At 44.6% G+C, this 72,089-nt stretch overlaps 3 pseudogenes across 3 annotated transcripts; all 3 read left to right on the top strand.

The window, feature by feature from the left end:
• The first annotated feature begins 2,165 nt into the window (after positions 1–2,165).
• Positions 2,166–4,595, top strand: LOC134484875 (sperm motility kinase Y-like; annotated as a pseudogene). The gene is made up of 2 exons (XR_015654576.1): positions 2,166–3,754; positions 4,465–4,595. The product of XR_015654576.1 is annotated as a sperm motility kinase Y-like, transcript variant X2 (transcript).
• A 10,301-nt stretch (positions 4,596–14,896) lies between these two features.
• Positions 14,897–62,578, top strand: LOC148007162 (sperm motility kinase Y pseudogene; annotated as a pseudogene). Of its 2 annotated transcripts, none has more exons than XR_015646224.1 (5): positions 14,897–18,094; positions 57,600–58,568; positions 59,026–60,860; positions 60,977–61,187; positions 61,817–62,578. The product of XR_015646224.1 is annotated as a sperm motility kinase Y pseudogene, transcript variant X1 (transcript). The 2 variants fall into 2 exon arrangements; XR_015646225.1 differs by having other exon boundaries at positions 16,506–18,094; positions 60,682–60,860.
• LOC148007163 (sperm motility kinase Y pseudogene) lies at positions 39,409–56,845 on the top strand (annotated as a pseudogene).
• Positions 62,579–72,089: the final 9,511 nt, after the last annotated feature.

The raw sequence follows: 72,089 nt of genomic DNA, 5'->3' as shown, positions 1-72,089 counted from the left end.
TGTTGGTCCATGTTAACTTCTCCACAGAGAAAGCTTATGAGCTTTGCTGATGCATCCATTAGGCGTTTGGGGGATTCAAACTCAAGTCTCTGACTAGTCCTGCAGCTTTGTCTCAGGTGTTTGATGATAACCTAGAGCCTTTCTGAGGACTTATGAGAACAGTGTCCTCTTGATGGGTCAGTTTAGAAACAGCTTTGTCTTTAAAAAAAGAAAACTATACCATCAGTTTGAGGCTAATCCTTCAGAATTCAAAGATAACGTGACACCCTGAGTGTAGACATGAGGACTTTAAAGCAGGATGCAGAGTAAACATTCAAAACAGAGAACTATGGACAGCTAAACATCTTACAGGGTTTTATTTCTAACAGCCTAAAGTCTTTCCATAGCCCATAGAAGCCACGGTCTCAGAGTCCTTCCCAACCATGTTGACAGGTCCTATTGTGACCTCATGAGGAGCGATTGTGAGGCGGCCCAGCAAACACATATTAAGCTGTTGCCAGGCCTGGAATTCTTTGAGTGCTTTGAGAGGAGGTGTGGAGTGGAGCCCTCTGCGACTTGGTTGTATCTAGTGAGCTGTGTGTGGTTGTGTCGAATTTTACTGTACTGTGTATATGTGTATGTATCAGTGTGTGTAAGAGAGTGTGTGTTGACAGATTGGCCTGTGTGTGAATGCGTGTACACTTTTGCCTGTGTGTTTGTCAGTATATGTAGGAGTGTGTGAGTTTAGAGGTTTGTATATGTGTATGTGTTTGTATGTGTGTATGTCTTCTTGTGCGTATGTGTATCCCTGTGTGTATGTGTGTATGTGTCTGACGTGTGTTTTTCCAGGTTTGCTTGTGTGTAAGTATGCGTGTTTTGTGTGAATCTGGGTGTTTGTAAGAGTTTGTGTGAGTATAAGTTCACTTCTGTGTATTTCTGTGTGTGTGCCTGTGTGTGTGCCTGTGCCTGTGTGAGTGCCTGTGTGTGTGTGTGTGTGTGTGTGTGTGTGTGTGTGTCTGTGTGTGCACGTGCCCATCCCCTTTTGCCCCTTGTATCTATATTACCTGCACCTCAGTGCAAGAGAGTGTAGAGGCCAGAAGTCACCCCGGCTGCTGTTCCTGAGGTAGGTTCTCAACCTTATTTTCAAGACAGGCTCTCTCACTGGCCTGCAGCTGCCCAAGTATCTGGGCTGGCTGACCAGTCGCTCCCAGGCATTTGGTATGCCAACCCCATAATATCAGTTTAAAGGCCTATGTAGATGGCTGGCTGCCTATTTCTTGATTGATTGATTTTTGGATGACTTCAAGAGAAAGAATTAGGTCACATATTGCCTCGCCACTGGCTATTTCCTTATTGGGGTTTTGTTTTTTGTTTTATTTATTTATTTATTTATTATGGATTGCTGGTTTCATTTTTTAGTGGTTTTTATGTTCTCACATGCTATATTACTGCTTTGATTATTTACGGTTCTGCAGTCGGATGATTAACTCTATCTCCATTTTCAATGTCCTGCGGTTTCATCCTTTTACATTATTCCTGTTTCTCTATTTATTGAGTACAAGCAATCATTGGCTTAGACTTGATACAAATTTGCCCTTTGTGACACTTTGACTCTTCGGCCTTTGTTTAAGGTTTACTATTCACTGATATTTAACTGCCTTATTCCTTGTGGTTGGTTAATTTTAATTTTCAGTATTTTGCTCTGGAGAGTTGTGGATTTTTGTGGATCACTAGGTCCTGAAATTCAATGGAGTTTTCCCTTAAGTGTTGGCTTTTTATATTTGTTTGTTTTGTCTTATACTCAGTCTTTCTCCTCTCGTTTCTTTCATCTGTTTTTTTTTTTTCTTCAATGAACATCTATTCATAGTATTGACCATCTTTGGCCGCCCAATCCTATTGTAGTATGACGATTTTTATTTTCATCATTGCCTTTAGTATGTGTGTGCTCTTGGCTTTCTCTTTTGGGGTTGGTTATTTGGGTGGCTTTTACTTATGACTCTTCATATTTTCCCCTTAACTTTTTCATAATTTTGCTCTATTTTTCTAGTCTAGTTTTTACTTTGTCTTTGTTTGTTTGTTTTCTTTTTCTTTTGTTTGTTTCTTTTAGGTACCACAAGTGTAATTTTAGCTCCTATATTGCTCCATCTTTTTCATTATTTGATTCCATTTTTGTTATTTTTAGGTAGCATTAGTACTGATAAAATGCCTACAGAGACTGAGGAGGAGTTACCAACCCCTACACCCGAGCCCAGTATCTCTGAGGAGGGCAACTTCCATTCCCAATACCAAGTATTGGGGACAATTGGGCAAGGGGGCAACGCCAAAGTCCTCCTGGCCCACCACCGGCTCACAGGAACCCCGGTGGCTGTCAAAGTTCTGCGAAAGGACAAGCAGTGGTTCCAGCCAGCCATGATGGAAGCAAACATAATGAGAAAGATCAACCACCCCAACATAGTGTCTCTCATACAAGTTATTGAAAAGGAAACGAGAATATACCTCATAATGGAGCTGGTGGAAGGCCAAGAACTCTACCAGTACATCAGAGAGTCAGGGCACATAGAGGAGGATGAGGCCCGGCAAATATTTGAACAGATATTGTCAGCAGTGAGCTACTGCCATGGAAAGGGGATTGTTCACCGAGACCTCAAACTGGACAATATAATGATTGATAAAAACAAAAAGGTCAAAGTCATCGACTTTGGGCTTAGCACCCAATTTCAACCTGGAAAAATGCTAAACCACCACTGCGGCACGTACTCTTTTGGTTCCCCTGAACTCCTCCTTGGCCATCGGTATGACGGGCCGAAGAATGATATGTGGATTATAGGAGTGGTCTTGTACTGTATGGTAGTGGGAAAGCTCCCATTTGATTCAGTGATCATCCAAGAACTGCAAAGACAAGTAGTGGCAGGGGTATATCCTGCTCCCTGTGGGGTTTCAAAAGAACTGGAGGACCTCCTTAGTAAATTACTGAGGGTAAATCCCAACTTTAGACCAACAGCAAGAAAGGCGATGAAACACCCTTGGTTCAAAGAACACTGGAACGGATTGATAGGTCCCTATGAAGAAATGCTTCCCCTCACACCAGACCCGGCCATTTTGGATGCCATGAAAAGCATTGGATTCCAAGCCTCTGTAGTAAAACACTCTTTAAAACAAAGAAAATATAATGAGGAAATGGCAACTTATTTCTTTCTACAAAAGCAGGCTCTCCAGGGGGATGGCTGCACAGCCCAGGCACAGCAAGTGAGTCCCGTTGTAGCCCCATTTCCTAGCCTTGATCCTGCTGCTGCTTTTAGATTAGAACCAAAGAGGAGTGGAAGCCTGCCAGTCCTTGGCACCTTGCGGGTGTCATCCTCCCATGGTCACGTATCTCACTATGGCCAGAATGCTCATCCAAAAGGAGGCAAAAGATCCACTGTGGCTGGTCGTCTCAGGCCTCTACCGATGACACCTACACAGGACCACTATCACAAATGTGCCGTGAGTGTCCCATGCATTCAAACAACAAGCATCTTCACTGAGAAGAGTAGCAATAAGGAAATCAAAGAAGACAACCCACTCTCCCACAGAGCCCCATTAGAGGATAAGCCCATCCCCAGCAGGGTCCGGCACAGAGGTTTTAAGGGGTGGACCAGGAATATAGCAAATGCCCTGATAAAGCTGTGTTGCTGCATGCCAAGGAGAAAGAAACCTCGCCTGGGGCAGAACAGAATCTCCCCCCAGAAATGAGCCACAGGGAGAGTCCAGAGAACAAGCAGCAGGCATAGCCCAGGTACCTTTGTGCTTTGTCCTTTTCAGTTTGCTCTACGCTGGTCCTTCCTCTGTCTCTGGTTTCCATTTTCCCCACAATTCTTACCTTGTATCTGCTCTAAGTTCTTTATGAGGTTTCCCCAACACCAAGCCTTCTCCCTCTTCTTGATTTCTCCTCTTCCCAGCAGGGACCCAATAGGATTGATGAGTTCCACACTCTACAGAGTTTTCTAGTTGGCCCATCCCTTCAGATGGACTCCAGCTCCCCCTTAGGCCAATAGCTCCCACAAGGTGAGGACAAGAGGTTCATGGGCTCATGGACTCCTCCAGGGGCTACTGATCTTTTCACATGTGGTCATCAATCACAAGTGCTGCAGAACAGAGTCTTATGTTTTCAAATATAACATCCCATTCCATTAAGCCTCAAAACTAATTAACAAGGTTTTTCATTGAATAAGTATCAACAACCTAGTTTGTGGGTTATAGTTGATGGTCAGAATCCTGCATGCATGCATATTGTTTTGCATACTGGTTTTTTTTGTTCCTAAGTCCTAGTGATCTATTGAATTTTATAGGTAGTAGTTCTAAATGGTTTCTTTCAAAGACCTCAACTGAGAAGTAGAAAAAAGAAGTTATAATATAGTAAGGCAAATCAAAGCCCCAAATGGTAAGCTAAGAATTCTACCTCACTGTCTTTTTTGCTTGGAATAAATTCTCTTGTCTCTTTCACAGTGTCATCTGGAAATTCTTTCATGTCCTCAGTATAAACAGTAGGTGATTTCAGACACATGGCAATGGAAAAGACACCAGCAGAAACTACAGCAGCAACAGGAGTAGCAACAATAGCAGAAGCAGCATTAGGCACAGCAGCAGCAGGAGGAGGAGAACGAGGAGGGTAGGAGGAGGAGGAGGAAGAGGAAAGAGGAGGAGAAAGAAGAGGAGGAGGAGGAAGAGAAGGAAGAGGAGGAGAAAGAGGAGGATGAAGAGCAGGGGGAATATTTTGATTCCCTGTCCCCGTGAGAATTGCTGATGACTACTTCTGGACACAGATATCATGCTGAGAACTGTTTATCAAAATGATTTAACAGAATATTAATTTTCATAGAAGACATGTCAATGTTCCTGAGGGCATGCAGCCCTGGAAAAGAGAGCCAGATGGCTGAGGCAAGCAGTGTGGAATGTTCTTACTGAGGAAGACCTTCTCAAAGCTGATGATGTAATAGGCATGAAGGAGCATTTCATGGGAGTCACGGTCCCATGCCCCTGTGTCAGGGCACACAGAGCTCCTAGCCTTGCATCCTGCGTGAGAGGGGACCTGGAATATTCCCTGATCCCCACAGGGTCCTGGATTGCTTGGTTCCCCCTCAATCATGGTCCTCCCTGTGCCCCATGGGGTCCGCAGCTTCTACGGGCTGAATTTATATCAGTGATTAACTGGAGCTGGACCACAACCACACCACAGGCAAGCCCTGGGCACTGAGGACATTAAGAGCAGCAGACAACATCTCCTCCGCTGCTTCTGACTCTGCTCCACAAGCCAAGGCAGCTCCCACACAGCAGGCATCCAGCCTAACTCCCAGCAGGGAGAGTGTGAGATGTCTGTGGATGAGCCCACAGGGACTACAGGATTCTGTGGGAAGACATCTGGTAGCTTCTGGAGCAGCTGCAGCAGCCAGGACACATGAACTACAGTGGAGGTGAGCTATAGGAACAGGTAGCAAAGAGCCTGATCTGGCCAATGCTGATCTGAATCCCTGAGGGCAGGCTGGAATGGTCACTCAGGGCTATTAGAGTGAAGGCCAGCCAAGGGCATACAATGTGTCACTAACATTCTCAAAGTCTTGTCCAGGAAATAAACCACTGGCCTTGACCAGTAAAGTTGAGTCCAGACTCATGGGCTACAGGATAGCAGATTGAACTGAGTCTGAATTCCCATGAGTATGACCTCTGGCTGCTCCCTAGGCTCAGTATAGATGAGCATGAGAAGGCACCATTGCTGTGTTTGCAGGAGTAGCAGAGAGCTCGGAATACATGACCCACTCCTAACCCAGACTGGAGCCACTCTGGGGAGGAGATGGCATCATTTGAGAGATGGGCTTATGCGGGACACTGTGCTCTGGTTTGTGGCACATACAGCTCCTGTCTTTCTTGCTGACAGTTCAGATCCTCAGCTGGCCTCATCACGGACAGTCCCATGAGGAGTGGGTGTTTGGTTCCTGCTTCCCAGTTAGGGCAGGAACAAGCCCAGACGCAGTGAGTAAGGACAGTGCTTCTGTCTTGACCCAGCTTCCTTGTCCTCCCCCCTCCCCCAACTCATCAGGAGCCACCCAGAGACCTTCATAGGAGTGTGGGTCATGTTAATCGGAATGCACAGCTGGAGATTAAATTCTGGGTAAGGTCTCCATACAGCCCTGGTGGCTCCCACACCCTGCCTACCTAAGTTTTCCCAATTGGGTCCTCAGGGTCGTGGAGAATCTTCTACAGGCTGCCATGAAGATACAGCCAGTTTCTTGGTAACATTGTGTTTAGCAGAGGTTCTCTGCTTCAGTGAGAGGGTTTGCTGAGTAGCACACCAGGACCAGAAAAGTGTAGAGCCCTCCAGTGGTAGACATGAAGTACTGCAGGAGTTTATTTCCTGATTTCTTCACATCTACCTTGTTCTAAAGGCTTTTTGTCAGACACATAGGGACCTAAGAAACTTGAGTTTGCACCCCCATAGGGAACCCAGGACACTAAACCAGCAGCCCTGTTAAACGTCGGCAGAGGACAGTCTGGGCTCTGTGTTTATAGAACGGCTCTAGACTGGTATGAAGACTGATTGACCAGCCAGTCAAGGAGAGTTAGGGACAGTTAGAGACTTGGAGGAGAGCATGAGCGGCAGACACAGCAGAGTCCAGGCCAACAGTGGAACCAGTTCATTTAATAGAGAAGCATATGCCCTCCCAAAAGGCTGTCAGCTTAAGGCACTGCACTGAAGACCTGACCCAATAACATGCCCAATTTACACATCACCCACCTGTGGCTTGTGGAGGGTCCTCAGTGTAGATCCTAAAGTCCATCATGGCTGAAAGGCAGAAGTTTGCACATCATTGCAATGTGGAGGCTACTCTCTGCTGATGGGACCCACACACTCTGTGAAAAAGTTTGCTTAAGTGAAAGTTGGCCGTCCTTGAACTCTCTGGTCTTCCAGGGTAGTGTGTGTTGACCACATGCAGAGCCATTCCTGAAAAACGTAAGAGCCAAAATTCAACAATAGGGAGAGAATCCTGTGCCAGATGGAATCCCTCAGGCCAGTGCGGATTCAGAGACATCCTATGCCATGGCATGGAGGATCCCAAGAACTTCTAGGATCAATGTGAGCCACACCAGAGGCCACAGTCTATCCTGGGAGAACATTAAAGTATCTGGAATTATCAGGGACCCTAAGGTAGGTTCGTCAGGATATGGAGCTGATGCATGGTGGGATGCTTGGAGGATACAGCCTAAGGCAACGTAGAGGAAAGTGTGTTATGAGAGCTAAGACAGAGCAACCACACAGTCTGAGAACAAGTTTGCTTAAGTGAAATTTGGCCGTCCTTGAACTCTCTGTTCTTCCAGGGTAGGATGGCCTATCGGGCCCAGGACAGAGCGACTATGCCAGAATTACAATGGTCTGTAATAGAGATGGAGAAGGTGTCAGGATGGGACTTGGGCAGTGGATGGAGCTCTATGACTGCAAAGCCTGCCTAGGCTCCCAGGACCCAGAGCTGGCTGCTGCAGGAAGTCCTAGATCACAACTCTGCCGTTCCTCTTCCCAGGTCTTGCTTTTAACTACTGGACCCAACACAAAGCCTCCCTTGCAGGCTTACCAGAGCATGAAAACGAAATGGCCACCTCCTGTAACAAGAAACACTTCTAGAAGAGGAAGGAGACATCAATACATTCACAAAACTTTCAACTCGAATTCTGTCTTGCCAATAAGTGTGCAGGGATAAAGGTAAAGCAGATATTGAGGGACCAACCAGTCAATGACTGACACAAAGTGAGATCTGTCTCATGTGACAGACACAACCTCTGACGCTATTTATGATATTCTTTCTGATTTACTTGCAGACAGAAAAGTAGCACACCTGTCTCCAGAGGCTTCACTCAGCAGCTGAAAGCCACAGCCAATCCTCAGATAGAGCTCGGGAAGTCTTGTGGAAGAGTGGGGGGAGAGTGACAAGGAAACTGGTTGGGATAAAACACTACAAGAAGTCCCCTACTGTCAGATACCTTGGACCATGGAGTATGCTAGAGCCTGTGCAACCAACCCCAGAGCCAGGTTAGCTATCTGCAGTTGGTCTCCATGTGGGTCATCTGACAAGTAGATCCAGGACTGTCTCAGTCTGTGTTGCCTGCCATTGGATCTGTTCCCCATACCCGGACTGCCTGATTGTAAATCTGTGGGGCAGAATGTGCTCGGGCCACCTGGGACTAGATGTCCCAGGGTGGTGTGGTACCCAGGGACTCTCCCCTTGTCCAAAGAGAAGGGAGAGCATTATGGTAGAAAGGATTTGTAAGGTGGGACTGGGAAGGGAAGAGGGAGAGTGACTGGGATCAGGATGTAACCTGAATAAAGAAGACATTATTGGAAGTAAAAAAGTTAGCCTGGAAAATGGAAAGATTGATAAGTGGCTAAGAGCACTGAATGCTCTTCCAGAGGTCCTGAGTTCAAATCCCAGCAAACACATGGAGGCTCACAAATGTCTCTAATGACATCTGATGCCCTCTCTGGTCTTTCTAAATACAGCTACCCTGTACGTATGCATAACGAATGATTGATTGAATGAATGAATGAATGAATGAATGAATGAATAAATAAATAAATAAATTTTACCTAGTCTTAGTTATCAGGCAATGAATAAAATGTTGAAATTATGTTCAAACCCATGTCATGGATTGCCTGGATCTTTTAGATCTTCAGGAAACATCTCAACGAAGAACAAGAGAGGCTGGAGAAGAATGGGGAAGGGTTTGATCCCTGAAGTTCCTCAGTGTCCACTAGCACAGCACTTGTCCTTGGGAGATGACGTCTTTCACTCTTCCTGACTGTTGCACCAATCAGAATTACAAGCTCTGTGGATGAACCTGTAAAAGAGGACAGTTGCTCTTGGGCCAATATGGAGGTTCCTGACCTCTCAGCAAGCTCACTGCTGACTTTTGAGGTCTCTGGAGGGTGAGCAAAATGAAGACACACAGAGTAGCCTCAGGTTGAGTCAGCCAGGGCCAGGGGGCTCAGTGGTGTCTCTCAGATTCCCAGGCCCTCCCTGAGATTGAACACACTACACAGTGTAAGAGGATTAGGGGATAACCAGGAAATGCAGTTGCTCAGGTGTCTGGCTCTGTAGGAGGGAAATAAATCACAGTGGGAAGCTTCAGGACAGTCAGGTGACCTGAGCCCTCCACAGAGTCTAAGTCCAGACTCACAGACATTCATCTGTCCACAAGTCTCCTAAACACAGGCCTTGACTGACCTGCAGTCCAGAGTATGTTATTATACAGTGTCGCTTAGAGAGAGGACATACTTTCCAATTAGGCCTTTTCTGTGTCACACTGAGACTGGGTTTATGGTACAGCTGATGCAGATGGGGACTGGCCACAAGTGGCAGTCTATCGCAGATCATGAAATAAATAAATAAATAAATAAATAAATAAATAAATAAATAAATAAATAAATACCCACTTATCTCACTGCCTGCAATCCTCATTGTCACCATAAGGGAGCGCTGCTTTGACCTTCTCAGAAATAAAAGCTGACTTCCCTCAGGGAAATGGATGGACGGATGGATGGATGGATGGATGGATGGATGGATGGATGGGTGGGTGGGTGGGTGGGTGGATGGATGGATGGATGGATGGATGGATAGACAGAGAAGTGATTTGACTTAATCAGTTTCTTCCTTTCCTACTTTTCTGGTCGAAAACACACTGAACATGTCTGCTGCAATTGCTTGTTCTTCATTTCTGCTTTCTTTGGCTGTTCATTCAAGGCAGCTCCCTTAGAATCTGCTCATCTCAATAAAGGTCCATCTGTGGAATGTATAGCTTCTCAGTTAGGAGCTAAGGGATTCTTGGAAGGAGTTCCCAAAATCCCCTCTGGGGCAGTTGCCAGTGTTCTCTACTTCAGACAGCAGCTGCATGAAGCAAACACACACCTGTCTGAACATTCCAGCTTGGGTGCACGTCACAGTGCACCTGCCCCAGGGTCCTTGCCAGTTGCACATGCCACAGGGCCACAACTACAAGATCCCTTCCCCAGGAATCATGCCCCCTTGCATCTCCCCCAGGATTCCTGCTCTGTTGTAACTGAACCAGGGTCCCTGCCCGGTTGTTCCTGGCTCACGTTTCCTACTCAGTTTTACCTGCCCCAACGACCCTGTCCCACTGCACCAGCCTCAGGGATCCTGTCCCATTGTGCCCACTATGCTGCACCTTCCTGAGAGTACCTACTAACTGTTCCTAGGTGGCATTTTTCAAAATCTAATTCAAAGATCTTGCCAGTCAGAACCCATTGTCTTTATTAACACCAAGTAGATATTTGCAGGGCTTCCTCACCTACACTTAATCAATCCCTTCTCTCAGTTGTCCATGTGGAAGCAAAGAAACTAGCAGCAGAACATGGATTATTCATCCAGGATATCAGCAGCCCTAGAATTCTCATGAGATGGGCTGCTGTGACTGTGATACAGGGGTGGAAGGGAGGCTTTGACACTGAACAAGCCCAGAGTGCTGCCTCTGCTCACATTGTGCCAGCACTTTAGCCTACCTCTAGATGTCCTAAACTCTGAGAGGAGGAAGGAGATCTTCCTACATAGAAGATGTTCTCTGAATCTGTGCTGGCCCAGGTCAAGCCAGAGTGTTTGCACATGCCAGTTCCAGCCCCTGAGGGTTCTCTGCCTGCCTGGTGTTTTGTTGTGCTTTATGTCTGGCAAGGTGAAGATGTGGCCCATACTAGGAATATCTTTGAAGACAACTGCCCTGGGTTCCCATGCTAAAATTCAATTAGGGACTGACAGGGACCTAAATAACAACAAGACAGTGCCAAGACCATGAGTTCCAAAATCAAGAGCAAATGGGGCCTTGATGTTATCCTGTGCTGATCTGACAGGAGTCAGCACACACAATTCTCCTGCACATCCAATGCCCCTTGGAAAAATCCTCTGTCAAGGGTAAGTGATGCCTCATGAGAATGAACTGTCGGCGTAGGACAAGACACTTGGGACTACTGTCCTGAATTCACCAGTCTCAGATGAATGGGCTTTGAAAAGTTTTCAGGACACAGAATAGGGGTGTGTAAGCAAGTGCAGGTAATCCTTGGGTAACACATAGTTCCTGAGGAGGTTCTGAGAGCTGTTGGATCCACTCCTGGAAAAGGCAGCATTGTGTTCAGGGGGGTAAGAAAGCATGAGCCTGCTGATGTTTTCACAGTATTGCATGGGAACAGTAACAATGCCCTTAGGAGCAGGATGTCCTAACACTCTCAGATCAAGCAGACAGCCTAGAGCCTATTAGGCCCATATCCCAAGAGAATACCGGTCATGTGTGAAGCTTCTATAGCCAGGAAGCTGGAACAGGGAACATTGGCATTGTCTCAGTTAGGGGTTTACTGCTGAGAACAGACACACCATGACCAATGCAGCTCTTATGAGGACAACATTAATGGACACAGGATTGCAGGTTCAGAGACTCAGTCCAGTATCATCAAGCTGGGAGCATGGCAGCATCCAGGCAGTCATGGTGCCAGAGTAAGTGGGAGGTCTACATATTCATCTGAAGGCTGCTTGAGGAAGATTGGCTTGCATGTGGATAGGAAAATGGTTTCAAAGCCCATGCCCACAGTGACACACCTACTTTAACAAGACCACGACTCCTAATATTGCCACTCCCTGAGCTAAGCATATACAAACCATCATAGACATCTTGCAGGAGGGTGGTACTGTTCTATCAGAGAGAAGCCTCTGCTCCCGTTAATATACTGAGGTCAACCCTGGGTAGGGCACAGAGCCCTCCACACATCCTGGGACTCAGGGAGGCATCCTATGAAAGAGCTTTTTCCTAGAAGGAAACATGGGTGTAGGCCTCCCTTCCAGCCAGGCTGTAGGGAGTCTCCAATGCTAAACTCTGTCTTTTTGCAGAAGTGAAACAATGAAAATTCACCCTTAACAGTACAGTGAATAGCAAAAATGGTGAAAGGTATAAAAAGAACCAATTAGTACCAGAGCATGAGGATTGGTTTTATATGAAATGTGGGTGGGTGCAGTGCAGTATCCTCCTCCATGTACCCACATGTTCAGTAACTACCCTGTTCGATGCAGCTTTACACAGAACCATCTGGAATCCATTCACTGAGGGACTCCATCCCTGGACTGGAAGCTACAGGTGGGACTTTTGTATCCAGGTCTCCCAGCCCTGGGACAGGGATGCATGGATAAAGTGGAGAGAAGCAGACTGGAATGGTGCAGAGGTTATCCTGCCAACAACCCCAAGCCCCCAGCTGCATGACAATGTAGAACAGCGAGCAGTTTCCCAGCCAGCCTCACTCCCCATTGACAGACTTCTTCCAGTCCCTCCTTATGCCAAGGAAAGAAAAGCAAAAAAAGTAGGGGCAGGGAAAGAAAAATTGCTCTACTCCCAGGAGCCAAGGACAAGCCCCCTCCCATCCTCTTATCTGACCCCATAACCAGCCACAGCCAAGTCCTGGGCTCATCTCTAGAGGCACATGGACCCAGGCAGATGAGCCCTTGAATCACAATCGGCTCCTCAAAAGCATCCTATGGGTGTCAGTCCTAAGTCCATGAATCGGAGGTGCTCTGCACAGCTATTCAGAGAAGCCTTCTCTTGATCTCTGTGAAGATCTCTCTGTTGGATGTCAGAGGAGGGTGTCCATCCAGCATCAATCCAGGGACTGTGGCCCTCTAATGTGTTAGCCCATGTGAACCTCCCCACCTGTCCTTGTGCAACTCCTCCTTGATCGCCTTTTATAGGAAGATATTTAGGGTCCCTTGCAGGAGGCAGGGAAAATAGCACACAGCTGAGGGTGGTAGACAAAGCTGGGAACTCATCAAATATTGAGTTGGTGTGAGGCTCCCTAAGCCATGCTTGGGCAGGTCTGTGCCAGCGATCCCATAAGACCCTTTGATTCTCCCCATGTACACAGCAGGAACCAATTGCCAGGCCTACCCTCTGCCCAGAGCAAAGGGAGATTGGAACTTGGATTCCAACCCTGGCCATTCCTATAATACCTGACCTTGTAACCCTTGCTCCCTTTGGGGCTCAACAGTCCCCCTCAAATGTAGACAGCAATGTCTAGATGGTGTTCACAGCTTTTCTTGCCTGAAACTGTGCTTTGTTTGATACTACAAACCAGGAAGTAGGGACTTAAACTTGAGATCACTGACTCAGGCTAGGGAGGACTCCAGGGCACCTGAGCTCAGCTGCAAAGGCAGAAGCTGAACCACAGTGAGCAGAGGTGGCACATTTTGCTGTTTCTTTCCTTTTCTGCTCTCAGGCCTTTCAGTGAACTCTACAGATGAGGATCTTTCCTCCCAGGCTTAGTGTCTGCAGCCATGAGAGTCCTCTACAGGGGACTCCAAACCCCAGAAGAGTCTTCAGAAGGAAAGCGCTACACACTGCACTGCCCCCAGCACTCTGAGAAACAGAGACCCTTTTTGGGCTTGGGCCAGTCAGTGCTCAATAGTTAGCTTCTGGCTGCACTGGCTGCTCACAAATAACACTGCAGACTGGGTCCTGTGACCTGGCTGTCACAGACTGTGATTGAGAATTCATTTCAACTGTGTCAGCATAGCCACTCTGTTCCTTCTGGCCCGAGGTTGCACAGAGCTCCTTGTCCTCATACATGCCTCTTCCATCACTGGACCTTAATATTTAAAGTGCGCCCTACACTCTGGATGGACTTGGTTTTCTATACATCATGCCAACCTCTGTGTTAGAGGAAGTGTCTGCCTGTGTATGCCTACCCCTTTATGTGCCTAGGTGTCCATGCATACCACTACCCCATGTCCTGTCAGGGGCCATCCTCTGGACAGGTCCTCACGCCTGCATGTCAGACCACCTGTCTTCAATCCCCAACCCCTCCCCACTGCACAGATGCTGAGCTTATGGGCTTTGCTGATGCATCCAACATTGATGGGGGTTTTGGGGATTGAAACTCAATTCCTTAACCTTGGGAGGCAAGTGCTCTGCCTATCCCTGCAGCTTTGTCTCAGGTGTTTGATGATAACCTAGAGCCTTTCTGAGGATTTATGAAATCAGTTTAATCTTGATGGGTCAGGCAAAGAAGTGCAGACCGACAGGAGCCGGATGTAGATCTCTCCTGAGAGACACAGCCAGAATACAGCAAATACAGAGGCGAATGCCAGCAGCAAACCACTGAACTGAGAATAGGTCCCCTATTGAAGGAATCAGAGAAAGAATTGGAAGAGCTTGAAGGGGCTCGAGACCCCAAAAGTACAACAATGCCAAGCAATCAGAGCTTCCAGGGACTAAGCCACTACCTAAAGACTATACATGGACTGACCCTGGACTCTGACCCCATAGGTAGCAATGAATATCCTAGTAAGAGCACCAGTGGAAGGGGAAGCCCTGGGTCCTGCTAAGACTGAACCCCCAGTGAACTAGTCTATGGGGGGAGGGCGGCAATGGGGGGAGGGTTGGGAGGGGAACACCCATGAGGAAAGGGAGGGGGGAGGGGGATGTTTGCCCGGAAACCGGGAAAGGGAATAACACTCGAAATGTATATAAGAAATACTCAAGTTAATAAAAAAAAAAAAAAGAAACACAGCTTTGTTTTTTTTTATTTTTTTTAACAGTGTACCATCAGTTTGAGGCTAATCATTCAGAATACAATGAAAAAGTGACACCCTGAGTGTAGACATGACGACTTTGAAGCAGGAGGCATAGAAAACATTCAAAACAGAGAACCGAGGAGAGGTAAACATCTTACAGGCTTTGATTTCTAAAAGCCTTAAATCTCTCCATAGCCCAAGAAGCCAGAGCCTTGAAGCCCTTCCCAACCATGTCATGACAGGTCCTATTGTGACCTAATGAGGAGCGACTGTGAGGCGTCCCAGCTAACAGATGTTAAGCTGTTGCCAGGCCTGGATTTCTTTGAGTGCTTTGAGAGGAGGTGTGGAGTGGAGCCCTCTGCGACTTGTTTGTATCTTGTGAGCTGTGTGTGGTTGCATTGGATTTTACTGTACTGTGTATATGTGTATGTATCAGTGTGTGTAAGAGAGTGTGTGCTGACAGATTTGCCTGTGTGTGAGTGTGTGTACACTTTTGCTTGTGTGTTTGTCAGTATATGTAGGAGTGTGTGAGTATACAGGTTTGTTTGTGTGTATGTTTGTATGTGTGTACCACTTCTTTTGTGTGTGTGCGTGTCCCTGTGTGTGTGTGTGTGTGTGTGTGTGTGTCTGTGATGTGCATTTTTCCAGGTTTACTTGTGTGTAAGTATGTGTGTGCCTGTTCCTACGTGAGTGTGTTTTGTATGAATCTGGGTGTTTGTCTGTGTGTGTGCCTGTGTGTGTGTGTGTGTGTGTGTGTGTGTGTGTTTGTGTGTGCACGCACGTGCCCATCCCCTTTTGCCCCTTGTATCTATATTACCTGCACCTCAGTGCAAAAGAGTGTAGAGGCTAGAAGTCACCCTGGCTCCTGTTCCTGAGGCAGGTCCTCAACCTCATTTTCAAGACAGGCTCTCTCACTGGCCTGCAGCTGCCCAAGTACCTGTCTTGGCTCTCCAGTGGCTCCCAGGAATTTGATATGCCAACCCAATAATATCAGATTAAAGGCCTACGTAGACTGCTGGCTGCTTATTTATGGATTGATTTTTTTTCTATGTGTTTAGGAGATAGAATTAGGCCATATATTCTCAAGACCACTGGCTATTTCCTTATTGTGGTTTTGTTTTATTTATTTATTTATTTATTTATTTATTTATTTATTTATTTATTTGTTTATTATGGATTGCTGGATTCATTTTGGTGGTGGTTTTTATGTTCTCACATGCTATATTACTGCTTTGATTATTTACGGTTCTGCAGTCGGATGTTTAACTCTATCTCCATTTTCAATGCCCTGCGGTTTCATCCTTTTTCATTATTCCTGTTTCTCTATTTTGAGTACAAGCAATCATTGGCTTAGACTTGATACAAATTTGCCCTTTGTGACACTTTGACTCTTCGACCTTTGTTTAAGGTTTACTATTCACTGATATTTAACTGCCTTATTCCTTGTGGTTGGTTAATTTTAATTTTCAGTATTTTGCTCTGGAGAGTTGTGGATTTTTGTGGATCACTAGGTCCTGAAATTCAATGGAGTTTTCCCTTAAGTGTTGGCTTTTTACATTTGTTTGTTTTGTCTTATACTCAGTCTTTCTCCTCTCATTTCTTTCATCTGACCTTTTTCTTCAAACAATCCATTCACAGTATTGATCAGCTTTGGCTGCCCAATCCTATTGTAGTATGACGATTTTTATTTTCATCATTACGTTTAGTATTTGTGTGCTCTTGGCTTTCTCTTTTGGGGTTGGTTATTTGGGTGGCTTTTACTTATGATTCTTCATATTTCCCCCTGTTCATAATTTTACTCTATTTTTCTAGTCTAGTCTTTTCTTTGTTATTATTTTTTCTTTTTGTTTCATTTGTTTCTTTTAGGTACCACATGTGTAATTTTAGTTCCTGAATTGCTCCATCTTTTTCATTATTTGATTCCATTTGTTTGTTATTTTTAGGTAGCATTAGTACTGATAAAATGCCTACAGAGACTGAGGAGGAGTTACCACCTTCTAGTCCCGATCCCAGTATCTCTCAGGAGGGAACCTCTCATTCCCAATATAAAGTACTGAAGACTATTGGAAAAGGAAGCCATGCCAAGGTCCTCCTGGCCCACCACCAGCTCACAGGAACCCCAGTGGCGGTCAAAGTTCTCCGAAAGAACAAGCAGTGGTTCCGGCCAGCCATGAGAGAAGCAAACATAATGAGAAAGATCAACCACCCCAACATTGTTTCTCTCTTACAAGTCATTGAAAACAAAACTAGAATATACCTCATAATGGAGCTGGTGGAAGGCCAACAACTCTACCAGTACATCAGAGAGTCAGGGCACATAGAGGAGGATGAGGCCCGGCAAATATTTGAACAGATATTGTCAGCAGTGAGCTACTGCCATGGAAAGGGGATTGTTCACCGAGACCTGAAAGTGGACAATATAATGATTGATAAAAACAAAAAGGTCAAAGTCATCGACTTTGGGCTTAGCACCGAAACACAACCTGGACAAATGCTAAACCAGCACTGCGGTGCGTATTCTTTTGGTTCCCCGGAACGCTTCCTTGGACTTCTGTATGGCGGGATGAAGAATGATATGTGGACAATAGGAGAGGTCTTGTATTATATGGTAGTGGGAAAGCTCCCATTTGATTCTGTGATCATCCAAGAATTACAAAAACAAGTTGTTGCAGGGGTGTATCCTGCCCCCTGTGGGGTTTCAGAAGAACTGGAGAACCTCCTTAGTCAATTACTAACAGTAAATCCAATGTATAGACCAACAGCCAGCGAGGTGATGAAACACGCCTGGTTCAAAGAACATGGGAAGGGGTTCACAGTTCCTTGTGAAGAACTGCTTCCCCTCAGGCCAGACCCTGAAATTTTGGGTGCGATGAAATGCATGGGATTTCAAGCCTCTGTAATAAAATACTCCCTAATAAAAAGAAAGTATAATGAGGAAATGGCAACTTATTGCTTCCTACAACAGCAGGCTCTCCCAGGGTATGGCTGCACAGCCCAGGCACAGCAAGTGCGTCCCATTGCAGCCCCATTTCCTAGCCTTGATACTGCTGCTGCTTTTAGATTACAAAGAAAGAGGAGTGGAAGCCTGCCAGTCCTTGGCACCTTGCAGGTGTCATTCTCCCAAGGTCACATATCTCATTATGGCCAGAAGGTTCATACAAAAGGAGGAAGAAGGTCCACTGTGGCTGGTCGTCTCAGGCCACTACCAATAACACCTACACAGGACCACTATCACAAATGTGCCATGAGTGTCCCATACATTCAAACAACAAGCATCTTCAGTGAGAAGAGTAGCAACAAGGAAATAAAAGAAGATAATCTACTCTCCCACAGAGCCCCATTAGAGGATAAGCCCATCTCCAGCAGGGTCCGGCACAGAGGTTTTAAGGGGTGGACCAGGAATATAGCAAATGCCCTGATAAAGCTTTGTTGCTGCTTGCCAAGGAGAAAGAAACCTCGCCTGGGGCAGAACAGAATCTCACCCCAGAAATGAGCCACAGGGAGAGTCCAGATAACAAGCAGCAGGCACAGCCCAGGTACCTTCGTGCTTTGTCCTTTCTAGTTTGCTCTATGCTGGTCCTTCCTCTGTCTCTGGTTTCCATTTTCCCCACAATTCTTACCTTGTATCTTCTCTAAGTTCTTTTATGAGGTTTCCCCAACACCAAGCCATCTCCCTCTTCTTGATTTCTCCTCTTCCCAGCAGGGACTCAATATGAATTCCCCACTCTACAGAGTTTTCTTGTTGACCCATCCCTTCAGATGGACTCCAGCTCCCCCTTAGGCCAATAGCTCCCACAGGGTGAGGACTAGAGATTCATGGGCTCATGGACTCATCCATGGGCTACTGGTTCTAGCACATGTGGTCATCAATCACAAGTGCTGCAGAACAGAGTCATATGTTTTCAAATGTAACATCCCACTCCATTAAGCCTTAAAATTAATAACAAGGATTGTCACTGAATAAGTATCAACAACCTAGTTTGTTGGTTATTGTTGATGGTCAGAATCCTGCATGCATGCATATTGTTTTGCATACTGATTTTTTCATTCCTAAGACCTAGCAATTGATATATATATATATATATATATATATATATATATATGTAACATTTCTAAATGATTTCTTTCAAAAATCTTAACTGAGAAGTAGAAGAGAAGATTTGATAAAATAATAAGGCAATCAAAGCTCCAAATGGTAATCTAAGTATTCTACCGCATAAGATTTTTGCTTAGAATAAATTGACTTTTTTTCTCTCACAGTGCCATCTTGAAATTCTGTCATGTCCTGAGTATAAACAGGAGGTGATTTCAGACACATGGCCAAGGAAAAGACACCAGCAGAAACTACAGCACCAACAGGAGAAAAAGCAATAGCACCAGCAGCATTAGCAGCAGAAGGAGGAGGAGGAGGAGAAAGAGGAGGAAGAGGAGGATTCCCCAACACCAATCTCCTCCCTCCTCTTGATTTCTCCTCTTCCCAGCAGGGACCCAATATGAATGATGAGTTCCCCACTCTACAGAGTTGTCTTGTTGACCCATCCCTTCAGATGGACTCCATCTCCCTCTTAGGCCAATAGCTCCACAGGGTGAGAACTAGAGGGTCATGGGATCATGGACTCTTCCTTGGGCTACTAATCCATAGAGAAACGGGCCTGTAATACCAGACACTCAAGACACACAGTAGGTAGGGGGATCAGAACTTCAAGGCTAGCCTGGTCTACATCATGAGTTTAAGATCAGCTTGGACAACTTAGTGACACCCTTTTTCTAGAGGTGAGGATGGCTAAGGCTACTAACTCAGTGGTAGAGTACTCGTGGGGAAACAGACTGCTGTCCATTGATACCTCTCCTTCCTTGCTCGGAAATACACAATGGTATTAGAAGAGTCAAAGGTTCCTGGCCTAGCATCCACTATTCTATTTGCTACATCATTAAGGGTGCAGTTTTTGGTATTTTGGTCAGGGATCAAATCTATGAAATAAAACTTAAGCAATACTCTCATTGCTGTCATAGTGGGAGGTGGATGATAAATGCTTGCCCACCTGCATCAGTACAAAGCTGGTTCCTTGGACTCCCTGCAAACACATCACTGCTAACTGTGTGCCTTGTATAGGCTTTTCCAGCACTGTCATAGCTTGAAAACCTTCCCTGCTATGGACCCTTGAGTGGGCATCCTGCCTTTCTCAGTCTCAGAATGGAGCAAAGATCCCCTGCTCACCTCTAGGCTCACAGGTCAGGGACCTCTTCCATCCCATAGTGAACAAGACTGGCACAGCTGCACACACCTTGGAAAAAGAATGTATTGGCAACCCTTAACAAAAAAGATGGTTCTTACTTTCGATTATGGCATTCTATAAAATACGGGTATTTCCTGGTATAATTACACATGTCATTGATTGTGTGTGTGCGTATGTTTTTTGAGGTTGGAGGGGGATAATTCATTTCTCTAAGCCCCTTCCTCAATGCTGGGTGATAAACATTGACTCTCATATAGATTTTAATAATTATACATTTATTTATATATTTTTAAGATTCGTTTATTTTTCCAACTTTTGTAGCTCTTTCTGTGTGTGTGTGTGTGTGTGTGTGTGTGTGTTTGTGTGTGTGTGTGTGTGTGTGTGTAATTAGATATAATACTCAGGGTCAGTAATCCTACCCTTGAGCTACCTTATAACTTTTTATGTTTTAAACAGCTTTATTATGATATCTTTGATATATAAAGCTGATATGTGCTAGAGGTGAGCATCTTGATGTTCTTAAAGACATGTTCTTCCTCAGATACAGAACGCGAGCTGGCTAAAATCCTTGCTACTCCTGCAGATTAACCTTGTCATGCACTGAAGCAATGGGGCACATACTAAGCACACTCCCTGAGCTGCTTCCTAGGTTGGTAGCACTGGCTCCATCCCAGGCACAGCTGGAGTGGGCAGCTGTAAGGTTGAGGACCTGCACTCAGGACACTGGGCCCCAGGAGCACCCCACCTGCAGGTCATCCTGTGTACCTCTGAATGTCACTCCTGGGTTCTCACTGCCTGGCACTTAACCATAGACACCACTGTAGAACTGTCTAAGGCCAGAAGGGCAAAAACATTGTTGTTATAAATTTCTACTATGGAAACATCAAATGTTGTGCTTCTTGAACAGTTTTATGAAATGAACCTGGGAGAAACACAAGAAATATGGCCTGAAGTCTCTTCTGCAACTGCCACTCCAGCATAAGCGTCCACAGGCAGTCAGTCTCCTCTGCACTACCGTCCCCCTTGTTTTGCAACTCATGGATCTCCTTGCTTAGCATATCCACAAGGTGCATTTGCTGTTGCTTCTCCAGCTTCTTCCTGACATCTTATTTTTATGGGTCTGGAGACAGACTCCCCAGAGGACAGCACCTCTTTTCTGATAGTTATGAACTGCAGATCCCTGTGCTCAATAGTGGGGGGCTGCTGCAGGGACTACAACACCAGAATGACTGTTTCTTGGGGCCTCTGCAGTGTGGAAGGTTTTCCTGGTTTGGTCGGTGTGGTCAAAGATGAGAAGGAAGCAAGTTCAGGGAATGAGAGTGCATCTGTCGCCCTTTCCTCTCCTTGTCCCTGTGCTTCCTCTCTGCTTCCTTGTCCAGACAGGCCTTCTATATCTCAGACCACCACTGCTGCTCCTCACTCTTTTTACCCAGCCACCTGTGCAGACTGGGATGCTGCCTTGTTTGCAGAAGGAGGGGGGAGTGGCAAATCCACTGAAATGCCACCAATATCTGGTGTAGTGGACCTGTGGTAGAGGAGGTGGTGGAGGGAGGTCTGTTCATATGGGCTGGGAGACAGTCACAGGGGTGGGCAGCACCTCTGCTGGGGTTTCCCAATGGCCAGGACCACTCTTGGTCAGAGTGGAAGCAGGGGCAACTGACTTGGAGGAAGGGTTCAGGTGCTCCTGGCTGCATGTGCTAGATTCCACTGAGGACCTATGGATCCACATATCACTGTCACACTAGAGACCCTTGCCAGCCTCTACTCAGTGGAGCTCAAGTAGGTAAAACTTCCTGAAGCTCTTCCTTGGAAGGGGTAAGAGGCTGAGAAAAGAAAAGAGGAAGCTATACTACTTCAGGGACTCACCAGAGATATTTGCAAAATTTCATGCATGTTTCTTCCTCACAGAAGAGGTAACAAAAACTGGGGAATGGTTATATAACCAGACCTGACACTGCTTTATGGCTCACTGGCCAAGTAGCCAGCTGTTCCTGTGTCTACAAAGGAATAAAAAGATTTTTTCTATACACTGATGCATGCTGTTTGTGGCATTGTCACTCCTGAAATTTAGCTCCTAACTTCAGGTCTAGGTAGAGGGGTCTGTTCTTGTGAAATGTAAAGAAGTAAACAATCAGATGCTTAAAACTGCATAAAAGGCGTACTTTTTCCTCAGGTATCTGTTTTACAATCTTTTAAAAAGCATTCATGGGGGTTGACACCTCGAAACAAGCTTTGCCATTTCAGGAAAAGTGTGATGGAGGGAAGATTTGTATGGTGGGTTACTGGGAAGACAGGATTGTAAAGGAAATAAATAAATGGTTTTCTAAAAAGCATGTATTTTAAATGCCCTGCTAAAAACTATAATTTTGACACTATGCTTTCAATAAAAAACATTTCACATTTTATTTACTCATTTAAACTAATTCTCATTTTCCCAGATTCATTAATTTAGTATTAATTTACTTGAGTAGCGTAATAAAAATAAAACTGAAAAAATAAAAAGTAAAAATAAAAGCTGAGTCAGGGTCAGAAGAGGATTCACAATACTGCACCTAACAGACTGTGAATATATCTAGTAAACCGTACCATCAGATCTGATCTGTATCATGATCCAGAAGTATTTCTCAGCATCATGCACTCAGTCTCAACTAACTTCTTCCTTGAAAAGCTGAGCAAGAGCTGTGGTAGGAGCTACTACATGGGACTTTTAGGGTCTCACTTTATAAAAATAATTTATGTGTATGAGTGTTTGCCCAGCATGTGTGCACATGAATGCTTGACTGGTGTCCAAAGAACTTAAAAGAAGGTTTCAAATCCCCTGAAATTAGAGTTTTAGGCAGTTGTGAGCTAACACTGGTGTTGTAAAATACTGAACCATCTTTCCAGCCCCAGATTTTGATAACTTTTAGGAGGAGCCATATCTCAATACAGGATTACTATATGTTGGCTAACCTGGCTTGAGTCACTAGCTCTTACCTCTCTGCACCATGGAGGACAATGGCTGGGTAAGACAGGTGGACAGGCAGTGAGAGAGGATGCCTTGATTTGCAACTTCCAGTGTAACCATGGAACTGGTTGTAGTCATGAGTTCTGCTGCCCTAGGAAGAAAATATAAAGAAACAGTGCTCACTGTCATAGAGGAGTCTATGTTCAGAATACTTGTGCTTAGGTTCCTCAGCCTGGTTGCTGTTTGGGGAAATAAACCAGACTTTCAGAAGATTATGTCCTGTCCACATCACTTATGATAATTAATTATAAAACAGGTAAATATATTCTATTCTATAACATAAACATTAAGATATTTAAAGATTTTACAAGCTCTAAGTATATGTGTACATATTTATATAATTATTTAATGAAATGTTCTATACTAATATACATTCTTATGAGTGAACCCAAAATGAGATTCATGTGCTCTAAGAACTAGGGTTATAGTGAATGTGAGTAAACACAAAGAGCTTTTACATCACTTCTTTTTGAATTCAAATTTCAAAATTAAATGCAAACTATCACTTCAGTACACTAAAACTAACCAATTAGTTGACGCGTTTAAGTGACCAATTAGTCATACCTTTCCTGAGAAAGTCCAACCAGACTAAATTCATCCACAATGAGGAGTTGGGCATGGGCACCTAGTTGTCCAACCTGAGCCACCAGAAGGGTGTAGGGAGAAAAGAAAAAAGGCAGGGTCACTGGTTGCTGCCGCTGCGGAGAGCTCATAGGCAGCACCCCACGAGCAAACTTGAGCCTCGGGACCACAGGTAAGACCAACTTTTCTGCTGCAAGAGACCTGCCTGGTGAACTCAGGACACAGAGAGGCAAAAATTCCTCTAGGACAGGGCACTTCCGGGGTTTACCGGGAGTCCCAAACCCGCGGATCCCGGCCCGCAGCAGCTCTCTGCTCCCAAACCCCGTGGGAGAGAGACCTCACTGCCTGGTCAGGTGGGCACACCTGAGGCTGCAGAGCAGAAGAGACCACCAACACTGCTCACCCTTGCCCACATCCCTGGCCCAATAGGAAACTGTTTAAGGCCTCTGGGTTCCCGCAGAGGAGGGCCCAGGTGCAGCACGACCGCTGCGTCTGAGACACGACCAGAACCTGAAGGGACAGACGGGATAAACAGTTCTCTGCACCCAAATCCCGTGGGAGGGAGAGCTAAACCTTCATAGAGGCAGACATTCCTGGGAAACCAGAAGAGACTGCACTCTGCACATATCTCTGACGCCAGAGGAAAACACCAAACTCCATCTGGAACCGTGGTGCACAGAAGCTCCCGGAAAGGGCAGCGCAGATCTTCCTGGTTGCTGCCGCCGCAGAGAGCTCATAAGCAACACCCCACGAGCAAACTTGAGCCCCAGGACCACAGGTAAAACCAACTTTTCTGCTGCAAGTGACCTGCCTGGTGAACTCCAGACAGAGGCCCACAGGAACAGCTGAAGACCTATAGATAGGAAAAACTACACGCCCGAAGGCAGAACACTCTGTCCCCATAACTGGCTGAAAGAAAACAGGAAAACAGGTCTACAGCACTCCTGACACACAGGCTTATAGGACAGTCTAGCCACTGTCAGAAATAGCAGAACAAAGTAACACTAGAGATGATCTGATGGCGAGAGGCAAGCACAGGAACCCAAGCAACAGAAACCAAGACTACATGGCACCATCGGAGCCCAATTCTCCCATCAAAACAAACATGGAATATCCAAACACACCAGAAAAGCAAGATCTAGTTTCAAAATCATATTTGATCATGATGCTGGAGGACTTCAAGAAAGACGTGAAGAACTCCCTTAGAGAAACACAGGAAAACATTAATAAACAAGTAGAAGCCTACAGAGAGGAATCGCAAAAATCCCTGAAAGAATTCCAGGAAAACATAAATAAACAAGTAGAAACCCATAGAGAGGAGTCACAAAAATCCCTGAAAGAATTCTAGGAAAACACAATCAATCAGTTGAAGGAATTAAAAATGGAAATAGACGCAATCAAGAAACAACACATGGAAACAACCCTGGATATAGAAAACCAAAAGAAGAGACAAGGAGCTGTAGATACGAGCTTCACCAACAGAATACAAGAGATGGAAGAGAGAATCTCAGGAGCAGAAGATTCCATAGAAATCATTGACTCAACTGTCAAAGATAATGTAAAGCGGAAAAAGCTACTGGTCCAAAACATTGGTCCAGGACTCAATGAGAAGATCAAACCTAAGGACAATAGGTATAGAAGAGAGTGAAGACTCCCAGCACAAAGGACCAGTAAATATCTTCAACAAAATCATAGAAGAAAACTTCCCTAACCTAAACAAAGAGATACCCATAGGCATACAAGAAGCCTACAGAACTCCAAATGGATTGGACCAGAAAAGAAACACCTCCCGTCACATAATAGTCAAAACACCAAACGCACAAAATAAAGAAAGAATATTAAAAGCAGTAAGGGAAAAAGGTCAAGTAACATATAAAGGCAGACCTATCAGAATCACACCAGACTTTTCACCAGAAACTATGAAAGCCAGAAGATCCTGGACAGATGTCATACAGACCCTAAGAGAACACAAATGTCAGCCCAGGTTACTGTATCCTGCAAAACTCCCACTTAACATAGATGGAGAAACCAAGATATTCCAGGACAAAAACAAATTTACACAATATCTTTCTACAAATCCAGCACTACAAAGGATAAGAAATGGTAAAGCCCAATGTAAGGAGGCAAGCTATACCCTAGAAGAAGCAAGAAACTAATCGTCTTGGCAACAAAACAAAGAGAAGAATAGCACAAAAACATAACCTCATATCCAAATATAAATATAACAGGAAGCAATAATCACTAGTCACTAATATCTCTCAACATCAGTGGCCTCAACTCCCCAATAAAAAGGCATAGATTAACAAACTGGATACGCAACGAGGACCTTGCATTCTGCTGCCTACAGGAAACACACCTCAGAGACAAAGACAGACACTACCTCAGAGTGAAAGGCTGGAAAACAACTTTCCAAGCAAATGGTCAGAAGAAGCAAGCTGGCGTAGCCATTCTAATATCACATACAATCAATTTTCAACTAAAAGTCATCAAAAAAGATAAGGAAGTACACTTCATATTCATCAAAGGAAAAATCCACCAAGATGAACTCTCAATCCTAAATATCTGGGCCCCAAATACAAGGGCACCTACATACGTAAAAGAAACCTTACTAAAGCTCAAAACACACATTGCACCTCACACAATAATAGGAGATTTCAACACCCCCACTCTCATCAATGGACAGATCATGGAAACAGAAATTAAACAGAGACGTAGACAGACTAAGAGAAGTCATGAGCCAAATGGACTTAACAGATATTTATAGAACATTCTATCCTAAAGCAAAAGGATATACCTTCTTCTCAGCTCCTCATGGCACTTCCTCCAAAACTGACCATATAATTGGTCAAAAAACGGGCCTCAAGAGGTACAGAAAGATAGAAATAATACCATGCGTGCTATCGGACCACCACGGCCTAAAACTGGTCTTCAATAACAATAAGGGAAGAATGCCCACATATACGTGGAAATTGAACAATGTTCTACTCAATGATAACCTGGTCAAGGAAGAAATAAAGAAAGAAATTAAAGACTTTTTAGAATTTAATGAAAATGAAGGTACAACATACCCAAACTTATGGGACACAATGAAACCTGTGCTATAGAGGAAACTCATAGTGCTGAGTGCCTGCAGAAAGAAACAGGAAAGAGCATATGTCAGCAGCTTGACAGCACACCTAAAAGCTCTAGAACAAAAAGATGCAAATACACCCAGGAGGAGTAGAAGGCAGGAAATAATCAAGCTCAGAGCTGAAATCAACCAAATAGAAACAAAAAGGACCATAGAAAGAATCATCAGAACCAAAAGTTGGTTCTTTGAGAAAATCAGCAAGATAGATAAACCCTTAGCCAGACTAACGAGAGGACACAGAGAGTGTGTCCAAATTAACAAAATCAGAAATGAAAAGGGAGACATAACTACAGATTCAGAGGAAATTCTAAAAATCATCAGATCTTATTATAAAAGCCTATATTCAACAAAACTTGAAAATCTGCAGGAAATGGACAATTTCCTAGACAGATACAAGGTACCGAAGTTAAATCAGGAACAGATAAACCAGTTAAACTGCCCCATAACGCCTAAGGAAATAGAAGCAGTCATTAAAGGTCTCCCAACCAAAAAGAGCCCAGGTCCAGATGGGTTTAGTGCAGAATTCTATCAGACTTTCATAGAAGACCTCATACCAATATTATCCAAACTATTCCACAAAATTGAAACAGATGGATCACTACCGAATTCCTTCTATGAATCCACAATTACTCTTATACCTAAACCACACAAAGTCCCAACAAAGAAAGAGAACTTCAGACCAATTTCCCTTATGAATATCGACGCAAAAATACTCAATAAAATTCTGGCAAACCGAATCCAAGAGCACATTAAAACAATCATCCACCATGATCAAGTAGGCTTCATCCCAGGCATGCAGGGATGGTTTAATATACGGAAAACCATCAACGTGATCCATTATATAAACAAACTGAAAGAACAAAACCACATGATCATTTCATTAGATGCTGAGAAAGCATTTGACAAAATTCAACACCCCTTCATGATAAAAGTCCTGGAAAGAGTAGGAATTCAAGGCCCATACCTAAACATAGTAAAAGCCATATACAGCAAACCAGTTGCTAACATTAAACTAAATGGAGAGAAACTTGAAGCAATCCCACTAAAATCAGGGACTAGACAAGGCTGCCCACTCTCTCCCTATTTATTCAATATAGTTCTTGAAGTTCTAGCCAGAGCAATCAGACAACAAAAGGAGGTCAAGGGGAAACAGGTCGGAAAAGAAGAAGTCAAAATATCACTATTTGCAGATGATATGATAGTATATTTAAGTGATCCCAAAAGTTCCACCAGAGAACTACTAAAGCTGATAAACAACTTCAGCAAAGTGGCTGGGTATAAAATTAACTCAAATAAATCAGTAGCCTTCCTCTACACAAAAGAGAAACAAGCTGAGAAAGAAATTAGGGAAACATCACACTTCTTAATAGACCCAAATAACAAAGTACCTCGGTGTGACTTTAACCAAGCAAGTAAAAGATTTGTACAATAAGAACTTCAAGACTCTGAAGAAAGAAATTGAAGAAGACCACAGAAGATGGAAAGATCTCCCATGCTCACGGATTGGCAGGATTAATATAGTAAAAATTGCCATTTTACCAAAAGCGATCTACAGATTCAATGCAAACCCCATCAAAATACCAATACAATTCTTCAAAGAGTTAGACAGAACAATTTGCAAATTCATCTGGAATAACAAAAAACCCAGGATAGCTAAAGCTATCCTCAACAATAAAAGGACTTCAGGGGGAATCACTATCCCTGAACTCAAGCAGTATTACAGAGCAATAGTGATAAAAACTGCATGGTATTGGTACAGAGACAGACAGATACACCAATGGAACAGATTTGAAGACCCAGAAAAAAACCCACACACCTATGGGCACTTGATTTTTGACAAGGGAGCCAAAACCGTCAAATGGAAAAAAGATAGCATTTCCAGCAAATGGTGCTGGTTCAACTGGAGGTCAACATGTAGAAGAATGCAGATCGATCCATGCGTATCACCCTGTACAAAGCTTAAGTCCAAGTGGATCAAGGACCTCCATATCAAACCAGATACACTCAAACTAATAGAAGAAGAACTAGGGAAGCATCTGGAACACATGGGCACTGGAAAAAATTTCCTGAACAAAACACCAATGGCTTATGTTCTAAGATCAAGAATCGACAAATGGGATCTCATAAAACTGCAAAGCTTCTGTAAGGCAAAGGACACTGTGGTTAGGACAAAACGGCAACCAACAGATTGGGAAAAGATCTTTACCATTCCTACAACAGATAGAGGCCTTATATCCAAAATATACAAAGAACTCAAGAAATTAGACCGCAGGGAGACAAATAACCCTATTAAAAATGGGGTTCAGAGCTAAACAAAGAATTCACAGTTGAGGAATGCCGAATGGCTGAGAAACACCTAAAGAAATGTTCAACATTTTAGTCATAAGGGAAATGCAAATCAAAACAACCCCGAGATTTCACCTCACACCAGTGAGAATGGCTAAGATCAAAATCTCAGGTGACAGCAGATGCTGGCGAGGATGTGGAGAAAGAGGAACACTCCTCCATTGTTGGTGGGATTGCAGACTGGTAAAACCATTCTGGAAATCAGTCTGGAGGTTCCTCAGAAAATTGGACATTGAACTGCCTGAGGATCCAGCTATACCTCTCTTGGGCATATACCCCAAAAATGCCCCAACATATAAAAAAGACACGTGCTCCACTATGTTCATCGCAGCCTTTATTTATAATAGCCAGAAGCTGGAAAGAACCCAGATGCCCTTCAACAGAGGAATGGATACAGAAACGTGGTACATCTACACAATGGAATATCACTCAGCTATCAAAAACAATGACTTTATGAAATTCGTAGGCAAACGGGTGTAACTGGAAAATATCATCCTGAGTGAGGTAACCCAATCACAGAAAAACACACATGGTATGCACTCACTGATAAGTGGCTATTAGCCCAAATGCTTGAATTACCCTAGATGCCTAGAACAAATGAAACTCAAGACAGATGATCAAAATGTGAATGCTTCACTCCTTCTTTAAAGGGGAACAAGAATACACTTGACAGGGAATAGAGAGACAAAGATTAAAACAGACACAGAAGGAACACCCATTCAGAGCCTGCCCCACATGTGGCCCATACATATACAGCCATCCAATTAGACAAGATGGATGAAGCAAAGAAGTGCAGACTGACAGGAGCCGGATGTAGATCGCTCCTGAGAGACACAGCCAGAATACAGCAAACACAGAGGCGAATGCCAGCAGCAAACCACTGAACTGAGTATAGGACCCCCGTTGAAGGAATCAGAGAAAGAATTGGAATAGCTTTAAGTGGCTCTAGACCCCATATGAACAACAATGCCAAGCAACTAGAGCTTCCAGGGACTAAGCCACTACCTAAATACTATACATGGACTGACCCTGGACTCTGACCTCATAGGTAGCAATGAATATCCTAGTAAGAGCACCAGTGGAAGGGGAAGCCCTGGGTCCTGCTAAGACTGAACGCCCAGTGAAGTAGATTGTTGGGGGAGGGTGGCAATGTGGGGAGGATGGGGAGGGGAACACCAATAAAGAAGGGGAGGAGGGAGGGGGATGTTTGCCCAGAAACCGGGAAAGGGAATAACACTCGAAATGTAAATAAGGAATACTCAAGTTAATAAAAAAAAAACAGTGGGGAAAAAAGGCAGCACCAATGCACAGCAGCATTCCTCACACCACACAGTCAGTGCACAGCAGCATCCCTCACACCACACAGTCAGTACACAGCAGCATTCCTCACACCACACAGTCAGTGCACAGCAGCATTCCTCACACCACACAGTCAGTGCACAGCAGCATTCCTCACACCACACAGTCAGTGCACAGCAGCATTCCTCACACCACACAGTCAGTGCACAGCAGCATTCCTCACACCACACAGTCAGTGCACAGCAGCATTCCTCACACCATATTCAATGAACTGCAGTTTTCTTCACACCACACAGCATCCACAGCCATGAGCATCTGCACACTTTTTCACAAAGCTCGAGTGCAGAATGCCCTTCACTGATTCCTTTAAAACAAATACTGGCCACATCTGCAACACTGCCTTGGACAACGACTTAACATACATTTCCAGTTTATACCGGCCAGCACCCTATGCAAAAACAAGGTCAGAACAGCACAATGTAATCACACAGCAGGAAATGAGCAAAATCCTACCCACATATACCCTGGAATCTTGACTAGTTAGTAAAATTTCTATTTTATGGTTCCAAACTTCTAAGAAAAATACTCCTGTAAAATGGACAATTGGGTCAGAAAATGCCTATGGACTTGGAATACTCAAAATGATTATTTATAAAGTCTAAAACAGCTACAAATCTAAAGGAATGAGAAACATAACAAGTGACCAGCCCTTACCCACATCAGGACAGAAAACCAGCTTGGTACTAAATAATCCAGCATCTGCCTTCTCTATCTTCCATTTAAACATAATTTATAAATTTTAAAACAAGAAATTAACTTCTTGGAGGAAGCAGTTAACAGCATTTTGTAAGGAACTATTATCCAGAAAGTACTCTACTGGAATTCATACCCTGGAGCTGAACAGTCAAATGCACTTACAATAGCATTCTATGGAAAGCTAATGAAATGTTTGAGAAAAAACTTAGGTATGGTATATAATTTCAGGATCATCAATATTCTGCTTAGAGATCATAATATAACAACAAAAGAGTTTTGGATCACATAGGGAAATATTATACAATGCAGTCATGTGCATGAAGCCTTACCCGGACATTACTGGAATTAGCACAACATTATGTGTATACTTTTGTACTAACAATAAAAATAACTTACCATAATAACTGTGAGATAGTATATCATATAATAATGTATCATAAAAAGTGACTTCAAGAAATGAAGAAAAATTTCTAAAGAAGGAATCAAGAAGATGTTATTTTATATGCACACCATCTGTATTTCCACCCAGTAGTTAACATTTTAGTTTACCTTTTTCATTGGTGAGACTGGTCCATTTTCTCCCCTGCAGTAGGGAGTAGGGACAAGGCAGCAGTCATCAAGTATGCAGTGTGTTACTGTTTCATAGGCATACAACCTGTGTTTTATTTACATATATATATATGGATGTATGTAATAAAATTATGAATAAAATAATAAATTACATTGTACATTAGTATATAAATAGAAATTATATATTATAAAAGAGAATTGTCTTATATAGGGTTCTTTAGAGTCACAGAACTTATGGGTAATCTCTGTACAGAGAGACAATTTGTTGATGACTTGCAGTCTGTAGTCCAACTCCCCAACCATGATCAGCAGCAGGTATGAATGGGAGTCCAAGGATCTAGCAGTGGCTCAGTCCCACAAGGCAGGCAGACAGGCAGGTGAAAAAGAGAGACTCTTCCTTCTTCCAATGTCCTCATGTAAATCCCCAGCAGAAGGTGTGTCCCAGGTTAAAGGTGCATACAACCACAGCTGGATCTGGGACTTGCTTTGTCCCAGGTGACCTTGAACTCAGAGACCTCCTTGCCTTAAGCTCCTGAGATTCCTAGCCACTTTGCCTCATGATCTCCATGCCAAGATGCAGTTCAGAAACTTGTATCTCCCAGCCTCAACATCAGGATCAAAGGTGAGCTTTACAATTCTGGGTTGTAGTTCATTCCACTTATAGTCAAGTTCACAACCAGGAATAGCCACTACGAGTATATACGATGTGTCATTATACATGCACAATATATATACATATATATATATATATACATATAAATTTGAAAACACCACAACATTTTATTAGTATATATTAACCGAGTAAAGTGACAGATGTGGCATTTGTCTGCACATCATGCATGAGTGGGAGAAGAAATTATAAGCCCTTGCATCAAATGAGGAGCTGCAGTTAACAGCAGCTGATAGAAATTCATTCTTCCTTGGGGGAAGGCCATTGGTACGACTCCCATTGAACAGCTGTACACACAGTATGCAAGCCTGACCAGGTCTAACAGGGCTTAATGAGATACAAAAAATGTGTTTATGTGTATTTCTGTACACACACACACACACACACACACACACACACACACACACACACACACAGAGGGGTGGTTTAGTGGTGCTGACTTTTAACCCAGGATCTGATTCAGGTGGACCTCTGTGAGTTCTAGACTAATCTGATTTACACAGCCAGTCCCAAACTAACCAGGGCTATAGAGTCAAAAGGGGGATTCTGAGAGGAATCTTTTAGAATTTGGAGGAGAGAAGTTAGGGTTGATAAGACCATATTTTACTGTATAGATGTATGGAAATTTAAATAAGTGAGAAAATACATGAAGTAACTGAGAGGAAAAAAGTACACTCAATAATGGCAACTTTTTGAACTGACTTTTGTCCAGTTACTTGGCAAAGCAGAAATAAATATGCCTTTAACTGATTTCATCTATGGCAATGCCACTTTCCTTGAGTCAAAACACTTAACATAGATGATTGGAAATGACCTTGAAATCACAGTTACCCTCAGCATCCATGGGCTACATTGAAAATTTATAGTTCTGATTAAGAAGCTGGAAGATATTTCATAACTTTGTATTATCCACTGCGGATTATTTTATAGATCTATAGAATTCCACAACTCAGCTGTTAATTCATTCAATTCTCCCAGTAAACATCCATGATACAGTAATGATGCCCTAATCTCTTTGAACAGGTGCTCTGGTGCAGAGTTTGCCTGAGATAGCCCAACAGCTGCATCCTCTCTTGTCTCCTTCTAGAGAGCTTCATGACTCTGCTGAACAGAATATAAAGTTGGTTATTTGTTTGGATTTTACTTGGGATTTTTGTTTTTAGCCTTTTCCCTGATATCTTTCCATGATATATATTCTATTTTTCTAACTTTGATTTTAGTTCATTTCAAGCACATTATGCTACATGCAATTTTAAAATAACCCAGCACTAAGTCTGGCTAAACACAGGCATCAGAGTTTCACGCAGCCTGCAGGGCTACTTCTATGCACTTGTTACTCTGCATCCTAAGGCTCGATTGCTAAGCCGATTGTGAACCAGTTTAACATAAAATACCTTGACTACTCAAGATGAAATTGCTCTTTGTTTGAGCATGTGAAAAGATAGTCTTTTTATGAGCCAAATTTAATAATAACCAATCCTAAGTCTTTGCTCATGCCTTGTGAAGGATGGCATAAGGAATCTTTACCTTTCTTGTTTGGTTCTCTAGAATTTTCTAGTTCTTCAGGGTGGCTCCCTCTGCCCTTTCTGATCCAGAGAACTCTGGAAGGAGTCCAGGGCCTAATTACTTTTCCTATAAGCAGAAACATAAGGTCTTTCTCCCAAACTAGCATGTCCTTTAGCCAGTAACCAGAAAGATTTTTAGCTTGACATCTTTCCCAGAAAAATAGTAAAATAACCAGAAAATTCAAAATCACACACATTTTGAAAATTAAATTCTCAACAAAGTAACTAAACCAAACAAGCACAGTAGAAACCTTTCTTTCCGGCCTTTTCTAATCTGCCAGGCCAGGATATTGAACCCACTTTTGAGAGAACAGGAGCATCCTGTGAGACACTGAGACTTTCCTAGAGGATTTTATCCTCATCCAATCTCTGTTGTCTGCTTTGCAGGTTGTAGTTTTTCTGTTAGTTCAGCTTCTCCCTGCACAGCAGGAGCTCCCAGATAATCTTGGCCCATTTTCCCTGAGTTAGCTCTGAACCTCAGGAGGAATTCCCCAGGTGACTGAGGCCAAAATTGTGTCCTCTTCTATCCAATTAAACCAAATTAGCAACAACTAAACCAAACTTTATTAAAAGCAGGCACCCTTTACTTTCCCTCTCTGCCTGGAGCCATTCATTATACTGATTCTTTTTACAGGAGGAGAACTCAGAGCCTGATTTGGGTCTGTCTATCCATGTGTTTAGATTCCCATGTGCTGGAGTCCCTTGACTCATCTCTGCTCATTCAGGAATCTAATTCTCTCATCCCTAGGACAAGAATCCTAACTCCCTAGTGGATTGTTGACTACCACACTCGACGTCATCTATTGCATGTAGTTTTAAATTAAACCCATGCTAATTCATTCTATGCTCTGGTATCAGTGGTTAGGTTCACCCTACATGGCTAGTTCTATGCAGCCATCTTGTCTTGGTTCCTGCTGTTAGTCTGCTACTTTAACCAAACAAATTTTAACTGAAGTGCCTGGAGTGCTGTTGCATTTCTCATCCCACCCACACCCTCTGGCTGGCCTGCAGAAGGCTGGGTAAAGTTCCTCTCACAGGACTTGCCTTAGTCATTTGAAATGAAAATACCAGAGGTTTATACTAACCAGATTTACATGGGTAAATCTCCAAACCAAAAACGCCCATGCAAGGAACAGAAAACTCAATAATATAACGACAAAATGTGCGATTAGATTGGACAAATACACCTCTACACCACTCTATTGCCCATTATGAAATCTCTAGCTACTTGTGGCTCCTCCAGGCCACAGGGGTCTGCTCCTTTTTCAACCTCTTCCTCCTCCATCTACTTCTTGCCCACATCCTCCATCTCTATTTTTCTTTCTCTCCCTTTTCCAATGCATTCTGCTCTACCTTTTCCTTCCATTGTCCAATCAGAGGAAGTAACCTTTATTTGGCTAATTACTATTTCACCTGACATCATCTGAATATGTGATCTATTGCACTACAGGTCCACCCTGTTGGGAAAGCAAAAATACAAAGAGCAATCCACAAGACATTTTGCTCATTTTGAGTTAACACATATAGTAATTTCACTACATCTTTTTCATCATTTTTATTCTATTCTTATTAAGTTATTTATAGGGAATATTTGTAGTTTTTAACTACAATGCTTACACATAGTAAGGAGGAGTTACAACACCCTAGACCTGAGCAGAATCTCTGAGGAGGTATACTTCCACTGTCAATACAAAGACTTAAGGACCATGGGACACAGGAGCAACGCCAAGGTCCCAATACCACACCATCAGCTCCCTGGCAGCCCCATGACCATCAAACTGCTTCTAAAGAAGCAATGGTGCCAGCCACTCATGACCAAGGCAGAGACAATGATGATGGTCGAACACCTGAACAGCATCTTATTTCCCCATTAAGAGCTCATTGAAGGACAACAGTTTTATGAAAACACCAGAAAATGGGGGTAAGGTAGAGGAGGATAAAGTCAGGCAAATATTTAGGCAAATTAGAGCAACTGTGAGCTAATGCCATGAGCATGGTATAGTACACAGGGAACTCAAACCATATAAGATTATGTTGGACATAAATGGATAAGTTAAAATCGTAGACTTTCTTTCGCATTAGAACACAAGTTGAACCAGGGCAATGCTGAACTGGCACTGTGGTGCTTTGTCTTTTGGAACTCCTCAACTCTTGCCCAGCAAACTTTATGATAGTCCACAAAATGACATTTGGACCTTAGTTTTACATGGTACTTATTAAGTTAAGATCTTTACTCTGTATTCATACTAGATTTGAAAAGACTTGTTGTGGCAATTGTATTCTGCCACCTGTTGGGTGTTAGAAGAGATGGATAACCTGCTTAGCCTCTTAATGATACTCAACATGAAATATAGGATGACAGTCACTGATGTGATGATGTACCGCTGGTTAAAGGAAGACCGGAAGGCTTTCTCAAATCCCTATGAGGACTGAGCTCCATCACACAGGACCCTGTAATTGTGGACGACATGGAACACATTGAGTCCAGAGCCTAAGATATTACAATGTATAATCAACCCATGGGATCATGTTGCTTACTGTCCTGGCAAGTTCTCCAGGTGCAAGGCTGAACAACAGAGGCTCACACATTGAGTTCAGTTATTCCCTACCCTTGATGATAATGATTCATTCCCTTTGGGCTCAAGGAAAAGTGGAAGCTACCCCACCCTAAGCACACTGGTCTCATCATCCTCCAATGGCTTTCTGTTTCCCTGCGGCCATAAACTGGTCCATGATTAGGCATAAGAGCCCCTGGTGCTGCCCTTCTCTCTTCAGGCCACTCGAGATGACACCCACACTGGAGAAACATGCATCCATGCCTCCAGTGTCGCCTGAATACACTAAATAATCAGCCTCACTGAGAAGAACAATGGCAATAAGAACACAGAAGCCAATCTACTCTCCTGGTATGCCTCAGTAGGGAGAAAGTCTGTCCTCAGCTAGTGCCAGCCCAGAGGTTATAGGGACAGACCAAGCAAAAGTGGTGTTCCTGACACAATGAGGTCCATTGTCAATGGAGGTCCTGGGACAGTGGATGTGCTTCAACAGTTGAGGTCCTCAGAATATAGAGTAGAAGCTATGGAGGTCCCAGGACAGGGGAAGTGCCATATCAATGGTGCTTCGACAACTGTGGAGGTGCTGCAACAGTCGAGTTCCTTCAAATTGGAAGACTTGTGACAGTGGAGTGGCTGAGTTTTTGGAGGTACTGCAAGAGTGGAGGTACTGTGACAGTTGAGGTGCTTCATCAGTTGAGGTCCTGTAACAGTGGAGTTCCTAAGACATTTCAGGTCCTTTGACAGTGGAGTAGCAGCTGGGACCGTGGATATGCTGCTACAGTGGAGGTCTTGAAAAACTTCAATTGATGCACGAGTCAGGATCTTTGACCTAGGAGGTGATGGGACAGTACAGGTGTAGGAGAGCCAGTAGAGGTGTGGCGACAATAGAAATGCTATAATAGTGAAAGCCTTGCAGCACTAGAGGTCCTGTGATAGTGGAAGTGCTTCGACAGTAGACGTACTGTGACAGAGGAGGTCCTGCCAATTCTAGTTTCAGAGGAAATAGATGTCCTGAAAAGTGGAGGTCGTTCAATAGTGGGCTTCATGTGACAGTTGAGGTGTTACCACAGTGAAAGTCCAACATCAGTGGGTGGACACGCTGTGCCAGTTGAGGTAATGGAACTTGGATTTCCTGAGTTATTGGAGGTCCTGTGACTGTGGGGTCCTGGGAGAGTAGAGGTGCTGAGACACTGCTCTGTGACATTGGATGACCTTGTGACAGTTTAGGTGCAGTGACAATGAAAGTCCAGTAACAGTACACATACTGTGACAGTAGATGTCCTGAAAATTGAGGGTCCTGAAAATGCAGCCGCTGTTAGTGAGAAGGTCCTATGACACTGGAGGTCCAGTGATAGTGGAGGTACTGGGACAGAAGCCACACTGGAACAGTGGATGTCCTGCTACAGTGCACATCAAAGTGCTTGTAACGATGATGATTTTTGACCACTCTAACTTCATTTCACTACGCAAGTAATTGAGTCTGAGACAAGATAATACCTTGTCATGGTGCTACTTGAATGCCACTAGTTTTACAGTTAAGTCTGAAGGTCTAGGCTGTGACAGAGGAGGTCCTTTGACAGTGATGGCCCTGCAAAATTGGACATCCTACAACACTGGAGCTCCTGCAACAGTGGAGTTCTTGAGACTCTAGATTTACATTGACATCGCAGGTCCTGCAGCAGTGGAATTTCTCTGCTAGCTGAGGTCCTGCAACATACTAGTTGCTGAGAGAATCAATTTTCTGCAACAGTGAAGGTCCTACAATAGTTCAGGTCCTGAAAAGTTGAGACTCTGTGAGAGTAGAAGTACAGGGAAAGTGTATGTCCTGTGCCAGGAGAGGCCCTGCAATTTGGAGGCCCTGAGAATGTGGAGTTGATTTGACAACAGAGTTTCTACCACACTGGTGTTCCTGTGACAGTGTCCAACAAAGTCCTTGTATTAGAGAAGAAATAATGCCAGCCAGCAATGACCATGGAAGTGATGATGATGGTTGATCACCCCAACATCATCTCGATTCTTCAAGTAATTTAGACCAAAACAATACATCTATTCATGGAGCTGGTTGAAGGGCAACAGCTTTACAAATACACCCAAAAGTATGGCTACCTAGAGCAAGGCAAGGCCAGCAAAATATTGTGTAAATAATAGCTGTGATGAGCTACTGCTTTGGGCACACAATATTTCACAGGCACCTAAAGCCAAAGAATATTGTGTTGTACATCAATGGGAAAGTCAAAATTACCAACTTTGGCCTTAGTATCCCATTCCAATCAGGGTAAATGATGAACCAGCACTGCAGTACTTATACTTTTTGTGTTCCTGAACTCTTCTTTGGCAAATTTTATGACGTTCCAAAGAACTAAATTTGACGCTTAGGTGGAGTTTTATATTTCATGGCAGTCAGAAAGTTTCCATTTGACTCTCTCTTCATTCTAGAGTTGAGAAGACAGGTTGTAGCAGGAGTGTGTGGTGCCTCTGGTGTGGTGTCAGAAGGACCTACTTAGCCTCCTAATGACAGTCAACCCTAGATATAGGCCAAAAGTCACTGTGGTCATGATGCAACCCTAGTTCAACTAAGGCTAGACGCAGTTCCCAAATCCCTATGAGCAACTGATCCCCCTCAGGCCAGACTCTGTAAGTATAAGAGCAATGGAATATATAGGATTCCAAGTGCTGGAAACTAAGGACACTTCAACTGAACAAAATTATAACCAGACCATGGCATCCTACTTCCTTCTGCAAAGGCAGGAAGTTCACAGGCAAGACAGCACAAAATAGGCTTGGACAGTCAGCACAGTGGAGGTGTGGGGAAAAAGCAGGTGCTAAGACAGTGGATGTCCTGCTACAGTGGCCTCCAAGTCCTTAAGAGGAAGAAGCACTTATGCCATCCAATAATGACCACGGCAATGATGACAATTGTGGTTAACCACTCCAACATCATCTTCAATAATTGAGACGAAAACAAGTAGATACCTTGTCATGGAGCTGTGTGAGGTTCAATGTCTTCATTAATGTATCTGAAAGTATGGCTACATAGTGAAAGACAAGGCATGGGAAATACTTATGCAGATATTAGCAGCCTGGATCTACTGTCAGGGGCACAGAATAAATACAGGACTTCAAAACAAATAAAATGGTGGATAAGAACAATAAAGTCAAAATCATCGACACTGGCCTTAGTACCCAAGACAAACCAGAGCAAATGCTGAACCTGTACTACGGTGCTAACACTTTTGATGCCCCTGAACTCTTCCTGGGTTATACTTATGATGGTCCAAAGAACCACATATGAATGTTAGTCTTACATTTTATGGTACCTGAAAAATTTACCTCTGTTTTCATATAAGAGCTGAAAAGACAGGTTGTGGCAGGTGTGCATCTTGACCACTGTGGGGTGTCAAGAGAGCTAGATGACCTGCTTAGCATTTAATAACAGTCAAACCCAGAAATATCAGTCATAGACATGATAATGCACCCCTGCTTCAAAGAAGATTGGGAGCGTTTCCCAAATCCCTATGAAGAAATGATACCTCTCAGGCCACACCCTGGAATTTTGGAAGTAGTGCAACATGTTCCATTCAAAACACAAGACATAAAGATTCTTTACATCAAAGAAAGTCTAAGCGGATCATGGCATCCAACTGCTTACTGGAAGGACAGGCTATTCTGATGCCTGGCTTCATACCCAGGCTCAGACAGTGAGTCTAGTAATGGCTCCATTCCCTACCCTTAATGATTATGCTGCTGTCCCTCTAGGACTGGACTGCAGAGGAGTGGAAGCCAACCCACCATTGACACATTGGACTTGTCAACCCCATGGCCTCATTTCTGCCTTTGTCTATATTCTAGTCATAGAGCTTTCAGAAGAACCAGTGGGACTGGCTTTCTTCACAGGCCACTACAGATGACCTGGACAAAACATACATGCCAGAGTGTCTTCTTCCTTCATTCAACAAGCAGCCTCAGGCCGAACAGAAGCATCAATGAGAACACAGAAGACAACCTATTATCTCTCTGTGCATGAGGAGAGGGCGAGTCTGTCCCCATCAGTGGCTGGCTAAGAGGATTCAAGGGATGGTCCAAGAAATTAGGAATATCCAAATGAAGCAGTGTTCCTGTGCTCAATCAAGCAAGAAAACTCTCCTGGGCAGGACAGTGTCTCTCCTGAGAAATGAGGGCTGGAGACAGCATCCAAAAAATAAGCGGCAGGCAGGCAAGGACAGGTACCTTTGTGCTTTGTTCTACCCAGTTTGCTCTGTGTTGCTTAGCTCTGTCTCTGGTATCCATTTCTGCAAAATCGTTTCTGTCTTAACTTTTTAAGTACTGTATCATTCTTCCGCCAATTCTTCTCCCTCTTCTAGATTTCTCCTCTTCCGAACAAGGACTCATTATGACTGATGTGTACCCCAGACTTCAGAGTTGTCCTGTTACCCCATGCCTTTACCAGGACGGTATCACCACCAAAAGGAAACGGTTCCCACAAGGTGAGGTCTAGAGGCCTATGGATTCATGCAATCTTCTAGGGGCAACTGATCCTTGCACATATGGCAATTAATCACAAGCGATTTGGAACAAATTCTTATTTTGTCAAAAGTAACATCATTCTCCATTAAGCTTCAAAATAACCAGCAAAGCCTTGTAATAAGTGATAGTGGTGTTGATAAAGCAGTGCAGCACCCGTGACATTGTAGGTCCTTCAACAGTGGAGGCACTGAGAGACATTGTAGTTCGTGCAACAGTGGAGGCACTGAGATAGCGAAGGTCCTTTTACATTCAAGATCATGCAACAGTGGAGGTCCTGAAAGAGTGGGCGTCCTGAGACATTGGAGATGGGATTGGTACAGTGGAGGTCCTGAGACAATGCAGGTGTTGCAAGAATGGATGTCCTGCAACAGTGGAGTTCCTTGCACAGTAAAGGTCCTGCAATAGGGGTTGTCTTTAGACAGAGGAGGTCCTGCTACAGTGGAATTCCTGTGATAGCTGAAGTTTTGAGACAATGTCAGACCAGGCACAATGGAGATGCTGTGCCAGGAGAGGTTCTACACAAGTCGAGTTGGTGATAGAGTGGATGTTCTAAGACAGTGGAGATCTGGTGACAGTGGAGGTCCTGCACTATTGGAGGTTCTGGAACAATCGAGGTCCTGAGACAGTGCAGTTGCTCGGACATTGGAGTTTATGCACCATTGTAGGTCATGTGAGAGTGGAGGTGCTGGGACAGTAAAGGTGATGGGACAATGGAGGTCCTGTGACTGTTTTGGTGCTGCGATATTGGAGATCCTTCATCAGTTGAGGTCCTGGCACATTTGAGGTCCTGAAATATTGGATGTCCTGCATTATTGGAGGTCCTCAGTCAGTGGAGATGGGCCTGGGACAGCTGAGATCTGGTAAAAATGGGGGTGTTTCCACACTACAGGTCATGCAACAGTAAATGTCCTGATACAATGCAGTTGTTCCAACACTGTAGGTTCTGCAATAGTTGGTTTGCTAGAACAGTGAAAGTGGAGATCCTGCATCAACAGAGGTCCTTTGACAGGGAATGCCCTGCAACAGTGAACATCCTTCAACATTGGAGGTCCTGCAACAGTGGATGTCATGAGTCAGTGCCATTGAACTGACGGTGGAGGTCCAACAACAGAGGAATTATTGTGCCAGTAGAGGTCCTGCAAAAGTCTGGCTGCTAAAAGAGTGCATGTTCTAAATTGGAGGTCCTGCAACAGTTAAGGTACTGCAACAGTCTAAGTATAGATACTGTGCATATCCTGTGCTAGTAGAGGTCTTGCACATTGGTGTTGCTCACCGTGAAGTTGATGAGACACTGAAGGTCCTGCCACAGTGGAGGTCCTTATAACAGTTGAGGTCCTGCAACAGTGGAAAAGCAGTGTCAATGGATAACCTGTGCCAGTAGAGTTCCTGCTGCTTGGAGGTCCTGAGAAAGTGGAAGGGCTGAGACAATGGAAGTCTTTTGACAATGCAGGTCCTTATAACCATGATATAGGAGGTCTTGCGACAATAGAGGTCCTTGAAACAGTTGAAGTGCTGTGACAGTGGATGTTCAGGGACAGTAGAATTCCTGTGCCAGTAGAGATCTTGCAGTTTGGAGGTACTGAGTCTGTGGAGTTTCCTGACAGCCGAGGTACTACCACAGTGGATGTCCTGTGACAAGGGAGTTCTTAGGGTAGTGCAGGTTCTGGGACAGTGGAAGTACTGCTACAATGGTTATCAAAATGCATGGAAAGAAGCAGCAAGGATGCCACCCAGACCAGACCATGGCAAATATAATGAAGATATTAATCCACCCCAAATTCATATTGCTTCACCAAGGAATTGAGTCTGAGACACGTCTACCTTCTCATGGAGCTCTTTGAAGTTCTACAGCTTTACAAATTCATCTGAAAGTCTGTGATAGTGGAGGCCTTAGACAATGTAAGACCAGCCACAATGGAGATCCTGTTCCAGTAGAAGTTCTGCAAAAGTCTAGTTGGTGATAGAGTGGATGTCCTGAGACAGTGGAAGTCTGGTGACAGTGGAGGTCCTGCACCATTAGAGGTTCTGGATCATTCGAGGTCCTGAGACATGCAGGTGCTCAGACAATGGAGTTCCTGCAACAGTGTAGGTCCTGTGAGAGTGGAGGTGCTAGGAAAGTGAAGGTGATGGACAGTGTAGGTCCAGTGTAGGAATATTGTGTTCCTACAACATTGGAGGTCCTGCAACAGTTGAGGCTCTCATACCGTGCAGTTCTTCCAACTTTGGAGGTCATGCAACTGAACAGGTCGTGGGAAAATTGAGGTTCTGAGACAGTAAGGGTGTTGGGACAATGGAGGTGCTATGTCACCTGAGGTCCTGGGACATTTGAGGTCCTGCAATATTGGAGGTCCTAAGACAGTGTAGATGACCTTGGAATAGTTGAAGTCTGGAATAAAGGGAGGCTCTGCACCAGTAAATGTCCTGAGACACTGGAGATCCTGCAGTTTGCCTGGACAGTGAAGGTCCTACAAAAGTGGAGGTCCTGTGACAATGGAGGTCATGAATCGATGCATTGGCACTGACCGTAGAGAGCCAGCAGCAGTGGACTGTCTTTGCCAGTAGAGGTCCTGCAAGATTCTAGCTGTTGTGAAAGTGGATATCCTACAACATTGGAGAGCTGGCATTAGTGAATGCCCTGAGACAATGGAGATCCTGCAGGAGTTGGTTTGTTTGGACCGTGAAGGTGCTACAAAAGTGGAAGTCTTGCGTCAGTGGAGGGGCTTGGCAAAAATGGATGTGCTGCCACACTACTGGTCCAGCAACAATGAATATCATGAGACAGTGCATTTGCAGTGACAGTGGAGCTCCAGCAACTGTGGAATTTTTGTGCCAGTAGAGGTCCTGCAAATTCTAGCTGCTGAGAGGGTCTATGTCCTGCAACCTTGTTGGTCCTGCAACAGTTGAGGTACTGCAAAAGTGTAAGTCCAGCTACAGTGGATATCCTGTTATAGTAGAGGTCCTTTAAATTGACCTTGGTGAGACAGTGGACGTCCTGTGATAGTGGAGGTCCTATGACACTGGAGGGGCTGGAACACTGGAGGTCATGCCAAAATTGCAGTTCTTGTAATGGTTGCGGTGTTGTGACAGTGGAAATCTAGCGACAGTGGACATTCTGTAGGACAGTAGAGGTCCTACAATATAAAAGTCCTTGGACAGTGGAGGTACTGACGCACTGGAGGTCCTGTGAGAACGGAGGTTCTTATAACAGCTGTGACACTGGAAGTACAGAAAATGTAAATGTCCTCTGATAGGAGAGCTCCAACAAACTGAAGTTGCTGAGAGACAGGAGGTCCTCCAACAGCAGCGGTCCTAAGACAGTAGAGATCCTGTAACAGTGGAGAGGCTGAGACCCTGGAGGTCCTTTGACAGTGGACTACTTTGTAACAATAGACGTGCTATGACAAGGGGGTTGTACAATAGTAGAGGTCCTTGTTATAGTTGAGGTACTCCAACAGTGGAAGTTTAGGGACAGTGACTTCCAGTGCCCATAAAGGTCTTGCAATTTGGAGGGTCTGAGACAGAGGAGTTGCCTGACCACAGACGCCCTACCACAATATTGGTCCTTTGACTGTGGAGGTCTTGGGATAGTTCAGGTGCTGGGACAGTGGGAGTTCTGCTACAGGGGTTATCAAAGTGCATGCAAAGAAGAAGCAATGGTGCCAGCCAAACATGACCATGGCAAATATAATGAAGTTTTTCATCCACCCCAACATCATCTTGCTTCTCCAATTGAGTCTGAGACAATTCTAATAACTTATCGTGAAACTGGTTGAAATTTTAAAGCTTTACAAATACATCTGAAAGTCTTTCCACCGAGAGGAGGAAGGAGCCAAGGAAATATTTAGGCAAATATTAGCAGGCTTTATCTATGGCTATGGGCACTGTATAAGTTCACAGTGACCTTAAACCAGATTATATTTTGTTAGAGAAGAACAGAAAAGTCAAAAGCATCGACTTTGGCCTTCCACTCAAGACAAACCTGGGCAAATGCTGAACTGGCAGCATGTTGCTTACCCTATTGATGCACCTGATCTCTTCCTAGGACAACTTTATGATGGTGCAAAAAAAAAAAAAAACAACGTATGGATCTTAGGAGTAGGCTTATATTTCACTGTTGTATTTGACTCTGTTGTCATACAACAGTTCAGAAGACAGGTTGTAGCAGGTGTGTACCCTGTTCACTGTGGGGTGTCAGAAGAGGCAGCTTAGCCTCTTAATAAAAGTCAATCCGAACTATGGGCTGACAGTCACAGAGGTGATGATGTACCCCTGGTCAATGAAAACTGGAAGAGGTTCACAAATCCTTATGAAGAAGTGATCCCTCTCATGCCAGATACTCCAAAAGAGGAAGAAACGTAATATATTGAGGTTTGAGGTAAAATTTTATAGATTCATTGCATCAAAAAAGGTATAACCAGAATATGGCATCCTATTGCTTAATGTAACAGCAAGTTATACACAGGAATTGCTTCACAACACAGGCTCAGCAGCTTTGTCCAGTTACGGTCCCATTCTCTACCCTTGCTGATTTCCCTCTAGGACTAAATAGGAACAGAAGTGAACACAACATAGACACATTGTTCTCCTCATCTTCCAATGGCCTAGTGTCTCCCTATGATCATAAGGCTAGTCAAAGAGGAAGCAAAGAGCCATTGGGCATGCCCTTCTTCTTTTCAGGACACTCCCGACAACACCCACAGTGAACAAAGCATACATACACACCAGAAGTGTCCTGTGTCTTCACTCAACCATTAGCCACACTTAGAAGAGCTGTAGCAACGAGAAAACAGAAGACAACCTACTTTCCTGCTGTCTCTCAGCAGAGAGCAGGACATTCCCCAGCTGGGGATTTCCCAGAGGCATTAAAGGATGAACCAATTACAATGGGGAAATTCACTGATGAAGTTGTGTGGCTGCTTTCCTTCAAGAATAAAACCTTACAAGGGGGTGGAGGAAGAGTTTTCTCCCAGAAATGAGGCCAAGGGAGATTGTCCAGAGAACACGCAGATGGCAAAACCCACGTGCCTTTGTACTTTGTCCTTCCCAGTTTGCTCTGTGCTCATTCTTCCTCTGGCTCTGTTTTCCTGTTCCCCATAATTCTTACCTTCTTATATCCTCTAAGTATTTTATGATTCTTCCCCCAACCCAAGCCTTCTCCCTCTTCTGGATTTCTTCTCTTCCCAGCAAGGACTCAATATGACTGCTGTGTAGCCCACTCTAGAGCGTGGTGCAGCTGAATGCATCCATTCACCTGAAGTTTATCACACTCTAAAAACACCAGCTTCCACAAAGTGAGGTGGAGAGTGGTATGAGCTCATGAAATCTTCCATAGGTTAGTGGTCCTAGCACACACGGCATTTATCACAAGAGCTATAGAACAAATTCTTATGCTTTCAAAAGTAGCATCACATTTCATTCAGCCTCAAATATAATAACCAGCAATGACTTTGAAAAATTGAAATTACAGTTGCTGCAACAGTGCAGATCCTGTGAAGAGGTAGGTCCTGCAACAGTGGAGACACTGAAATGGCGCCGGTTCTGTGACAGTGAAGGTCCTTTGAAAGTGGAGGCACTGAGATCGTGGAGGTCAATCTACCTACAGGGGAGCTGCTGCACAATTGAAGGTTCTGCTACAGTGGAGGTCCTGCAAAATTGGAATTGCTGATACAGGGGTATTCCTGTCACTGTAGAGATCCTGTGGCAGTGAAGTTGCAGCATCATGGGAGATCTTGCTTCAGTTGATGTCCTGAAACACTGTAGTTGCTATGGGTGGTGCTACGACAGTGGAATTCCTGGGATAGTGGAGGTGATAGGACAGTGGGTGTCCTGAGACAGTTGTAGTGCTCCTACAGTGGAAGTCCTGTGACAGTGGAGGTCCCGCAATAGTAGTGTTGCTTGGACAGTCCAGTTCTTGGACAAAGGAGGTCCTGTGACACTTGAGATGCTGAGACTCTTGAGCTCCTGAACAGTAGAAGTGCTGTGATAGTTGAAGTGTTGAGACACTTGTGGTCCTGTAACAGTGGAGTTGACACACAGACAGTGGACTTCCTGAGGTAGTGGTGGTGCTTAAACAGTGGATGTCCTGTGACAGAGGAGGTCCTGCAATAGAGGAAGAACAATATATGCTGGCTGATGACCCAGAGCTTCCAGAAAATAGACCACCAACCAATATATATCAGAGGATGGCATTATTTGAAACCAAAGGGGTGGAAGGCCCTTGGTCCTGTGGAGATGTGATGCTCGAACGTAGGAGGAGGCTGGGGTGGTGGGTTTTGAAAAGTTGGGTGAGTTGAGGAGCAGCATCATAGTGGCACAATGGAGGGAGGAGGGAGGAGATGTAGGAGTGGGCATTTGTGGATTGGCACCTAGAACGTGGGACATCATTTGAGATGTTAAAAACAGTGGAAATGATAAGGTTTACATTGTCTGACCCAAACCTAAGGGATACTACATGAGGAACACAAAAACCTACAGGTGCTCACCAACAATCAGATAAAATTTGGCCTTTGGCGGTATACTCCAAAGAAACTATTCCAAGATCACTGTTTTTTGTTTTTTCAAACAAAGTTTAAAACTCCTAAGTGTACTCTCAAATCTGCCCTAATTTGCATAAATCGGTCAAAACTGTTGGCTTTGTAAACACTTCTATCTTGTCCCAATAGTCACATGCTGGTCATCCCAACAACATGATACTTGTCAAGGTGGGAGTCAATCAACATGGGATCCTTGTTCCAACTCGGCATGCAGACCCTCAGCTCACCTTCTCTCTCTCACACACACACACACACACACACACACACACACACACACACACACACACACACAGGAGAGAGAGAGTGACAGACAGACAGACAGACAGACACACAGACAAAGATTCACAAACACATGCACACACACACAGAGACACACACACCCATGAGAGAGTGATAGATCGAAAGTGAGGTAGAGAGAGAGAGAGAGAGAGAGAGAGAGAGAGAGAGAGAAAGAGAGTTCTTATCATCTACTTTCTAATGCATATTGTGTGCTCTTTGAGTTGAGCACAGAGACTTGCACATGTAAACCAGTCTTGTACACCGAGGAATATTTTCTGATCAGTATTTTCTCTTCTTCATGCAGTTCTTAAATTATCTTTAAGAGAGTGTAGGGCATTGACCTACCATGAAATCTTGGACGTAAAGGTACATTTTAATACAAAGCTTACATATCACTTACAGATGACTCTAGTAGGAAGTACATTAAGTTCAGAATCATTCAATCAGAGACCCTTAATGTATATACCCCATTCTCACTGCCTTCACCTAACCTCATGTTTGGACCACTGTTCCTAGCTGGAGATTCCTGTTTATCTCCCAGAATAAAAGGGAGGCTCCATGCTTAAGTGGAACAGGAGATTCAAGGTGGGACTGTTGGGTGACATTACAGTGAACACCAGGGACTGCGCCACAGAGGCGGGTAGTGGCCCTTTCTTTCCTCCTGGGGAATCATTTTCTACATTGTCCTGAGAAGGGAAGGATCCTCTCATTCTAGCAGATATTCTGGATGACACAAGGAATGTGAATAGATTATGAGATCACTTTTCCACATTTCTTTCTGAGGCAGAGACCCTTGAGACCCTTGGCTCAGGAATAACAGTTCCAGATAGCAAGGTGAGGTCAGTGTGGGCCCTGTGTTCACCTATGAATAGTTATTTATGTTAATCACCAAATCTTTGAAACTTACAGCATGTGAGAGAAAAGTGTCCCAGGAGTCTCAGCTAAAACTAATCAGTGAGTTTTTAAGAACAAGAACAAGTAGGAAATTTAAATTCATGTGATTGCTACAAATAAAGCAAGACACTGTCACTAGATCACCTTTGTGTAAGGGCCCTGACGACATACACAACTTAAGATGTGAAGTGCTCAGCTAGCAAGCTTCGTGGCATGAACCCAAGACACAGTTTCTCTGTGTCTCATCACCTCTGAAGCATGGTCCACAAACAATGGCAACAAACCTTCTCTTCCTCAGAGTTCAAGTTACCTTTACTGTTAGTGATAGTTTCACAGTTAACTAACCTCTACTGGATAGACAGCTTTGACTAACCTTCTCTGAGCTTCTCCCAACCATGTACAGATGGTACATCCCTCTGCACATGAGGCCTGTTCCTCTCAGGCCTGCTGGTCTCCTTCCCAGAATAGAAACTGGATACCTTTCAAGCCTACATTCTTAAGTCATCTATCAACTTTGGGTACATGATAAGCACAACATGACATTGGGTGCCAAATAACACTTTCCTACCTGACAATGAATATGGTCCAGGGGTACCAAACATGGAAACTGGTCAGGTAAGGTCAGTTAACCCCCATGCTATCTCCATGTGGAGATGAAGATTGACACACCTTCCCAAGCAGACTTTCTCAGTTTTCTCAGCCCACACAGCAGTCCTTTGCTGAGCTTCCTTACTCCCAGTGACTGATGAGAGTACATGAGAAGATGCCTGAGTTCTGGAAAGCCCTGGGCCCCATGACCCACAGTAGCAGCAGCTTCTGATCACAGGTGATTTCAGGAACTGAAAATGCCTAATGTTCCTGTGTTGATTTGAATATGCTCAGCCCAGGGAGTGGGACTATTTGCAGATGAGCCCTCATTGGATAGGTGTAGCCTTGATTGAGGAAGTGTGTCACTGTAGATGTGACCCTTATGTTCCTTGTCCTAGCTGCATGAAAATCAGTTTTCTAGTAGCAGCGTTCAGATGATGATGTAGAACACTCAGCTCCTCCTGTACCATATCTGCCTAGATGCTGCCATGCTCCCACCTTGATGATAATGAACCAAACTGCTGAACTTGTAAACCAAACCCAAAGCAGTGTTCTTCTTATAAGATTTGCATTGGTCATGGTGTCTGTTAATAGCAGGTAAACCCTAAGTAAGTCACTTTCTACCACAGATTACGAGGTTAATTGAGTGATGTCTTCACCTGAGGAGACATGGCCTCTTATTAAGGTTCTAATCTCCTAAGTAATTGCAGGCTCTCTTCTGGCCTAGGCATTGGCTAAAATATTAATCTTCCCAGTGTCCTTTTCTCTGTAAACTATACATTTTGCATTTCTATTTGCCCCATTTGCTCTTTTTCATTGAAGTCCTATAACCTCAGTATAACAGAGGCCATACTGGGCTCTCTTCAAATTTTCATCGAAGAAATTTGTTTATTACTTTTTAATTTAGCCTCAGGTAGGTTTTTACGATGTGGGCTGAAGGAAGCCACATTTTTGTAAAAGCATCATACAAATTATCCCAGGCCAGTTACAAATATTATTGCCTTCTGAATCTCCTTGTCCTGTGCTTCCACATTCTGGATAGGTCTTGGCACTCCTGACTCCCAAGCTCCTGCCAGTATACCCCATTAAACTAGAAGTGGCACTGGGCCACTTCTAGTTCAAAGTTCTGAATTCTTGCATATTTTCCAAAACAAGTAACAAGCACAAACTGGCATGGTCAGGTATCACGGAGCAAGAGTCCGCTCTATCACATCCCCTTCTGCATTAGTTACATTTGTATTTCTGTGACAGAAATGCCATGAGCACAGCAAACTATAAAACATGTAGGCGATTAGTGATCCTATTTCACAGACCACCTGTTACACCTAAACGGTGGAAGGAGCAGGAAGCAGAGGACTCACATCTGGAATCACAAGTACAAAGCAGAGAGTGCACAGGGAGTGGTGCAGAGCACTAAAACCTCAAAGCCCAGCCCCACTGGCATTCTTTCTCCAGCAAGGGCACACCTCCTGAGTCTTCCCAAACAGAGTCAGCAACTGGGAAAGGAGTACTCAAATGCCCGAGACAGTGGAGGATAGCTCATGCAAAATGTCATGATGATTCAGGAATTCGAATCAGTAACAGAGAGAACCTTCACTCTGGGTCAATGTGTGTTGCTGCAAAGCCAGCAAGCTGCTCTCCCTCCTCTTGAACATAAGATGTGGATTAAGTAAAAATGTAAACAAGCATCTCCATGGAAAATCAACAGCCCTGTTAATCTGGTCATACTTATAGGATAAGTCCAGAGGTGCTGGATACTGAAATCACAGAAGAAGCCAACACAAACTCAAACCGTTTAGTCTATAGGAATAAAAATACCACAGAAGCCAAAATGGGTAACGATATGGAGCAAACGCTCACTCACTCAGCAGATAAAATTACACCTAGCCCTTACTCACAGACCTACTTCATAAACAGTGTACATTCTGCTGGTGCCTACTCAACACAATCCTAAATGCTGCAATCAAACCAAATGGTTTCTTACATTGTTGAGTATGACTTTAAAACACTAAAGTACTCTGAAGGAGGTTAATGGAATCTTCTCAGGGCCTGTGGAGGTTGGCTGAGGGAGTGCAGATTAACAAAGCAACACAACCCAATTTCCCCACCAGCAAGCAGAAACCGGCCTGATGTCAGTTGCCAATTCCTGAGGGTTTAAGAGAAGCCTACAGACTGGAAGGACTGAGGTAGGTGAGATTAAAGTACAGTTACACTAATTGCTCACTTGACGAATCAGAAGGGTAGAAACTGGAAAGTGCTCTGTGTGTGTGTGTGTGTGTGTGTGTGTGTGTGTGTGTGTGTGTGCGTGTGCGTGCGTGTGTGTGTGTGTGTGTGTATGTTCCATGCATGTGTTTCTGTGTGAGTGTGGTTGGGTTGTTGCTGTTGTGTGCTTAATTTGAGACAGAGTGTTACCACAAACTGAAGCTGTCCTAAAACTCACCCTGTACACAAGGGTGGTTTGGACAGTATAGAGACCTTCTCTCTCATGAAAGGGGGATTAATGATGTGTAGCACAAGCTATGTGTGAATGTAAATTTCAAAATCTGAAGATTTTATAAATCTCCTTTGGCTTGCTTTAACAATGCTGGTGATTATAGCAATACATGGTACACTGAGGACAGAACAGAATATATAGTGTGAGCTTTTGAGATGGTTCAGAGGTGAAAGGAATAGCTGATGATCTGAGTTTAGTTCCAGAGGCACTGTTAATAATCAAACACAAATGTAGCCAACTTTTATCCTGTGTAAAAATCAGTCAGGGCATCCAGTCATCTAAAGTCTGGAAGCTGGGGAAGGGAACATGGAGAATTAATATCCTAGTAAGATCACCATTGGAAGGGGAAGCCCTGGGTCCTGCTAAGACTGAACCCCCAGTGAACTAGATTGTTGGGAGGAGGGCGACAAGGGGGGCAGGATGGGGAGGAGGGAAGGGGATGTTTGCACGGAAACTGGGAAAGGGAATACTGGAAATGTATATAAAAATTACTCAAGTCAATATACATATATATATATACATATATATACATATATATATATATATATATATATATATATATATATATATATACACTGAGGTCAACCCTAGATAGGGCATAGAGCAATCCATACATGATGGGATTCAACGGGGTGTTTTATGAAAGAGCTCTTTCCCAGGAGCACACATGTGTGTCAAGGCCTCCCTTCCAGCTAGGCCTTTGGAATCTCCAGTGCTAAACACTGTCTCTTCCTTTGAAGAAGTGAAACATAATAAAAATTCACACTTCACAGTACAGTGAATAGCAGTAATCGCGAAAGGTGTAAATAGAACTGATGAGTACCAGAGTATGTGGATTGATGTTATATGAAATGTGTTTGGATGCCGTGCAGTATCCTCTTCCATGTACCTACATACTGAGCAACGACCCTGTACAATTTCTCTCTAGACAGAACCATCTGGAATTCACTCACTGAGGGACTTATGCCCTGGAGTGGCAGCTACAGGTAGGACTTGTGCAACCATGTCACGAAGCGAAGAGACAGAGATGCATGGATTAAATGGAGAGAAGCAGATTGGAATGGTGGAGAGGCTAACCTGCCAACAACTCCAAACCCCCAGCAGGATGACAATGGAGAACAGCGAGCAGTTTCCCAGCCAGCCTCACTCTCCATAGCCAGACTTCTTCCAGTCCTTCCATTTTCCCAAGGAAAGAAAAGTTCAAAAAGCAGGGACAGGGAAAGAAAAACTGCTCTACTCCCAGGAGCCAAGGGCAAACCCCCTGGCACCTCCCTGTCTGAGCCCATAAGCAGCCACAGCCCAGTCCTTGGATCATCTCTAGAGGCTCAGGGACCCAGGCAGATGAGCCCTTGAATCACAAAGGGTTCCACTACAGCATTCTATGGGTGTCAGTCCTGAGTCCCTGAGCCTGAGGTGCTCTGCACAGCTATTCAGAGAAGCCTTCTCCTGATCTCTGTACAAAGATCTCTGTGTTGGATGTCAGAGGAGAGTGTCCACCCAGCATGGGTTGGGGCTCTGGCCCTCTAATCTGTTGGTCCATGTTAACTTCTCCACAGAGAAAGCTTATGAGCTTTGCTGATGCATCCATTAGGCGTTTGGGGGATTCAAACTCAAGTCTCTGACTAGTCCTGCAGCTTTGTCTCAGGTGTTTGATGATAACCTAGAGCCTTTCTGAGGACTTATGAGAACAGTGTCCTCTTGATGGGTCAGTTTAGAAACAGCTTTGTCTTTAAAAAAAGAAAACTATACCATCAGTTTGAGGCTAATCCTTCAGAATTCAAAGATAACGTGACACCCTGAGTGTAAACATGAGGACTTTTTAGCAGGATGCAGAGTAAGCATTCAAAACAGAGAACTATGGACAGCTAAACATCTTACAGGGTTTTATTTCTAACAGCCTAAAGTCTTTCCATAGCCCATAGAAGCCACGGTCTCAGAGTCCTTCCCAACCATGTCATGACAGGTCCTATTGTGACCTCATGAGGAGTGATTGTGAGGTGGCCCAGCAAACACATATTAAGCTGTTGCCAGGCCTGGAATTCTTTGAGTGCTTTGAGAGGAGGTGTGGAGTGGAGCCCTCTGCGACTTGGTTGTATCTAGTGAGCTGTGTGTGGTTGTATCGAATTTTACTGTACTGTGTATATGTGTATGTATCAGTGTGTGTAAGAGAGTGTGTGTTGACAGATTGGCCTGTGTGTGAGTGCGTGTACACTTTTGCCTGTGTGTTTGTCAGTATATGTAGGAGTGTGTGAGTTTACAGGTTTTTATGTGTGTATGTGTTTGTATGTGTGTATGTCTTCTTGTGCGTATGTGTATCCCTGTGTGTATGTGTGTATGTGTCTGACGTGTGTTTTTTCAGCTTTGCTTGTGTGTAAGTATGCGTGCTTTGTGTGAATCTGGGTGTTTGTAAGAGTTTGTGTGAGTATAAGTTCACTTCTGTGTATTTCTGTGTGTGTTCCTGTGTGTGTGCCTGTGCCTGTGTGAGTGCCTGTGTGTGTGTGTGTGCGTGTGTGTGTGTGTGTGTGTGTCTGTGTGTGTCTGTGTGTGCACGTGCCCATCCCCTTTTGCCCCTTGTATCTATATTACCTGCACCTCAGTGCAAGAGAGTGTAGAGGCCAGAAGTCACCCCGGCTGCTGTTCCTGAGGTAGGTTCTCAACCTTATTTTCAAGACAGGCTCTCTCACTGGCCTGCAGCTGCCCAAGTATCTGGGTTGGCTGACCAGTCGCTCCCAGGCATTTGGTATGCCAACCCCATAATATCAGTTTAAAGGCCTATGTAGATGGCTGGCTGCCTATTTCTTGATTGATTGATTGATTTTTGGATGACTTCAAGAGAAAGAATTAGGTCACATATTGCCACGCCACTGGCTATTTCCTTATTGGGGTTTTGTTTTTTGTTTTATTTATTTATTTATTTTTTATGGATTGCTGGTTTCATTTTTTAGTGGTTTTTATGTTCTCACATGCTATATTACTGCTTTGATTATTTACGGTTCTGCAGTCGGATGATTAACTCTATCTCCATTTTCAATGTCCTGCGGTTTCATCCTTTTACATTATTCCTGTTTCTCTATTTATTGAGTACAAGCAATCATTGGCTTAGACTTGATACAAATTTGCCCTTTGTGACACTTTGACTCTTCGGCCTTTGTTTAAGGTTTACTGTTCACTGATAATTAACTGCCTTATTCCTTGTGGTTGGTTAATTTTAATTTTCAGTATTTTTCTCTGGAGAGTTGTGGATTTTTGTGGATCACTAGGTCCTGAAATTCAATGGAGTTTTCCCTTAAGTGTTGGCTTTTTATATTTGTTTGTTTTGTCTTATACTAATTCTTTCTCCTCTCGTTTCTTTCATCTGTTTTTTTTTTCTTCAATGAACATCTATTCATAGTATTGACCATCTTTGGCCGCCCAATCCTATTGTAGTATGACGATTTTTATTTTCATCATTGCATTTAGTATGTGTGTGCTCTTGGCTTTCTCTTTTGGGGTTGGTTATTTGGGTGGCTTTTACTTATGACTCTTCATATTTTCCCCTTAACTTTTTCATAATTTTGCTCTATTTTTCTAGTCTAGTTTTTACTTTGTCTTTGTTTGTTTTTTTTTTCTTTTTCTTTTGTTTGTTTCTTTTAGGTACCACAAGTGTAATTTTAGCTCCTATATTGCTCCATCTTTTTCATTATTTGATTCCATTTTTGTTATTTTTAGGTAGCATTAGTACTGATAAAATGCCTACAGAGACTGAGGAGGAGTTACCAACCCCTACACCCGAGCCCAGTATCTCTGAGGAGGGCAACTTCCATTCCCAATACCAAGTATTGGGGACAATTGGGCAAGGGGGCAACGCCAAAGTCCTCCTGGCCCACCACCGGCTCACAGGAACCCCGGTGGCTGTCAAAGTTCTGCGAAAGGACAAGCAGTGGTTCCAGCCAGCCGTGATGGAAGCAAACATAATGAGAAAGATCAACCACCCCAACATAGTGTCTCTCATACAAGTTATTGAAAAGGAAACGAGAATATACCTCATAATGGAGCTGGTGGAAGGCCAAGAACTCTACCAGTACATCAGAGAGTCAGGGCACATAGAGGAGGATGAGGCCCGGCAAATATTTGAACAGATATTGTCAGCAGTGAGCTACTGCCATGGAAAGGGGATTGTTCACCGAGACCTCAAACTGGACAATATAATGATTGATAAAAACAAAAAGGTCAAAGTCATCGACTTTGGGCTTAGCACCCAATTTCAACCTGGAAAAATGCTAAACCACCACTGCGGCACGTACTCTTTTGGTTCCCCTGAACTCCTCCTTGGCCATCGGTATGACGGGCCGAAGAATGATATGTGGATTATAGGAGTGGTCTTGTACTGTATGGTAGTGGGAAAGCTCCCATTTGATTCAGTGATCATCCAAGAACTGCAAAGACAAGTAGTGGCAGGGGTATATCCTGCTCCCTGTGGGGTTTCAAAAGAACTGGAGGACCTCCTTAGTAAATTACTGAGGGTAAATCCCAACTTTAGACCAACAGCAAGAAAGGCGATGAAACACCCTTGGTTCAAAGAACACTGGAACGGATTGATAGGTCCCTATGAAGAAATGCTTCCCCTCACACCAGACCCGGCCATTTTGGATGCCATGAAAAGCATTGGATTCCAAGCCTCTGTAGTAAAACACTCTTTAAAACAAAGAAAATATAATGAGGAAATGGCAACTTATTTCTTTCTACAAAAGCAGGCTCTCCAGGGGGATGGCTGCACAGCCCAGGCACAGCAAGTGAGTCCCGTTGTAGCCCCATTTCCTAGCCTTGATCCTTCTGCTGCTTTTAGATTAGAACCAAAGAGGAGTGGAAGCCTGCCAGTCCTTGGCACCTTGCGGGTGTCATCCTCCCATGGTCACGTATCTCACTATGGCCAGAATGCTCATCCAAAAGGAGGCAAAAGATCCACTGTGGCTGGTCGTCTCAGGCCTCTACTGATGACACCTACACAGGACCACTATCACAAATGTGCCGTGAGTGTCCCATGCATTCAAACAACAAGCATCTTCACTGAGAAGAGTAGCAATAAGGAAATCAAAGAAGACAACCCACTCTCCCACAGAGCCCCATTAGAGGATAAGCCCATCCCCAGCAGGGTCCGGCACAGAGGTTTTAAGGGGTGGACCAGGAATATAGCAAATGCCCTGATAAAGCTGTGTTGCTGCATGCCAAGGAGAAAGAAACCTCGCCTGGGGCAGAACAGAATCTCCCCCCAGAAATGAGCCACAGGGAGAGTCCAGAGAACAAGCAGCAGGCATAGCCCAGGTACCTTTGTGCTTTGTCCTTTTCAGTTTGCTCTATACTGGTCCTTCCTCTGTCTCTGGTTTCCATTTTCCCCACAATTCTTACCTTGTATCTGCTCTAAGTTCTTTATGAGGTTTCCCCAACACCAAGCCTTCTCCCTCTTCTTGATTTCTCCTCTTCCCAGCAGGGACCCAATAGGATTGATGAGTTCCACACTCTACAGAGTTTTCTAGTTGGCCCATCCCTTCAGATGGACTCCAGCTCCCCCTTAGGCCAATAGCTCCCACAGGGTGAGGACTAGAGGGTCATGGGCTCATGGACTCCTCCAGGGGCTACTGATCTTTTCACATGTGGTCATCAATCACAAGTGCTGCAGAGCAGAGTCTTATTTTTTCAAATGTAACATCCCATTCCATTAAGCCTCAAAACTAATTAACAAGGTTTGTCATTGAATAAGTATCAACAACCTAGTTTGTGGGTTATAGTTGATGGTCAGAATCCTGCATGCATGCATATTGTTTTGCATACTGGTTTTTTTTTGTTCCTAAGACCTAGTGATCTATTGAATTTTATAGGTAGTAGTTCTAAATGTTTTCTTTCAAAGACCTCAACTGAGAAGTAGAAAAAAGAAGTTATAATATAGTAAGGCAAATCAAAGCCCCAAATGGTAAGCTAAGAATTCTACCTCACTGTCTTTTTTGCTTGGAATAAATTGTCTTGTCTATTTCACAGTGTCATCTGGAAATTCTTTCATGTCCTCAGTATAAACAGTAGGTGATTTCAGACACATGGCAATGGAAAAGACACCAGCAGAAACTACAGCAGCAACAGGAGTAGCTACAATAGCAGAAGCAGCATTAGGCACAGCAGCAGCAGGAGGAGGAGAACAAGGAGGGTAGGAGGAGGAGGAGGAGGAAGATGAAGAGAGGAGGAGAAAGAAGAGGAGGAGGAGGAAGAGAAGGAAGAGGAGGAGAAAGAGGAGGATGAAGAGCAGGGGGAATATTTTGATTCCCTGTCCCCGTGAGAATTGCTGATGACTACTTCTGGACACAGATATCATGCTGAGAACTGTTTATCAAAATGATTTAACAGAATATTAATGTTCATAGAAGACATGTCAATGTTCCTGAGGGCATGCAGCCCTGGAAAAGAGAGCCAGATGGCAGAGGCAAGCAGTGTGGAATGTTCTTACTGAGGAAGACCTTCTCAAAGCTGATGATGTAAGAGGTATGAAGGAGCATTTCATGGGAGTCACGGTCCCATGCCCCTGTGTCAGGGCACACAGAGCTCCTAGCCTTGCATCCTGCGTGAGAGGGGACCTGGAATATTCCCTGATCCCCACAGGGTCCTGGATTGCATGGTTCCCCCTCAGTTATGGTCCTCCCTGTGCCACATGGGGTACGCAGCTTCTACGGGCTGAATTTATATCAGTGATTAACTGGAGCTGGACCACAACCACACCACAGGCAAGCCCTGGGCACTGAGGACATTAAGAGCAACAGACAACATCTCCTCCACTGCTTCTGACTCTGCTCCATAAGGCAAGGCAGCTCCCACACAGCAGGCATCCAGCCTATCTCCCAGCAGGGAGAGTGTGAGATGTCTGTGGATGAGCCCACAGGGACTACAGGATTCTGTGGGAAGACATCTGGTAGCTTCTGGAGCAGCTGCAGCAGCCAAGATACATGAAGTACAGTGGAGGTGAGCTATAGGACCAGGTAGCAAAGAGCCTGCTCTGGCCAATGCTGATCTGATTCCCTGGGTGCAGGCTGGAATAGTCACTCAGGGCTATTAGAGTGAAGGCCAGCCAAGGGCATACAATGTGTCACTAACATTCTCAAAGTCTTGTCCAGGAAATAAACCACTGGCCTTGACCACTAAAGTTGAGTCCAGACTCATGGGCTACAGGATAGCAGATTGAACTGAGTCTGAATTCCCATGAGTATGACCTCTGGCTGATCCCTAGGCTCAGTATAGATGAGCATGAGAAGGCACCATTGCTGTGTTTGCAGGAGTAGCAGAGAGCTCAGAATACGTGACCCACTCCTAACCCAGACTGGAGCCACTCTGGGGAGGAGATAGCATCATTTGATGGGCTTATGCGGGACACTGTGCTCTGGTTTGTGGCACATACAGCTCCTGTCTTTCTTGCTGACAGTTCAGATCCTCAGCTGGCCTCATCACGGACAGTCCCATGAGGAGTGGGTGTTTGTTTCCTGCTTCACAGTTAGGGCAGGAACAAGCCCAGACGCAGTGAGTAAGGACAGTGCTTCTGTCTTGACCCAGCTTCCTTGTCCTCCCCCCTCCCCCAACTCATATCAGGAGCCACCCAGAGACCTTCATAGGAGTGTGGGTCATGTTAATCGGAATGCACAGCTGGAGATTAAATTCTGGGTAAGGTCTCCATACAGCCCTGGTGGCTCCCACACCCTGCCTACCTAAGTTTTCCCAATTGGGTCCTCAGGGTCGTGGAGAATCTTCTACAGGCTGCCCTGAAGATACAGCCAGTTTCTTGGTAACATTGTGTTTAGCAGAGGTTCTCTGCTTCAGGCACAGGGCCTTCCAGTGAGAGGGTTTGCTGAGTAGCACACCAGGACCAGAAAAGTGTAGAGCCCTCCAGTGGTAGACATGAAGTACTGCAGGAGTTTATTTCCTGATTTCTTCACATCTACCTTGTTCTAAAGGCTTTTTGTCAGACACATAGGGACCTAAGAAACTTGAGTTTGAACCCCCATAGGGAACCCAGGACACTAAACCAGCAGCCCTGTTAAACGTCGGCAGAGGACTGTCTGGGCTCTGTGTTTATAGAATGGCTCTAGACTGGTATGAAGACTGATTGACCAGCCAGTCAAGGAGAGTTAGGGACAGTTAGAGACTTGGAGGAGAGCATGAGCGGCAGACACAGCAGAGTCCAGGCCAACAGTGGAACCAGTTCATTTAATAGAGAAGCATATGCCCTCCCAAAAGGCTGTCAGCTTAAGGCACTGCACTGAAGACCTGACCCAATAACATGCCCAATTTACACATCACCCACCTGTGGCTTGTGGAGGGTCCTCAGGGTAGATCCTAAAGTCCATCATGGCTGAAAGGCAGAAGTTTGCACATCATTGCAATGTGGAGGCTACTCTCTGCTGATGGGACCCACACAGTCTGTGAAAAAGTTTGCTTAAGTGAAAGTTGGCCGTCCTTGAACTCTCTGGTCTTCCAGGGTAGTGTGTGTTGACCACATGCAGAGCCATTCCTGAAAAACATAAGAGCCAAAATTCAACAATAGGGAGAGAATCCTGTGCCAGATGGAATCCCTCAGGCCAGTTCGGATTCAGAGACATCCTATGCCATGGCATGGAGGCTCCCAAGAACTTCTAGGATCAATGTGAGCCACACAGGGGCCACAGTCCATCCTGGGAGAACATTAAAGTATCTGGAATTATCAGGGACCCTAAGGTAGGTTCGTCAGGATATGGAGCTGATGCATGGTGGGATGCTTGGAGGATACAGCCTAAGGCAACGTAGAGGAAAGTGTGTTATGAGAGCTAAGACAGAGCAACCACACAGTCTGAGAACAAGTTTGCTTAAGTGCAATTTGGCCGTCCTTGAACTCTCTGTTCTTCCAGGGTAGGATGGCCTATCGGGCCCAGGACAGAGCGACTATGCCAGAATTACAATGGTCTGTAATAGAGATGGAGAAGGTGTCAGGATGGGACTTGGGCAGTGGATGGAGCTCTATGACTGCAAAGCCTGCCTAGGCTCCAAGGACCCAGAGCTGGCTGCTGCAGGAAGTCCTAGATCACAACTCTGCCGTTCCTCTTCCCAGGTCTTGCTTTTAACTACTGGACCCAACACAAAGCCTCCCTTGCAGGCTTACCAGAGCATGAAAACGAAATGGCCACCTCCTGTAACAAGAAACACTTCTAGAAGAGGAAGGAGACATCAATACATTCACAAAACTTTCAACTCGAAATCTGTCTTGCCAATAAGTGTGCAGGGATAAAGGTAAAGCAGATATTGAGGGACCAACCAGTCAATGACTGACACAAAGTGAGATCTGTCTCATGTGACAGACACAACCTCTGACGCTATTTATGATATTCTTTCTGATTTACTTACAGACAGAAAAGTAGCACACCTGTCTCCAGAGGCTTCACTCAGCAGCTGAAAGCCACAGCCAATCCTCAGATGGAGCTCGGGAAGTCTTGTGGAAGAGTGGGGGGAGAGTGACAAGGAAACTGGTTGGGATAAAACACTACAAGTAGTCCCCTACCGTCAGATACCTTGGACCATGGAGTATGCTAGAGCCTGTGCAACCAACCCCAGAGCCAGGTTAGCTATCTGCAGTTGGTCTCCATGTGGGTCATCTGACAAATAGATCCAGGACTGTCTCAGTCTGTGTTGCCTGCCATTGGATCTGTTCCCCATACCCGGACTGCCTGATTGTAAATCTGTGGGGCAGAATGTGCTCGGGCCACCTGGGACTAGATGTCCCGGGGTGGTGTGGTACCCAGGGTGTCTCCCCTTGTCCAAAGAGAAGGGAGAGCATTATGGTAGAAAGGATTTGTAAGGTGGGACTGGGAAGGGAAGAGGGAGAGTGACTGGGATCAGGATGTAACCTGAATAAAGAAGACATTATTGGAAGTAAAAAAGTTAGCCTGGAAAATGGAAAGATTGATAAGTGGCTAAGAGCACTGAATGCTCTTTCAGAGGTCCTGAGTTCAAATCCCAGCAAACACATGGAGGCTCACAAATGTCTCTAATGACATCTGATGCCCTCTCTGGTCTTTCTAAATACAGCTACCCTGTACGTATGCATAACGATTGATTGATTGAATGAATGAATGAATGAATGAATGAATGAATAAATAAATAAATTTTACCTAGACTTAGTTATCAGGCAATGAATAAAATGTCGAGATTATGTTCAAACCCATGTCATGGATTGCCTGGATTTTTAGAACTTCAGGAAACATCTCAACGAAGAACAAGAGAGGCTGAAGAAGAATGGGGAAGGGTTTGATCCCTGAAGTTCCTCAGTGTCCACTAGCACAGCACTTGTCCTTGGGAGATGACATCTTTCACTCTTCCTGACTGTTGCACCAATCAGAATTACAAGCTCTGTGGATGAACCTGTAAAAGAGGACAGTTGCTCTTGGGCAAATATGGAGGTTCCTGACCTCTCAGCAAGCTCACTGCTGACTTTTGAGGTCTCTGGAGGGTGAGCAAAATGAAGACATACAGAGTAGCCTCAGGTTGAGTCAGTCAGGCCCAGGGGGCTCAGTGGTGTCTCTCAGATTCCCAGGCCCTCCCTGAGATTGAACACACTACACAGTGTAAGAGGATTAGGGGATAACCAGGAAATGCAGTTGCTCAGGTGTCTGGCTCTGTAGGAGGGAAATAAATCACAGTGGGAAGCTTCAGGACAGTCAGGTGACCTGAGCCCTCCACAGAGTCTAAGTCCAGACTCACAGACATTCATCTGTCCGCAAGTCTCCTAAACACAGGCCTTGACTGACCTGCAGTCCAGAGTATGTTATTATACAGTGTCGCTTAGAGAGAGGACATAATTTCCAATTAGGCCTTTTCTGTGTCACACTGAGACTGGGTTTATGGTACAGCTGATGCAGATGGGGACTGGCCACAAGTGGCAGTCTATCGCAGATGAAATAAATAAATAAATAAATAAATAAATAAATAAATAAATAAATGAATGAATACCCACTTATCTCACTGCCTGCAATCCTCATTGTCACCACAAGGGAGCGCTGCTTTGACATTCTCAGAAAGAAAAGCTGACTTCCCTCAGGGAAATGGATGGACGGATGGATGGATGGATGGATGGATGGATGGATGGGTGGTTGGGTGGGTGGGTGGATGGATGGATGGATGGATGGATGGATGGATGGATGGATGGATAGACAGAGAAGTGATTTGACTTAATCAGTTTCTTCCTTTCCTACTTTTCTGGTCGAAAACACACTGAACATGTCTGCTGCAATTGCTTGTTCTTCATTTCTGCTTTCTTTGGCTGTTCATTCAAGGCAGCTCCCTTAGAATCTGCTCATCTCAATAAAGGTCCATCTGTGGAATGTATAGCTTCTCAGTTAGTAGCTAAGGTATTCTTGGAAGGAGTTCCCAAAATCCCCTCTGGGGCAGTTGCCAGTGTTCTCTACTTCAGACAGCAGCTGCATGAAGCAAACACACACCTGTCTGAACATTACAGCTTGGGTGCACGTCACAGTGCACCTGCCCCAGGGTCCTTGCCAGTTGCACATGCCACAGGGCCACAACTACAAGATCCCTTCCCCAGGAATCATGCCCCCTTACATCTCCCCCAGGATTCCTGCTCCTTTGTAACTGAACCAGGGTCCCTGCCCGGTTGTTCCTGGCTCACGTTTCCTACTCAGTTTTACCTGCCCCAACGACCCTGGCCCACTGCACCAGCCTCAGGGATCCTGTCCCATTGTGCCCATCATGCTGCACCTTCCTGAGAGTACCTACTAACTGTTCCTAGGTGGCATTTTTCAAAATCTAATTCAAAGATCTTGCCAGTCAGAACCCATTGTCTTTAGTAACACCAAGTAGATATTTGCAGGGCTTCCTCACCTACACTTAATCAATCCCTTCTCTCAGTTCTCCATGTGGAAGCAAAGAAACTAGCAGCAGAACATGGATTATTCATCCAGGATATCAGCAGCCCTAGAATTCTCATGAGATGGGCTGCTGTGACTGTGATACAGGGGTGGCAGGGAGGCTTTGACACTGAACAAGCCCAGAGTGCTGCCTCTGCTCACATTGTGCCAGCACCTTAGCCTACCTCTAGATGTCCTAAACTCTGGGAGGAGGAAGGAGATCTTCCTACATAGAAGATGTTCTCTGAATCTGTGCTGGCCCAGGTCAAGCCAGAGTGTTTGCACATGCCAGTTCCAGCCCCTGAGGGTTCTCTGCCTGCCTGGTGTTTTGTTGTGCTTTATGTCTGGCAAGGTGAAGATGTGGCCCATACTAGGAATATCTTTGAAGACAACTGCCCTGGGTTCCCATGCTAAAATTCAATTAGGGACTGACAGGGACCTAAATAACAACAAGACAGTGCCAAGACCATGAGTTCCAAAATCAAGAGCAAATGGGGCCTTGATGGTATCCTGTGCTGATCTGACAGGAGTCAGCACACACAATTCTCCTGCACATCCAATGCCCCTTGGAAAAATCCTCTGTCAAGGGTAAGTGATGCCTCATGAGAATGAACTGTCAGCGTAGGACAAGACACTTGGGACTACTGTCCTGAACTCACCAGTCTCAGATGAATGGGCTTTGAAAAGTTTTCAGGACACAGAATAGGGGTGTGTAAGCAAGTGCAGGTAATCCTTGGGTAACACATAGTTCCTGAGGAGGTTCTGAGAGCTGTTGGATCCACTCCTGGAAAAGGCAGCATCGTGTTCAGGGGGGTAAGAAAGCATGAGCCTCCTGATGTTTTCACAGTATTGCATGGGAACAGTAACAATGCCCTTAGGAGCAGGATGTTCTAACACTCTCAGATCAAGCGGACAGCCTAGAGCCTATTAGGCCCATATCCCAAGAGAATACCGGTCATGTGTGAAGCTTCTATAGCCAGGAAGCTGGAGCAGGGAACATTGACATTGTCTCAGTTAGGGTTTTACTGCTGAGAACAGACACACCATGACCAATGCAGCTCTTATGAGGACAACATTAATGGACACAGGATTGCAGGTTCAGAGACTCAGTCCAGTATCATCAAGCTGGGAGCATGGCAGCATCCAGGCAGTCATGGTGCCAGAGTAAGTGGGAGGTCTACATATTCATCTGAAGGCTGCTTGAGGAAGATTGGCTTGCATGTGGATAGGAAAATGGTTTTAAAGCCCATGCCCACAGTGACACACCTACTTTAACAAGACCACGCCTCCTAATATTGCCACTCCCTGAGCTAAGCATATACAAACCATCATAGACATCTTGCAGGAGGGTGGTACTGTTCTATCAGAGAGAAGCCTCTGCTCCCGTTAATATACTGAGGTCAACCCTGGGTAGGGCACAGAGCCCTCCACACATCCTGGGACTCAGGGAGGCATCCTATGAAAGAGCTTTTTCCTAGAAGGAAACATGGGTGTAGGCCTCCCTTCCAGCCAGGCTGTAGGGAGTCTCCAATGCTAAACTCTGTCTTTTTGCAGAAGTGAAACAATGAAAATTCACCCTTAACAGTACAGTGAATAGCAAAAATGGTGAAAGGTATAAAAAGAACCAATTAGTACCAGAGCATGAGGATTGGTTTTATATGAAATGTGGGTGGGTGCAGTGCAGTATCCTCCTCCATGTACCCACATGTTCAGTAACTACCCTGTTCGATGCAGCTTTACACAGAACCATCTGGAATCCATTCACTGAGGGACTCCATCCCTGGACTGGAAGCTACAGGTGGGACTTTTGTATCCAGGTCTCCCAGCCCTGGGACAGGGATGCATGGATGAAGTGGAGAGAAGCAGACTGGAATGGTGCAGAGGTTATCCTGCCAGCAAACCCAAGCCCCCAGCTGCATGACAATGTAGAACAGCGAGCAGTTTCCCAGCCAGCCTCACTCCCCATTGACAGACTTCTTCCAGTCCCTCCTTTTGCCAAGGAAAGAAAAGCAAAAAAAGTAGGGGCAGGGAAAGAAAAATTGCTCTACTCCCAGGAGCCAAGGACAAGCCCCCTCCCATCCTCTTATCTGACCCCATAACCAGCCACAGCCAAGTCCTGGGCTCATCTCTAGAGGCACATGGACCCAGGCAGATGAGCCCTTGAATCACAATCGGCTCCTCAAAAGCATCCTATGGGTGTCAGTCCTAAGTCCATGAATCGGAGGTGCTCTGCACAGCTATTCAGAGAAGCCTTCTCTTGATCTCTGTGAAGATCTCTCTGTTGGATGTCAGAGGAGGGTGTCCATCCAGCATCAATCCAGGGACTGTGGCCCTCTAATGTGTTAGCCCATGTGAACCTCCCCACAGAGCCCCACCTGTCCTTGTGCAACTCCTCCTTGATCGCCTTTTATAGGAAGATATTTAGAGTCCCTTGCAGGAGGCAGGGAAAATGGCACACAGCTGAGGGTGGTAGACAAAGCTGGGAACACATCAAATATTGAGTTGGTGTGAGGCTCCCTAAGCCATGCTTGGGCAGGTCTGTGCCAGCGATCCCATAAGACCCTTTGATTCTCCCCATGTAGACAGCAGGAACCAATTGCCAGGCCTACCCTCTGCCCAGAGCAAAGGGAGATTGGAACTTGGATTCCAACCCTGGCCATTCCTATAATACCTGACCTTGTAACCCTTGCTCCCTTTGGGGCTCAACAGTCCCCCTCAAATGTAGACATCAATGTCTAGATGGTGTTCACAGCTTTTCTAGCCTGAAACTGTGCTTTGTTTGATACTACAAACCAGGAAGTAGGGACTTAAACTTGAGATCACTGACTCAGGCTAGGGAGGACTCCAGGGCACCTGAGCTCAGCTGCAAAGGCAGAAGCTGAACCACAGTGAGCAGAGGTGGCACATTTTGCTGTTTCTTTCCTTTTCTGCTCTCAGGCCTTTCAGTGAACTCTACAGATGAGGATCTTTCCTCCCAGGCTTAGTGTCTGCAGCCATGAGAGTCGTCTACAGGGGATTCCAAACCCCAGAAGAGTCTTCAGAAGGAAAGCGCTACACACTGCACTGCCCCCAGCACTCTGAGAAACAGAGACCCTTTCTGGGCTTGGGCCAGTCAGTGCTCAATAGTTAGCTTCTGGCTGCACTGGCTGCTCACAAATAACACAGCAGACTGGGTCCTGTGACCTGGCTGTCACAGACTGTGATTGAGAATTCATTTCAACTGTGTCAGCATACCCACTCTGTTCCTTCTGGCCCGAGGTTGCACAGAGCTCCTTGTCCTCATACATGCCTCTTCCATCACTGGACCTTAATATTTAAAGTGCGCCCTACACTCTGGATGGACTTGGTTTTCTATACATCATGCCAACCTCTGTGTTAGAGGAAGTGTCTGCCTGTGTATGCCTACCCCTTTATGTGCCTAGGTGTCCATGCATACCACTACCCCATTTTCTGTCAGGGGCCATCCTCTGACAGGTCCTCACGCCTGCATGTCAGACCACCTGTCTTCAAGCCCCAACCCCTCCCCACTGCACAGATGCTGAGCTTATGGGCTTTGCTGATGCATCCAACATTGATGGGGGTTTTGGGGATTGAAACTCAATTCCTTACCCTTGGGAGGCAAGTGCTCTGCCTATCCCTGCAGCTTTGTCTCAGGTGTTTGATGATAACCTAGAGCCTTTCTGAGGATTTATGAAATCAGTGTAATCTTGATGGGTCAGTTTAGAAACACAGCTTTGTTTTTTTTTTATTTTTTTTTAACAGTGTACCATCAGTTTGAGGCTAATCATTCAGAATACAATGAAAAAGTGACACCCTGAGTGTAGACATGACGACTTTGAAGCAGGAGGCATAGAAAACATTCAAAACAGAGAACCGAGGAGAGGTAAACATCTTACAGGCTTTGATTTCTAAAAGCCTTAAATCTCTCCATAGCCCAAGAAGCCAGAGCCTTGAAGCCCTTCCCAACCATGTCATGAAAGGTCCTATTGTGACCTAATGAGGAGCGACTGTGAGGCGTCGCAGCTAACAGATGTTAAGCTGTTGCCAGGCCTGGATTTCTTTGAGTGCTTTGAGAGGAGGTGTGGAGTGGAGCCCTCTGCGACTTGTTTGTATCTTGTGAGCTGTGTGTGGTTGTATTGGATTTTACTGTACTGTATATATGTGTATGTATCAGTGTGTGTAAGAGAGTGTGTGCTGACAGATTTGCCTCTGTGTGAGTGTGTGTACACTTTTGCTTGTGTGTTTGTCAGTATATGTAGGAGTGTGTGAGTTTACAGGTTTGTTTGTGTGTATGTTTGTATGTGTGTACCACTTCTTTTGTGTGTGTGTGTGTCCCTGTGTGTGTGTGTGTGTGTGTGTGTGTCTGTGATGTGCATTTTTCCAGGTTTACTTGTGTGTAAGTATGTGTGTGCCTGTTCCTACGTGAGTGTGTTTTGTATGAATCTGGGTGTTTGTCTGTGTGTGTGCCTGTGTGTGTGCCTGTGTGTGTGTGTGTGTGTGTGTGTGTGTTTGTGTGTGCACGCACGTGCCCATCCCCTTTTGCCCCTTGTATCTATATTACCTGCACCTCAGTGCAAAAGAGTGTAGAGGCTAGAAGTCACCCTGGCTCCTGTTCCTGAGGCAGGTCCTCAACCTCATTTTCAAGACAGGCTCTCTCACTGGCCTGCAGCTGCCCAAGTACCTGTCTTGGCTCTTCAGTGGCTCCCAGGAATTTGATATGCCAACCCAATAATATCAGATTAAAGGCCTATGTAGACTGCTGGCTGCTTATTTATGGATTGATTTTTTTTCTATGTGTTTAAGAGATAGAATTAGGCCATATATTCTCAAGACCACTGGCTATTTCCTTATTGTGGTTTTGTTTTATTTATTTATTTATTTATTTATTTATTTATTTATTTATTTATTTATTTATTTGTTTGTTTATTATGGATTGCTGGATTCATTTTGGTGGTGGTTTTTATGTTCTCACATGCTATATTACTGCTTTGATTATTTACGGTTCTGCAGTCGGATGATTCACTCTATCTCCATTTTCAATGCCCTGCGGTTTCATCCTTTTACATTATTCCTGTTTCTCTATTTTGAGTACAAGCAATCATTGGCTTAGACTTGATACAAATTTGCCCTTTGTGACACTTTGACTCTTCGACCTTTGTTTAAGGTTTACTATTCACTGATATTTAACTGCCTTATTCCTTGTGGTTGGTTAATTTTAATTTTCAGTATTTTGCTCTGGAGATTTGTGGATTTTTGTGGATCACTAGGTCCTGAAATTCAATGGAGTTTTCCCTTAAGTGTTGGCTTTTTACATTTGTTTGTTTTGTCTTATACTCAGTCTTTCTCCTCTCATTTCTTTCATCTGACCTTTTTCTTCAAACAATCCATTCACAGTATTGATCAGCTTGGCCGCCCAGTCCTATTGTAGTATAACGATTTTTATTTTCATCATTACGTTTAGTATTTGTGTGCTCTAGGCTTTCTCTTTTGGGGTTGGTTATTTGGGTGGCTTTTACTTATTATTCTTCATATTTCCCCCTGTTCATAATTTTACTCTATTTTTCTAGTCTAGTCTTTTCTTTGTTATTATTTTTTTCTTTTTGTTTCATTTGTTTTTTTAGGTTCCACATGTGTAATTTTAGTTCCTGAATTGCTCCATCTTTTTCATTATTTGATTCCATTTGTTTGTTATTTTTAGGTAGCATTAGTACTGATAAAATGCCTACAGAGACTGAGGAGGAGTTACCACCTTCTAGTCCCTATCCCAGTATCTCTCAGGAGGGAACCTCTCATTCCCAATATAAAGTACTGAAGACTATTGGAAAAGGAAGCCATGCCAATGTCCTCCTGGCCCACCGCCGGCTCACAGGAACCTGAGTGGCGGTCAAAGTTCTCCGAAAGAACAAGCAGTGGTTCCGGCCAGCCATGACAGAAGCAAACATAATGAGAAAGATCAACCACCCCAACATTGTTTCTCTCTTACAAGTCATTGAAAACAAAACTAGAATATACCTCATAATGGAGCTGGTGGAAGGCCAACAACTCTACCAGTACATCAGAGAGTCAGGGCACATAGAGGAGGATGAGGCCCGGCAAATATTTGAACAGATATTATCAGCAGTGAGCTACTGCCATGGAAAGGGGATTGTTCACCGAGACCTGAAAGTGGACAATATAATGATTGATAAAAACAAAAAGGTCAAAGTCATCGACTTTGGGCTTAGCACCGAAACACAACCTGGACAAATGCTAAACCAGCACTGCGGTGTGTACTCTTTTGGTTCCCCGGAACGCTTCCTTGGACTTCTGTATGACGGGATGAAGAATGATATGTGGACAATAGGAGAGGTCTTGTATTATATGGTAGTGGGAAAGCTCCCATTTGATTCTGTGATCATCCAAGAATTACAAAAACAAGTTGTTGCAGGGGTGTATCCTGCCCCCCTATGGGGTTTCAGAAGAACTGGAGAACCTCCTTAGTCAATTACTAACAGTAAATCCAATGTATAGACCAACAGCCAGCGAGGTGATGAAACACGCCTGGTTCAAAGAACATGGGAAGGGGTTCACAGTTCGTTGTGAAGAACTGCTTCCCCTCAATCCAGACCCTGAAATTTTGGGTGCGATGAAATGCATGGGATTTCAAGCCTCTGTAATAAAATACTCCCTAATAAAAAGAAAGTATAATGAGGAAATGGCAACTTATTGCTTCCTACAACAGCAGGCTCTCCCAGGGTATGGCTGCACAGCCCAGGCACAGCAAGTGCGTCCCATTGCAGCCACATTTCCTAGCCTTGATACTGCTGCTGCTTTTAGATTACAAAGAAAGAGGAGTGGAAGCCTGCCAGTCCTTGACACCTTGCAGGTGTCATTCTCCCAAGGTCACGTATCTCATTATGGCCAGAAGGTTCATACAAAAGGAGGAAGAAGGTCCACTGTGGCTGGTCGTCTCAGGCCACTACCGATGACACCTACACAGGACCACTATCACAAATGTGCCATGAGTGTCCCATACATTCAAACAACAAGCATCTTCAGTGAGAAGAGTAGCAACAAGGAAATAAAAGAAGATAATCTACTCTCCCACAGAGCCCCATTAGAGGATAAGCCCATCTCCAGCAGGGTCCGGCACAGAGGTTTTAAGGGGTGGACCAGGAATATAGCAAATGCCCTGATAAAGCTTTGTTGCTGCTTGCCAAGGAGAAAGAAACCTCGCCTGGGGCAGAACAGAATCTCACCCCAGAAATGAGCCACAGGGAGAGTCCAGATAACAAGCAGCAGGCACAGCCCAGGTACCTTCGTGCTTTGTCCTTTCTAGTTTGCTCTATGCTGGTCCTTCCTCTGTCTCTGGTTTCCATTTTCCCCACAATTCTTACCTTGTATCTTCTCTAAGTTCTTTTATGAGGTTTCCCCAACACCAAGCCTTCTCCCTGTTCTTGATTTCTCCTCTTCCCAGCAGGGACTCAATATGAATTCCCCACTCTACAGAGTTTTCTTGTTGACCCATCCCTTCAGATGGACTCCAGCTCCCCCTTAGGCCAATAGCTCCCACAGGGTGAGGACTAGAGATTCATGGGCTCATGGACTCATCCATGGGCTACTGGTTCTAGCACATGTGGTCATCAATCACAAGTGCTGCAGAACAGAGTCTTATGTTTTCAAATGTAACATCCTACTCCATTAAGCCTTAAAATTAATAACAAGGATTGTCACTGAATAAGTATCAACAACCTAGTTTGTTGGTTATTGTTGATGGTCAGAATCCTGCATGCATGCATACTGTTTTGCATACTGATTTTTTCATTCCTAAGACCTAGCAATTGATATATATATGTAACATTTCTAAATGATTTCTTTCAAAAATCTTAACTGAGAAGTAGAAGAGAAGATTTGATAAAATAATAAGGCAATCAAAGCTCCAAATGGTAATCTAAGTATTCTACCGCATAAGATTTTTGCTTAGAATAAATTGACTTTTTTTCTCTCACAGTGCCATCTTGAAATTCTGTCATGTCCTGAGTATAAACAGTAGGTGATTTCAGACACATGGCCAAGGAAAAGACACCAGCAGAAGCTACAGCACCAACAGGAGAAACAGCAATAGCACCAGCAGCATTAGCAGCAGAAGGAGGAGGAGGAGGAGAAAGAGGAGGAAGAGGAGGATTCCCCAACACCAATCTCCTCCCTCCTCTTGATTTCTCCTCTTCCCAGCAGGGACCCAATATGAATGATGAGTTCCCCACTCTACAGAGTTGTCTTGTTGACCCATCCCTTCAGATGGACTCCATCTCCCCCTTAGGCCAATAGCTCCACAGGGTGAGAACTAGAGGGTCATGGGATCATGGACTCTTCCATGGGCTACTAATCCATAGAGAAACGGGCCTGTAATACCAGACACTCAAGACACACAGTAGGTAGGGGGATCAGAACTTCAAGGCTAGCCTGGTCTACATCATGAGTTTAAGATCAGCTTGGACAACTTAGTGACACCCTTTTTCTAGAGGTGAGGAGGGCTAAGGCTACTAACTCAGTGGTAGAGTACTCGTGGGGAAACAGACTGCTGTCCATTGATACCTCTCCTTCCTTGCTCGGAAATACA

The sequence above is a fragment of the Rattus norvegicus genome, chromosome 1 (assembly GCF_021556685.1).
Source record: "Rattus norvegicus strain SHRSP/BbbUtx chromosome 1, alternate assembly SHRSP_T2T, whole genome shotgun sequence".
Classification (NCBI taxonomy): Eukaryota; Metazoa; Chordata; class Mammalia; order Rodentia; family Muridae; genus Rattus; species Rattus norvegicus.
Note: the sequence above shows the minus strand (reverse complement) of the source record. Positions and strands in the feature narration are given on the sequence as shown.